Genomic DNA, 72,089 nt, shown 5'->3' on the forward strand with positions numbered 1-72,089 from the left:
CTGTTCAAGGAATTCTTATCACCTCCACCTTTTGGGGGATTATTTGTTCCAAATGTCATCAATTACAGATTCAGCTGCAAGCATTTTCCCTTTTTTAATTCACCTTACTCTTTGAGCTATTCTGCAATTGTTGGTAATTTAAACAGGCAAAGAGCTAGCTGAGAGCCCCTTGCATATCTGAGGGACAGTCATTCAGTTCACAACCATTTCTGCAACTATCCTTCCTCAAACACAGGAGTACACAAACCTTTGAAAGAGGTGCTCATGGAGTTTGTGAAAACGTGAACTCAAACCCAGGAGATTCTCTAGGACACAACACCCTAAAACCACTCAAAATTACGGCATGTATTCCTGGGAGGCTTCACAATGGAAATAAAAACAATTCAAAGTCAAGCAAGAGGCAAAAGTTGTTGCTTGAGAATGGTTGCTTGATTTTAATTTATCAAATTAGTTAGTCAATGCAGTTTCTGCAATAGACCTATTTTCCATCCTAAAAAGCCTTAAAAATACTGGATTTTGATGTGTCTGCCTGTCAAATTATATTTTATATTAACAGAGCTAAAAATGCTGCAGTGGTGATATATCAAATACTCTGTGTTGGGAGAAATCATTAACCTACTCTTCCAAAAAAGCTTCTCTGTCCAACTTTTCTGATAGGCATCCCCATAGACTTTTCTTGGTTCCTCTGGTTATTACTGTGGAGAACAAGGACCAGTTTCTATACTGCCTGCAAAGGTCCCTAGAGCCTCACTGACCAACCCTGACATCAATGACTAACTTTAAAAACTAAACTGACAGTGGTCTAATGTTCAATATCTTTATTAAAGTTATTATTAGGGATTATTGTTAGTTTTTATATATTGAACTGTTGGTGTATAATCTAAATATTTTATGTGTATTTGAAATGATTGTGATTCAAAATATTGTTTATTGCTCTGTATTTCAAGTATACCATTAAATCATGGATTCATTGTGCTCCTGCACAGGAAGTTTAGAAAATAGCATTCTCCAAATAATTTGTTTTCTGCACTACTTATCTCCAAGGTAGACAATTTGGATATAAATCTGTTTTCTAAATGTGATACACAAGGCAGCGTGCAGTCATCACAACTACTCATCAGTCTCTTCAAAGTAACCCTACTGGGAGACAGTTCAGAACCTTCATTTTTGTTTAATCCCCCAGTTTCTCTTTGGAAAATAGCAAATAAAGGCTCCAATTATAGAGGTGTTGGTTGCATAGCTTGTTCCCAAAGGTCTTGATTCTGCAAAGCACAAGGAGTTTTGCTGTTGCAGAGCCACGGCAGCGCTTGAGCACTGATTTAACTTTACACAAGCAAGGCTGCTGATTTGAATGGGACCATTGGCATAACCATGTCTTGAACCGGTGTACAGCCAATAGTTCTGATTCAGGAGAGTGCCAGTGCACGTGCTTGGTGTTACTTGTAATCAAGAAACACCAAAAAGGCCCCCTTAGCCTGAGGTTAAGCAAAAGACTTTCACAGCATTGAATATCCATGCAGGTGTTTTGCTACCAAGATGCCATAAAAATATAATGCAGAGACAAAAGGCATCGTACGGAGTTACCAACTCAGCGATCTATCCTAATTTTCATACATTCCAAATGTTAATGAGATACATTAATGCCTGTTTTCAATTTAGCATAGTTCAAGGTAGATTTGAATTACCAGAGGCTGTTATCTCCTTGCTTACATTCACAAACCAAGACGATGCTGCTGCTACTGTTCCTTGGAACCTCACGGCTCTTCCGTCCCACTGAGCCTCTTTGCAAACCAGGAATCTTGTGACCTCGTTGCAAAACACCCAGCAGCTGATCTCAATTGGGGAACAAGATAAACTATGGGTGCATAACAAAAAACTTTTGGAGCAATATGAGGATTTTGTCAGAAGCTGCTTTACGGGATAGCTCTTGTAGGAAGCTTGGAAGCATCTCAAGAGATCATTTGATTGTCCTAAGGCAAGATTAGTTTAATCACATCATTCTTGAGTAGTGCATGTTCAACCTGTTTTAAAAGACCTTGAATGATAGGTATTGCTCCTTATACTCTCTAGGTAATCCTGTACTGTGTGTCACTATCTTTCCTCTTTGAATACCTTAGATAGAGTCTCAGGTAACTCTCTCTTGCTTTAATATATGCTATTATAATTGAAATAAAATCATTTTAAATAAAAAGCCTGAAGCATTTATGGAGAGGAATTTACTCCTCGCTTCTTTACATTCTTCACTTCTCCTGACTTAACAGAGCTAATTCCACTCTCTTCTTATACTGTGTTTCCTAGGTCTGCATTTACTATCTTGGGGAGATACTGTCTCTATCTGAGAACCCCATATTTCAGCCATTTATTTGAGTTCTGCTGGCAAACCCAGGAGGTTTTATGCATATGATTGCAAAGCATTTTGAAAAAGAAATAATTTGTGTAACTCCATGCAAGCTACAATTGTATTTAACTACAATACAGCTATCACTCCATATGAATCCAAATCTTAGACCACCTTTTGTAGATGAGCAGCCCTAACAAATTTTGTGTACTCTCAGAAACATCTGTGACTGGTTCCACTGCCCTCAGCAATTTGGTTAGAGGAAAAGAACAGAAGCAGAAAGATTTGGCTAAATAAGAATGATGTATCAAAACACCCAATATTTTAATGAAAGAAACTGAATATCCACACATTTGCACTTCTGTACAGTTTTTGTGATATATATATAATTTTAAGCTGTTTACAAATAACATTTAATGCTTCAAATATTACATAATGTTGATATTATATTTCTAGCAGAAATAAATATATTGCACTTAAAAAGAAACTTTTCATTAGATGTTGCTTCATAGTTTATGTTCACAACTTTTTTTCCATAAAAAGATTTCCCTCTACCCCCACCCCATACACACAAACACACACTTCGGTACATGGTGAATGTGCTCACGCAATGCAATATAAACAACAAAGTCAACACAGCAAACAGAAGAACTGTGGTACATTCTGTTAAAGAGGCTACATCCAGTTTTTTTACCTTCCTTATTTTTAAACCAAATCTTTCCTCGTATTTCTGAAGGTACAAATAAAAATAAAAAGATTGTTTAAATGTGCTAAAGGTAAAATACAGCAAACTGTATTTTTTGTCCTTAAACTATCATAAAAAGTTACTTCAGAGCGTATTTAATTCACTGCTTAGTTTTCTCTTAAAAAGATAAAATAAAGAAAAAGAAATTATCATCTGATAATCTAGAGATTATATGCAAGGACATTTGATTACAGAGAAATACATAAATCCTCTGGCCAGTAAGTAGGTGGTTCGTAAAGAAACCCCGTCTCCTGCAGCAGAAATTCTCTGTAAAGAATTATGAGAATAAAATCTCACTAAAATCAAAATTAATTTTTCAGTGAGTGTCATCCCCCTGCAGATGATGAGTATATGCACTGTGGCCACAACTTCCTCGAGACATGAAACCATAAGTGTTATACTCATCTCACTGTTGTTTTTACCCTTATCTAGGAGTAAATTACCACAATTTATATTGACTTACATTTTTGGAAATTATCCCAAGTTTTTGCAAAAATTTTCATTGATATATCTGTTTCTGTATAGTACGCACATATGAAGAGGATGTACTACATAATCAAGTTGCCAGCCCAAACGCTTTTCAGTTAAAAATGTTCCTTTTCAAGTGGCAGTTGCTGTTTGCTGGGTGTTGGAAATAGCAACATCTTTTTACGTGTGTACATGTTGATGCAGTGTCCCAGCCTCCATGGGTAAAACTGTCTGTGAGAAATTCTGCAATTGCATTCTGAAGGTTGTGGTACCAAGCATGTTAGCTACCATACAACTTACCATCCCTGGACTGAAGAAGCATTTCCATTGGGAATTCTACCTTTAGCTACTTGGTCTGTGCTTGTTATTCAGTTTACACCCAGAAGAGCACAACTGAAACCCAGTGGCATTGATTTGCTATCCCTGACAGTACTTCAGGCCATACAAAGCAATGCTGCAAACCAAAGAGGTAAATTAAAAATGGGAGGGTTTATGTTTAGATTCTCAGGGCTCCAAAAGTATAAGAAAAAATACTCAGAAAAATACATCCAAATCAGTTTTGTTAATATATGGAATACTTTTGCTGGATTAAAGACTGGAGGGTGTTGACAATCTATGGATAAAATGGTAATACAGGAAAAACACAAAAATATGTGGAACACTTCCAAATAAAATCTTATCATTCTCTTTGAAAAGCATATTCAGGCATGTTTTCTCCACTCTTCTTAAAAAAGGCAAACAGCTCTCCCCTCCAAAAAAAAAAAAACCAAACAAAATCAACAACAAAAAGCAGCTCAATTTTTCTGAGCCAAGAAAAAAGCTCATAGAGGTGAAGAGCACTTCTCATGGGATATAAAACGTGAATTGTATTTGGAAAATAAATTTTAAATTATATTTGGCATTCCTAGCCCATCTACCAACAACAGATGTTCTGTCCTGAAAGTGATGCAATTTTGACAGCAGTACAGCAAGTCCTTAAATAAATTACTGAGCTATTGTCAAAGTGGTGGAGATAATTAATTTTTTTCCTTTTTTTTAGCAAAAGTGATTTCACTCTTTAACCAATTCATTACAAATTCACAATCATTTTCTTCCAGTTGTTAGTTCAGGGCTAAAGCTGATTTGTTTTCGGGTTTTAATCTTTCCTGTGCTGTTTCTATACTGTTGCTGTCATTTAATTCACTGTTCCTACTGCCAGACTTTATTTTTAGATGACAACATGGAATGAAATCCTGCCCCCATTACAGTCAATAAATTTCCATTTTACTTCAGTTGGGTAGAAATTTTATTCCTGAATCACTCCCATGCTTCCCCAGGCCTACAGGAGGGTGATGGGGACATGGAGCAGAAACGTTTTGAGGTGGCAAGACCTCTTCATTGGACATCCTGTGACCCCTGTGAACTTAATCCCTTTAACCTCAAATCTCTGCAACAGGTTTTGTAGGTAGGACTGTGAGGGCAAAGAAGAGGAAGTGAGGAATGGACACTCACTATGGACATACCTATTGATCTCATTCCTGGGGAAATATGTCACAAGCTGCCTTCATTCCCTTGCTTGGGACCTGCCTGTGATTCTGCGTTAGTGGGCAGCCCAAAGGGTTTCTGCTGCAAAGGAGTTAAACCATCAGAGAGAAGCGCAAGGAGGAATGAGCCCACTGAAAGAGACTTGGTTTGACTGGAAAAATCAAGCTGTGGATTTTGACAGATAATTCTGCATCATCTGTAATACAAAATTCATCAGAGAGAATGTGGAAGAGGCATTGGCTTTATCATGTTTTTATATTGAGACAGCCTACTGCCATGTTATTTCAGATATGATTCACACTTCATTTGTAGTGGAAAGCCCTTTTCTTTCATTTAATTTTTTTTTTTTTTGGTAAATGAAGTTGTCAAAATCCAGTTTCATTCTCCAGAAAGAGCCTGGAGAATTTTCTCTGAGACAGTATAAGGGGCTTAGACAGTATAATTCTGCATGCCAAATATTGGTGTTCTCAGAGCAGGGCCTGGGACAGGGCTGAAAAGATTGTGCAGTTTATTTTTGTGAATTTGGTTCATGAAGTAAGGTGATGTATGAGCAGCCTTTATGTCACATGTTGACCATGCCTAAATCAGCATGCCTATATCAGCCCACCTGCTTCAGACTTGTTTCTGGAGTCATATAAAAGTTGCCTACTCACTTGGCCCTTTCCTGATGGAAGTATCAGCAGTAAAACTACTGGCTTGAGTTCTGAACCTATCTGTATCCCCTGAACTCCAGATAAGTTAATGAAGCTGCAGAAGGAACCAGATAAAAGAAGCAGAATTTCCACACAGGCTTTAGTGCATGTCATCCTAGGGTCTTCATACAACTCTAACAGAAGTCAAACAACTGAAGAGAAAACTTACTTCCAAATCTCTTCTGTAATTATTGTTTCTGTAGGGTCATGTTTACTTGAAGAATTACATTCTTGTAGGGTCAGTATCACCTAATTTCCTGAAAAACTGGAGGTTTATCTCAAAACCAGCTATAAGTAGGCACAATCTTGCAACATGCACTTTTTCTGTGAATCTGATAACCTACAGCAAAATCTAATAGTTGGGTACACTAAGAGAAATTCAGTGTCTGATTCTGAGCCATTTAAATACTGCAAAGCTTGGCCTGTTATATTAATTTATGAAACTCCTTGTAGCAGGTCTGAATTGCAAATAAATTTTCATTTTTACTTACAGACAGATCACAGGAGTTGCAAATTGGCCCAGGTCAGTTTTCATCAGCAGGTCCAACAGTGATTAATGGGGAATTAGGGTGATATTGCAGATGACTTGGTTGAAAAGGTGATTGAAATGGCCAGCTTGAGAAGATTTTGAATTCAGCTATTAGAAAATACATAATGGTGGTCTTTTTTTGTGGGATGCATATGCCTTGCCTTGCACTTTGCAGAGATGGGAGTAGGTGACTCAGTGTACTGCACTCTGCTTTTTACCATATGACACCAATACAGAATGGTGAAAAGCAGAGGACAATAAGTCTGTTTTGTGTTCCAGCTCTGCAGAGATCTGTAATATATGAGATTATATATGCTAGTTCTTTTTTGTCAGTAGATGTATTATCATCTACAGCTTGGATGCAATTCACACAGAAACTCTGTGGCAACTTATTATTTACAGTGGAATCCCAGCTTTTGCCACACAGAAAACCAACATCACACTGGTACTCTTTCCAGTAGTGCAAAGGATTCCTGCTAGCTCTCTGCAGACAAGGTCATTTTCTTATGCCTCTACAGCTCCTCCATTGCATCAGACACAACATACTAGAAAAAGGGGACAATACTTTGAATGAGAGCCCCAAATACTAACTGAAAAAAGTCACACATGAATTTAACAAAACTTGTGTGAAGTTCTGTACTGATATTTTTCCAAGGAAACTCCACCATTCTAGTGGGACATGAAAAAACTGGTAGTTCAACCCTCATTTTCCTGGCCAAGGTGATGCCTTGTATAATAACAGCCATGACCAAACCCAAAAAATCAGAACAAGTGGAAAGATATTCCAGTGCTACCAGTCCATTAATTATGGTTTGATCCAGAGTCTATAGACTGATCTAGCCTGAAATTGGGTTAACTTGGTACACATGTGCAGCTGGAAACAGGTCTTCAGTGGCATGCACAGCAGCAAACAAGCACTGCTTTAAAATTGGAAATCTTGTGTTTCTAAGTTTAAGTAACAGATCTTTCCAAATCAAAATTTTTCTTCATTATATCTTAACCAACAGTTAAATTACTCCTCCTCAGATATAGGACAAACTTCCTTTTAGACTGAAGGACAGAATACATTATTACTACTACAGTCCTGTAACACAGTTCTTTTTTTGGAACCGATAAGTGTTTTGTGAAAGAAACAAACAAAAAAAGAAAGACTTAATAACGTTCTCTTTGTGATTATAGTAGCAACTAAGAAATACTGGTTTTGGTGAATATATGCCAGTCTTAAAAAGGACAGTGGTCTTCTCCACTTTATCCTGTTTTCAGCAAATGTATGCTGAGATAGCCTAAAACATGCTCAAAGTTATAGCAATACATTTTTCTGTTTAGATGCTCATCAGTCACAAGAAGAGATGAAGATGAGTAAGAGTATTGCCTTTTTAGAATTCATCTAGCATATGAAAAAAGACCTATAGACAATTAGTTTGTACACTGCTGCTTAAAGATAATCTCTTTCCTCTAGGTATAATGCACCTTTGGAACAAGCTGCACGCGACCAAAGATCCTGGGGACTTTGGGATCCATTTTGGCTGTGTTACACATAGATATGTGAGCAGCTCCAAGCTGCGTGCTCTCTTCTTGTGATCCCTCAAGAGAGGAATCTGTATCCACAATGCATTTTCTTAGCTGGTTTGTCATGAGTTCAGCACTCCTGCCACAGGCCTTTCAGGAAGGTCCCTTGTATTTTGTCATAGCAAAGTTGCACTTTTAAAATCTCGTGTTCCTCTTGCCACACGTCACTCATACAAACGGTGTCATCACTGCGGAAGAGTGACGCAGTCCTTGGATAGCTGCATAAGGACCCTGCTGAAAATAATGGTGGTACCTTGGCATGTGGAAGGATGGGAAAGTGGGGCCGCTACCTTGCATGGAGCTGGCTATAGCAGAGGGTGTAAGAGGCATTCCCAGGCGGCTGTATGGAGGCAGAGATCCTTGGATTGGATGAGGAATGGGTGTAGCTATGGATGCAGTGCTGGTACCCAGGGCACTCAAAGACTGTGGATGCTGAAATCCTGGGAAACTGGTTGAAGAGGAAACCCAGGAACTGAGGGGCAGATTATCAGATGTTGTAAAGGCTGACCCTGCAAGCAAAGAGAAAGAATACCTAACATTGGCACATGAAGCTGGTAAAGTAGCAAAAAGGGAGAAAATGAGTCCTTCACAGCAAGCCTGGTTTCAATGACCACTTGTCATTGGAAATACTTCCCATATACTTCTGTCTTTAAAATGTTATTTGCTGGTTGATGTCCTTTATCGCTATGTCTTAGACAAATTTCCATTTTCAGAAGCTGGTTGCAGTGGTTTCAACAGTAAAATCAGCTTTGCACATTAAACATTTTAAACACTGAAACACCTTGTAATGCTGCCTCTAAACACTGAAATATCTACTCTCACATGGAAATTCACTGTATTACATCCCTGTTTTGAAGACATACCTGTAGATTTTTACATCAGATCCTTAGCAGAACTGTTGTTTTGGGGTTTTTTCCCAAAATTTCAGTGTGGGGAAAATGCAGAAAAATGCAATTTGCTCTACAAGTTTTCCTTTTTTTTTAATCCTAGTAAAACCTGCCAACATTACATCTTTCCAGTCAACATGTTTCTTTCCATAATATAGAGCAAAAAATCCTAAAAACATAAATGTCAAAGTATTTGTTATTTTCCCACTGTGTACAGTACTCTAATAAACACCACCAGTGCTAATTCATAGTAAGAGGTTCAAATGGTAGTGTTCTGTTTGTCATTTTGTTTTGTGTTTGTTGAATTTGATAAGTTTCAAAACCTATTTCCACAAATCTTCCAACTCTTTAAAATACTTTGTTTCCTGAAGATTGAAGAATCATTTAAAAAATGTTTTCTTAAAATTAGAACTAATTACTTATGTTGACAGTAAAATTTTGGGGAAACAATAATTCGTTTGGATAATTGCACATGGTCATTTTCAAATAATCTGATGACTGTGTTGTCTTTCATCTCTGTAGTTCCTATATGCATCTGGTCATCATCATACGTCTGATTTCTAGAAATGGCGACTACAACAAAATGCTATAAATAAACTCATTGTATTCCTCTTTAAACTATAATTTAACTTTTGTTCTTATGTATTTTCTTACTCGACCAGCTTTCTTACCTTAGAAAATAAATTTGTTGGAAAGAGTATTTGATGAAATATAATTTCAATTCAGTATTGCAAAACATTTTGACACAACAAATTTTGTAACAGGTGCTAGTTTCATAAATCTAATTCAAGAAGGGAGGTTCATCCAAACTGTAGAATGAAAACATATGAAGACGTCTATCCATTAAGGAAAACTTAGTGGAATGAAGTAACCCATCACAGCCACATACTCAAACCAAACTATAAGCAAAAAACAACAGAAATAAAAAGTGTATATTGTTGAGGTTTTTTTTAAAAAATCATAAATCTCTTATGGGATATATTCTCAAGCCATGAATTATTTTTTCTCTGCTTAATGCAACAAGTAAAACAGCCCAGTAACAGGAAAAATAAATTGTGCCAATTTAGCAGTGGAGATAAACTTGAACCAAATCCTGGTCCTACCACTGAACCAAATCCTAACTGCTAGGAAATTAGGATCCAGAGCCAAACTCTAAGTATGACATATTACTCACAGATCACAGCAAAACCCTTGACAAATCAGAGGGTATCTGAGCATTGCTGCACTACAGGGAAAGCAGGGTGCAAATCTGGATTTGCCCAGAAAGTTTTCATTTGGCTCTCTTCCAGGTGGCTACTATGAATCCTGTGGATGTCTGTGGGTGTAGGCACAGAGAAATTTTGCATTAAAGAGTTTAAGAGTTTCCATTGAATTTCTGTATTTCCTATTTGTTAGTTCCTTTGGAATTAGACACCTTGTACTGTAGGTTAGCGGCTTCCATCTTTAGATGGCTGAAATTTGCTGAGCTGAGAATGCTCTGGGAGGGTGCTGAGGTAATTACCAAGTCTATCACTGATATTTATTTCTTTGTTTTATACAGAATAAGGTATGTGATTCCTTCTTATGAATGGCTGTGAAATGATTGTAGGGTCGGAACATTTCTCCTATTAGGAAAGGCTTAGAGAATTGGGCTTGAGGAATCTTGAGAAGAGCAGACTTTTGGGACACCTAATTGCAGCCTGTCAGTGGTTAAAGCAGGCCTATGAGAAAGCTGGGAACAAATTTTTACCATGATTTGTCACAAGAAAGGGCTTTAAAGTAAAAGTGGATAGACTTAGACTAGATATAGGAAAGAAATTTTTTACTGTGAGGGTGGTGAAACACTGATTGGTGAAACACAGGCTGCCCAGAGAGGGGCTGGATGTCCCATTCCACGAAATATGCAAGGTCAAGTTGGATGGGGCTCTAAGCATCTTGATCTAGTTGAAGATGTCCCTGCTCACTGAAGGGGATTTGCACTACATGACCTTTAACAGTCTCTTCCAACGCTAACTGTCCAATGATTTTCACAAGAAACTTCCTCAAGCATCCTTTCCTGCTCCAACTGATTTGGTCTGTAATTGCAGCTTAGTACTCCACATACTGCTTTTGCCACCACCAAGGGAATTAGTGCTTCTGAGGCAATCAAGGTCTCAAAGAGCTTATAACACACACCACCCAGAAATGCATAGGTACTTGGCTCTCAACTCTTATTTTTGTGGGGGAACATCCATCAGTTTTACATGCAAGCTAATTTTAAAGTTCACTGGCAGAAATGAAAATATCTATGGAATTTCAATAAGAACATTGTTTCTCTCCGTGTATCTTGGAGGAGTTTTCCGTATTTAAGGACACTAGACCTAAAGAGAGAGCAAAGGCAGTACCAGTTACTCATGTGTAAGAGCAGTATGATTTACCTTCTGTGCATGTCTCTGGTTGCCCAGAACACTCACATCCCATGTAGCATATGGCTCCCAGATTAGAAGAAAGTTCTTTGCCATGATTCACAATTTTCCTCACTTACTCATTTGCCATATTGCAAGCAAATGCAGAACTGTACCCTTTTATTACACAGAAAATTAATTGTCATAAAGTAGTATATCCCCCATGACACCTTTCTAAGGATTCTCTTCTGAAGAGATTTAAAAGCCAGCTCTCATACTGATGTTCACCTGGTTCATTTTGTCACTCCCAAGGGAGGACATCACACTAGGGAGAAATTTAATTCTTGAAGAGAAGGTACTTTGCTCTGAGCACTTCAAGCAATGGAAAATTTAATACTGTCTTCAACAATAGCTGGCCTAGGGTCTAAGCTGACAAGAAGCAAGGTAATTCCCCAGAACTGTGTGAAAGGATGGCATCATAGCAGGTGAACTTGCCTGAGAAACTCCATAATCTAAGGACCTGCTCTTAGAATAGATCTGTAAAAACAAACCTACCTAATCACATTTTGCTGAAGAGCAACCCATGGTTAAAAATAAGTGCGTTTTCCCTGCACAAGTCCAAAGAGCTCATGACCAGAAAGAATGCTGTTATCTTAGCAGCACTGTATAAAGTTAGAGGACAAGACAAGGGCACTGCCAGTCGGAAGACAGATAGAACTGCTTTACCTCAAGTGGCTGTGGCATATCAGGCAGGTCACAAAGTCAACATGCAAACTATAATGCAAGACAAGGTTTTGCCAGTCAGCAATCCTACAGGAAGGGTTTGAGATCTATTTCCATCTATTTCCAGTGGTTAATTGTGACAGATGCAATTTCTCCACTAAGTATCCCCACAAAGATCAAGTCTGTCTTGTTACTACTTTTGCTACTGCTAATGCAGACAAATTGTTTGATAAAGCATTTGGGGCTAATTGCTTCAGCAGGAACAGCACCTTTAAGAGACTAACAGATAACAATTAAACATCAATTTTTCAGGGAGCTACCAAATTTTCTTCCTGAAGAAGCAAAGCGGGTTAACCACAAGCAGGTTGAAGATGGTTAGAACTAAGTCCTCTGTTCACAGAAGGCTGGAGGGGCAGCAAGTGGCACATCTACATGGTGCTTTACAAGTGGTGTGGAGCCCAGCTAGTAAGTCCTGCCAAGAGATGGAGAGTGTTAACTTGTTCTCAGCACCACAATAATGAAGTTTTCTGGTTTGCAGAGGAAGCAGAACTGATTCTCTCCTGATGGCAAGGATTATATGGTTGTCTCTAGAATGGCCTCCTGAATTGAACCACCCACACCAGTGTTGTGGGCATATCAGATGTCCCAAAGAGCCAAAAGGTAACAAATATTCTTCTTCATTATATGACTTCATGGCAGAGAGACACACCAGAGAAATGCTTTAGTGTACTACGGTACTGCCTGTGGTCCTACTTTTCTCAAGCGTAACTGAGTCACTACAGTTTACATCATGAGCACGTTTTCCTACCTCTGCTTTGTGTTGCCTGGCTGTCATCTCCAAGATCATCTTCTCCTCCATAGGTCCGAATGGGGGATCGAGCATAGGAATGCTTTTGGATAAGGCTCTCCACACTTTCTCTGTAAAAGGGAACAACCTAATGTATCAATACCATCCTAAACAGCATCCTGTTCTGTTCAGGTAAATACAGTGCCTTTTCCTGTCCAGATCACAGCTTTCTCACACAGGCTCTCCAAAGTTACTTGGCAAAAGACTTACCTCATTGCATGACATTGGAAATGCCAGACTTGGCCTGAATTTTTTTAATATTGTGGATCACCGCTTACCAGCTTCTTCAGCAGAATGAACTTCCTACTGTGCTTCCTGGATGTGGTCTCAGACAGTGAATATCAAACCAGCACTCTTCATAAATTTGAAAATGCAAACTCTGCAGTTATTTGTGCTGGGGGATGAGTCTGGGTTCAAAGAGACACCTGTGATCCAGCTCCTTTCAAACAAGCTTTTGCATCACACATGACCACCCCATCTGCTGCTTTCCCCTTTTTCTGAAAGCAGGGGCAAAGATAGGTGTGTCCAGAGACAACTCAGCTCTGACTATGCTCTCTCAGCATCATAGTGGAGGGCAGTTTGTAGCAGGAAGTCTGCAGATACTACTGATCTCATGCCATGTCTATTCTGGGAGGTTAGATGTGTCTGCCAGGCCCCTGCCTCACTGGTAGCACAAATCACTGAAGTCACCCAAACCATTTTTAAATAGAAGGAAGGCATATCTGCACGATAAGCCTCAGTAGTTTGTAAGGAAGATCCAACCTTACACACTCCAAGCGCATTTTCATATAAGTAGGTGGCATTATACCAAAGATGAAAATTACCTAGGCACATTTCCAAAATGGCTTTGACCTTCTGTTCCTGTTTAAGAAATCTAAGTAGCAATAGTTGTTTAAATCTGCTACTTGATGAATGTTTTGTCTGAATTTACCATTTATCCATTCATACTTGCTAATGCCCTTTGCTTAGAGAGTGCTCCTGTTCCAGAAATTCCAAGGAAAAATATTTTTCAAGTAACATGATAAATCACAGTGGCACATGTTTTCCTTTCCTACAGAAAGTCCATTATGGTCATTTTGTCCTTGGTCTATCGCTGGCATCATTACTTATGCTAGTCTCCTCAGAAAAAAATAAATAAAAAGAGGATCTTATCAAAGTGATTTACTTGTGTCAGGATTGGAAGTGGACTGAAAGCAATGGCAGTTCCTACATAGAGGATGATATAATTGGATTACTGCCTTTTAAGTGATTGAAAACAGTAGGCATATCAGGGCTATCTTGAAGAAGATTTTCCAAAGAAAAAGACAGATGGCATTGTTTACATTATGTGCTGAATGCCTCTTGAAACATTAGACTTTCTTCTGAAGCAGAATGTGAAAGGCATAGAATTTTACTTGGCCAAAAGGGCTATTTCATATGAGTACAGCATAACAGAATAACAAATTAGACTGGTGTTGTCTGAGTGATTTAGATACTGGTATATAAACACATTCATAATCTAGGAATTACTAGTCTATCAAGGTCTGAAAAATAAATTTAATTCAGGTGATTGTCTGTATTGTCTCTATTGACTTTATTTCTAGTAAGGGTCTGCTTATAACAGCAGATATTACAGCACGTAATAATATCCTGATGCAACAGAAACAATGCAGGCTGTAGTTTTAGCACAGTGGGCCAATTTCACCTCTAAAACATTGGATCCAATGGCAGCTTGGGGATAAACTCACCCCAATAAATTTACATTTGAATTACCTACAGGGATTTAAAGCTAAATCAAATGCCCACAATTATTGCAGACTAAATTCTTTCCAGATGGGTTTGTATGCTAGACAGAGAACTCTATTATTCTATATGGTTGTCTTCTTTTAAAGGAAAAAGAGAGATGACTTCTTAGTGAACCCTGAATCTGCAAAGTTTGAAACCAGGGAACTATGTGGTAGGTTTATTTATTTATTTTATGATGTAGCATTGCAGATAGTATGCAAAAGGTTTTGGAAGATTAATCTCATTCATCGGCACAAGAGGCAAAGGTTTTTATGGCAGAGGGAATGTGGAAACTTGGATCAGGGAAAGCAACTAATCTCACAGAAACAGTTCCTTTTGTGCAGTTGAGATTTAATATTCAAAACTGTACGAGCTTATCTTGACTAACCACGTAGGTTGTTTATGCTATAATCACAAAACACCTACTGAATTTTCATTTTAGAGGTTGAGGCTGTGACTCTCATCATGAGTGCAAAGCATTGAGATTCACACCAGAATTTAGGCACCTGCCCCCACAGTCTCCAGGTGGCTCCTCTTCTTTTCACATACAACACATACTGCATATAAACCCCCAAACAGACCTACAAAATGCAAAAGGCTGAGAGCACCTAAGTGTGCAAAAGGAAACGGAAAAAAAAAGAAGCTGTGTATTTTCTCCACTCAAAATTCATATCTCTGAGTTATACTCCAAGTACTGTTTCTTCTACTTAGGAAAACAAGAGCAGAAGTCTTTCCTTCGCCTTGTGTTTCAAAGGAAAAGGGTGTGGTGCCCGCTGCACCACGCTGCAATATTCCATCCTCAGAGAACACCACTTGGAGTCTGGATAGAGAAGGCAGCAGTTGCAATTCATTTAACCTATAAAAACATTTGGATTTTCCCACATAGGTTGGAAAGAGGAGACTAACCTACTCCACCCTTTAAAGACAGAGGTGCCTCAGGACTTGACTCCAGCACAGATACGTAGGAGGAAGCAAAACTTTAACAAGACTTAAGTGCCTGTGAAATCTAGTTCAAAATGCAGGAGCAAAGCTGGCAATGTGGAACACAGATTCCTTCTTATATCCTTGTTTCCACTGGGTACAAAAGGACTTAAATCTCAAAATATTTCTGAAAATTCTCCTTATGGAACTATGAACCCTTTACGTTATCCCAAATATGGTGCTCTGGAGAGTGGATTAATAGATTTTTTTCAAGTCTCAAAATATTACATTAACACTACTAAAAGGGAAACACATTATTACCTCTGGCTTTTTAGTTTTGTACACAACATCAGATATTTCAATGTGGTTCCAAGGATTTATGGAAATAATTTTATAAATTACTGAATCATAAATTAATATTTGCCACTTTATGATTCTATGCTCAATTTCAAAAATTAGCAAGAGAAGAACATGGTGGAGGGTTTTTTAAAGCTGTCTTTGCTAATTTTTCAGCATTGTTCCACAGTAAACATGTTGTCTGAAGAACAAAGTGATTTCCAGTAACTCAATACTCAACTTCTGTCCTGTTTCTTTGTTTGAGATCAGAGACTTGTTATCTTATACTGGGACCTAACAATTTTTACCTTTTAATGTGTCTAAGAACTCCACAGTTTCTTCTATAAGCAAGAAATTAGTATTTAACCTTGTTCTGAGAGAGATCACAAGCTGCCAATTGAATAAAGGAAAGATGTCTCCTTTCTGTCAAATGTTTTTGTGTGGTCTACCAACAAGTTCAGTCTTCCATGCTGTTCTTCAGCTCAGAGATATGTTGGAAATACCCAGAGGAGGGAAAAGCATGCAAATGCACACAATACATTACTATGATTAAGTTGTGCAATGTGTGCAACTGGATAATAGTAGGAGATGACAGGCTGGAGAAGAGAAAGTTAGGGACTGAAGCTGCTTGAGGAAAAGGATCCATGTGCCAAATGGAAAGCAGAAAACTAAGCTCATATTGGCAAGCACACCCACAGAGAAGATGCAAGGAAGGACAAATGTGAAGAGGTATAATAGGGAAAGGAGCTCAGGCTGATCCCAATAATCTGCATTCCAACAGAAGCACACTTTGAGCCCAGCCCTGTCAATAAACCTTATTATGAATGAAGCACTTTTCTCCTTTGTCCAAGAAATAAAACAGCAAAATTTGAACCTGAAATCAAAGCATGTGAAAGGCTGAAATAATTCATCAATTAGAAAGGGTTTAGGGTGCACAGGGACCATCTTGCTATTCTGCAGATTCTAACCTCTTGATTAAACTTTTCACTCTTGCCTCTGCTAGCAATTGATTCCAAAACGAAACTTCTGGCTAGAGATACTTTATGTCACAGAGTTCCAAGCTGAGTCTTTGGCCTTGTTCAACTAACAGTGCCCTGTATGTACAGAGTAGCCTCAAAGGACCAAAAGATGGGAAAATCATGATGCTACTGACAAATGATTCACTAACACTTTACAGACCAAATGCAATATTTGCCATGGATTTGAGCTAGGAGAGGGCAGAGAACAGAGTTGGCTTAGTAAGTAGCTGAGGCTCTGTGTGAGGGTGCTCACTTTCTTTTGCTGTCAACCCAGATTATAGAAATTCTCTCAGGAGATGATAAAGTCCCAGATTACCCTGAGCAGGATCTTGTAATCAAGATGAAAGAACAGGGCTTCTTTGGAGGTGGGAGAAGGCATCTCTGATGTAATTTTTTCTGCTCCTTTTGCTATTACTCTACTTCAGCTGTGCATGCACAGCAGCCTGGTGATCACCACAACCCCGATTCTGAATTTGGCAGAAAGGAGATGGAAGCCTACCTTCTCCCTTTGGGACAAAAGTGCTTAAGACAATATATTTAGCATGGGTGAAGGTGTCAAGAAAGCTGATTCAGAAGTAGCTTGCTGGAACTAGGGCATCCAGTATCTCTCTCAGATCTATACCACGGCTACAAAGAGGGTGAAGTTTGATATAAGGGGCAGCCATCCCTTCCAGTGGGAGCCAGGATCAAGCTTCTTTGAAGACAACATGCTAAAGTCAAACTGTGGTGAGAAAGAGCAAGTGGCTGAGCCAGGCACTCTGAATTTATGTCTGCTGCACAAGCTACTGTTTCAGGAATGGCTAGAAGAGGTTAAAAATTCAGAGCACAGCTGAGAAGACTCTTATTATTAACTTCTTTTTTTTTACTCCTTGCTATCCAAGGGCTAGGTATGCAGAAGGGTAAGGATATTCCCAGAATCTGCTCCCTGTTCCTGGTGTCATGGGGCTTGCTTTTTTCTACTTTTTTTTCTTGTTCTTTGCAAGGAAAGGCAATGTCAATTAAAAAAAATTTTAAAAAAAGAAGGAAAATAATAAAATAGTAAAGCTGACAGTCGTGTTTTGCTTGACCATTCCAACAAAAAAAAAAATCAGAACAGAACAGGATATAAAGTGTATGAATTATCAGTTTGCAGCCTGAATGACTTCTTTAGTTCTGCATTTCAAAGGTTTCCTTTTTTTTTGTAGCTGCCAGTTAGTATGTTTGGAAGAAAGCCCAGATAACAGAAGATGTCAGAAGTGAGGTGAGGTGAAGACAGATGGAATAAATGGGCTGAGAAGGCACAAAAATAAACTTGTCGGAAGTCACAATGTAATAGGACTTTCTTTAAAGGGAAAAGATGACTAATTTGTCCAAGACACAAGTGCTAAAAACAAGTACCTAAAAAAAAAAAAAGAAACCAACAAAATAACACAACCAATGAATAAAACTCCCCCCCAAAAAACCAACAAAAACCACTCACCTCCCAAAAAACCAAAACGACATAGCAGGAAGAACAAATAGATTTTTGTAACAGCAGCTACGAGTGAACAATTTATGCTGTCAGAACCATTGTTCAGATATCGCTCGGCCTTTATGTCCCTCTGGCTTTTATTTGCTACTTTACATATGCACGAACATACAGACATTAATGTTCTACATATACTTGCTCCTACTGGTAGATGGAGGCTGACTACAAGAACATACTTCACGGTCCATGGTATGGACCAAATCCTTGAGCAGAAAAAAGTGGTTCTGTTCCATGGCTTAGGTTAGAACTGAACCAACCAGGGACAAAACAAGGCCTACAGGCTACAGTAGCTCATGTGACCTGGCCCAAAAACTCATCCAGAGCTGCAAAACACTTTCATACAGAGTCAAAACTGCTGGGCAAGTGTTGGATGGATGCATTACTGCAAGGATTTATACAAGAAAGAAGGGAAATGAGTACTAAATTAGGAAAAATCTAGGGTTTGATGACTGTAGAAGAACAAGTGTACCTCCACAATGATGTCTACTGTCACCCTCTCAGTAAAAATCCAGCACTTGTAGATGAGCTGTAATATGTATGGATGTGACAAAGCCTAGCTGAAGCCATGGCATGGGAAAAGTAATGACATTTATGAAGAAGGGGCATGAAGTTATCAATACACTCACATCACGTTTCTCAATTGCAAATAAAAATAAGAAAACTATCTTACATAGCCAGCCCCATGGAGCTCCACTTCACCCAGTGGAGCAACAATTTCCTTCTGACTGTAACCAAATGATGAGAGGTGAGTACAGAGAAGTCCTATGAAATTGTAGGGGGAAGTCCCTGGAAAATTTTCTCTGGGGTGGAAACCATAGATCTGATTTGACGCCATCCCCACCTGTTATGTCCACACTACATCTGCATGAGGTGAGGGGAAACAACTAGAATAATATTTTGACACCATTTTGCACAAGTAAGAAGATAGATAACAGAAAACCTAAGTGGAAAATGAGCCAGAGTATGAGTGCTTTAAAAACTTGGGAACTAAAGAGGATTTAAGTGGCACAGGAGGCCTTTTCTGCTGGGTGAAAAGGAACAGTTGCCTGGCTAACAACAAGCAGAGTCAGATGAACTAGATTTGAAGGGAATAATTCAGGTGTTTAAACATAGGCAGGTAGTGTTTTCAAGATTTGCTAAGGCATCCAAGCCACCTGCAGTGTTCTGGAGGGGATGATGCAGAAAATAGAGACAATCCACCCACCCATCTGGAGCAGCAGCTGAAGGCTGGAGTAACCTCAGCAACATCTGGAATACTGGCACTAGGTACCAGGTGTTTATGCCAGAGTCTTTGGTATTTCTTCCTAAATTGAGGACTTCTTTTCTTTTCTGAACCTAAACATCAGAGATGATATCTCATGGCTGGTTGCTGACATTTGCAGACTCACAGCTGGCTGAGAATAAAAGATCAGCTGGCTTTTTGACTTATTGGAGAGCTATGACAAAGCCCTACTTAACCATGGGTGTGGGGGTAGGTCATAGAGCCTGTATATGTTTCTGGCTGTTGGTAGGGGGCTTTCAAGAGTCTGGGAAGTTCTTCCAGACCAGCAGTAGGCAACAGGAATGGGGGAGAAGGCAGCTCAGTGGGGTGAGCAGGGAAGGGCTGGGGGAGAGGCTGGCTGTGCTCAGCCCGTCACTGAGTGTGGCTTTGACTGATCCTGTAGCAGGGAAGTGCCCCTGTCCAGGCATTAGCATGAACTTTGCTTACAGCCTTGGAAGCCAGTGTGATGTATTTCCACATCTCAGAGATGAAGCTCCTCAGGGGAAAATCTGGAACTTTATTACCATGCAAATCCAGTTGGGATGCTGCTCCCTAACTTCCCCATCCCCCCCAGCCTTCCCTTCTCTGCCTAAAAATTACTTGGGTGTGCAACCATACTTTTCCATATTTCCTCTTGAAGTATCCCAGAAGCATTATTGGACTTGTGCAGATGGGTATACTCATTTAACTCTCTCCTTAAATACTAAAAATCCATACCCTGAACTTGCCTATCACATACTTGGCTCCTACTCTTGAAATTATCACCTTTTTCACTGGATTTTTTGAAGGGTATGTGATTATGATGGTTTTAGTTATCTATTTATTTTTAACAGGCTAATTCTTCACAACAACTCAAAAGATAATTCAGAGTCAAATGAAAAAAAATTAATCTGTTGGGTCTGCCTTTGCATCCTTTATGCCTGTGACAGTTTTTTCTTTAGCAGAAATGCCTCATTACTCGATTTGGCATCCCATAGTCAGCTCCACAGTATGCTAAGCTCCACATTCTGGTAATTGCTGCTAAATGTTCAATTTTTTTCATTCACAACCACAGTGGGAGCCGTTTTATAGTAGAGGAGATGTAAATACCATGTAAAAAGATCAAAAGGTGAGTCAGAAACTTATCTAAATCCCAGTAGCCCCAGATAAAGTCTGCCACATTGCTATAAATAGATCACCACAAGTAATATAGGGAAAGGGTTGATTGTGATGGGAACCTTGCATCCTACAAAAAGTTCAGTATATACCAAACTCACCAAAAGATTTCTTTTGATAGTTAAAAGACTTGCATATAGCTATGAGTATGAGGAAACCATTCTACAATAGGAACAAAAGAAAACACAGGGCATTTCAAAAACATTGCTGTTGCCTACCTCCTCTACTACTGTGCAAATTTCACTATTTTATATATATTATTTCAACTCCGACACATGCAATGCCAACAGATTTAATCCTAGAGGCATTTGCAGCTTGAATTTCTTACATAAGGATCGTAAATCTAGAATGGGAAGCCTGAAATCGTTAAAGTCACATATTTATAAAATCATATTCAATTAGGTTAAAAAAGTGCAATTTCTGTCATCATGTCATAAAAAGATGTGTTTTTCTCTCAGATCTACTATAAAGAAAAGCTCCCTATATTGTTACAGATAGAGGCTGTTTTCAATCAGTTACAAGAAGCAATCCAATTACTGGATGGTTTAGTGCAGTAACTGACTCCAGACTAATTTAATTTCTTTAGGTCTCTAAAGATCAATTGATCTGATTTGTTTCCCTCCCCAAAGGCTGTTTAGGAAAAAGCAGGCTTAAATACTTGGAAATGAAATACAAAGCTCTGTGTGCTTTCACACTACTTAGGTCATTTGGAAAAGCTAGAACTCAGGATAAATGAGTGCTGTCTTGGCCCCAACATCATGGGATGCTTTACGGGAGGCCATTAGGATCACCACACCACACTGTAGATTACACACACACACACGTGCTGAGTGTATGCCTGCTGAGGGAGCAGTGCAGGGAAAGTATTTTCACAGCTTCTAGAGAACTAGTCAATTTTCAAGAGCTGTGCAAGTGTGTTTTGGCCTTCACAGTCTTTTCCCTGGAAAATAAGTATTTTTCTCCAACAGTGATCTTATAGTTTCCAATTGGACTGAGCAAGAGTCATGCTGTGCTATTCAAGATTCACCTATTTGCTATTAATGTTGCAATGGACATCAAATAAGAAATTCTTCCTGTTGCCATTCTTCCTATTGTCATTTATTTTGCTATTTCCTTTGCTTTGTTTTGAATTTCTTTAAGTGATTTTTCTGGTGCTAAGAAAATCTATAGAACCAGTGGGCACTTAGAGAATGATGTCTTCATGTGCCTGAGTATTTTAATGGCAGAACCGAATAAACCCCTTGATATTTCTGCACCATTTGTTTGGCTTAGGCAATTCTCAAACACTCTCTTACCAGCCCACTTGCCTGTTACACTTTTGTTATCTCATGACTTGATGTGTTGTGCAGCGGGTTTTGAATTTTTAAATAATATTGTAATAGTAATCAGGGCTAAGCTTTCTAATTTAAGTCAAAAATCAGATCTCACCCAAACCTGGGCTCTCAAATCCAGAGTTTTAATGTAAGTTTAATACTTTTCACATTCTGTTTCTTGTATTTATTGTAGGCTTCACATTTGTCTGCCTTATCTTTCATGGCAACATTTGTGCCTGGCCTCGGCTGCCTGTCTCAGGCTCTATTCTTACACTTATCAATAAACAAAAGGGCACTGCAGCTTATGCTCAGCATTTCTGACTCCATGCCATGTGCTGTTATAATAAGATGTGCTCTGGAAAAATTCCCTTCATATCCAGCACCACGATAGTCAGTTCATCTGCACAGAGGTAACCAAGTTTTTCTCCCAGCTTATCTGTTCAGACTCTTTCCGCCCTTGCAAAGCTGTGTTGTTAGATGTCTCTTGTCTGTAAAACAAGGAAACCTCTTCTGACAGATCCTTCCTTTAATATTTATTGCATACTAACCTGAGCGTTGGATCTTGTTTACCTAAGTATTCTCTCAATACAGCAGGCCATGCTATTTTATTAAATTTGCCTTTTTTGTTTGTTTTCATTTTCAATGAAGGCTTTCACTTAAAAAAGAACTTTCAACAACTTTGCAAGTGCGCACTGCAGCCTACAAGCTATCTTTCCACAAATCACTGTTCTTTTACCCATTTACTCAACCGTTCACTTATGATCCAGTCTCTACTAAGGTGTAAAGGATACCACTATTTCCCATCCATGGGCCTGCTTAGATAGATGCACTTTTGAACTGCTGTAAAGACTTTCTCTAGCTCTGTGGCTATGACTTCACTGAGCAGTTTGTCCCCTGCATGCACCTGTGAAAAATGATTCACAGATACATCTGGATATCTCCACATAGGAGCCTGGAGGGTTTTGGCCTCTCCAAACTTTCTTTCATGATTGTGTGCTCATAGGAAAAATTGGATGTGCTATATCCATCTCCATCAAGTTCTCTTCCAGCTTAAAGGACACAAGCAGCTTAATTTGCTTCATTTGCCAAGTTATTTGACACGACACCATAAAAATGTGACGTGCTGGAAAGCTACCAAGAGATTGAAGTTTATTTCCTAACTCAGCTGTGGGTTAATGCTTCTGTCCCTATGGCAGTTGCTTGTAATGAGCTGTACACACACAAAACAGTTTCCAGATAAAGCTTTCCCCTGATGCAGCTTGTAATACAACTTTGGTGAAACAAAAATGGCATCTTTGTTGTCAGAGTGGGAGTTATGGGAGTCATCCTGATTGTAGTAATTGCCAGTTTGGTATCTGGGACTGCTGAAGTGAATTTTGGAAGCTCCCCTCTCTCTTTTCCACTACGTTGAACAGTGGGGAGCTGTAAAGATGTTTTTCACAGGACCACTGCCCTTGTTTCCCATTGACCCAATTCACAGCTCTCAATAGGATTAAATGGCATGATAAGAAATAAAAGCTTTTCATTCTGAAGTTGTAAAACTGACCCTCTTCCCCCTTCAAGAAGCCCCCTGAGAAAGACGAATATATTGGCCCCAACTGGAACAGATGTCAAAACTCAAAACAGCTCTTTCTTCATAAAGTTTATAAGTATTTTTAAAGGATGTGGAGGAGTCTTACTATATGCAGCAAGATAACATTAAAATGCACAGGTTCTCAGGAGTTGAAAGGATGCTTTTCCTACAAACTCTCTCTTCTCTTTATCTTATCTGCATGGAAAGTAAACAGAAAGTCCCCATTACCTCTCGATATCAGTGAGTCTGGAAGAGTCACGGAATCCTTTAGCAAAAGGGTTGCTGTCAATTTTCAACTTGGTTATCTGGGAACACAAAAAAGAGCAATGTTACATGAATACAGTGTCAGGGTACTGCAGTGTACAAAGTGTTGGCCAATCCATCCCCTGTGGCTTCACTGCCTATTTCATTCGCATGCTCCGTGCGTGTGCACTGCTCCTGAGACATTGCAGAGCTGAGGAGGAGGCAAACCAGGCTGCACCGCACATGTGGCAGTGGGAAGAGCAAAGGGCATGGCAGGCTCAGCCTTCCTGCTGCCTGGAGCAGGAGGAACCCACCCACAGACAGCATTACAGCTTCCAAATACTTTACTAGCATCAATCAGGTTGTCTTTTCCACAGGCAGCACAAATCACCCTGCTAACAGCTGAGCCTGCTTGGTGGAGCTGCACATCAACCAACACAAGCCCCAGTGACCTGATGCCACGGTTTCACTTCACCACCACCTTTTTTTTTTTTTACTGGTAGTATTAAAAAATACTTATTTTCCAGGGAATTCTTCTCAGGCAGGCCTACCAGCCACCATATAGGAGTGGTTTAACTGGTTTTGTATGAAAAGAAGCTGAGGAAGGGAAGGAAAAATGTGGGGAGAGCTCAGATTAAAAGTGACAGAACTGGGATTGAAGGAGTAACCCCACTGAAACTATCACTATTTTATCTTGAAAATCCACAGATCATGAATAAAAACTTTCCTCCCTTCTTCAAAGGTAGCTATAAACCTGCCCACTCATTCAGTCAGCCTTTCCATTTTAAGTGAGCAGCTCATTGACCGGGAATCCCTCCTGCCTCAAAACATCTGAGCTCCCCTTTGTGGTGAAACGGTTCAGGCATATGGTGGTGGCATTCAATGTTTTTTTGAGGACCAGGAAAATAAATGCACCATTGTTCTTGTGAAATTTTCTATCTATCCAACCAATTTAGATTTAGTGAATAAAACCTGAGACATCATTGTAATATTTGGATTTTCCAGCCATACTTCTTCCAAGAGCTAAAAATAAAATTGTAAGTGGGAGTTAGAGCTTGATGAGAGAAAACACAGGACCATCCTGCAGGGCAGTGAATGCCACCAGCTCTAGCTTAAGCTCATGAAAATCAACAGCTCTCAACATTTTATATTAAGGGGCTTTGTCAGCCTGACTTCCTCAAAAAAAATCCTATATCAAAGAGGCTACAGCCTCATTTTTAATAACTGGGCCTCAAGATTCAGAAAAAAAGAAATGGGATCTTTTCCAAATCCTCAAACAATGAAACACTCTCATCAAACAAATATATTTCAAAATGGGGTGGCTTCTCCCCCAAAATAAAAACAAAATAATAAGGAGGACAAATATATATTTATATAAAATGCTAAAAAATAAAGAGGACAACTGGAAACAACTTTTAATTCTGAGAAAGAGGTCTTCTGAGGAAAACACAGAGAGAAAGGCACATGCTGACAAAGGGAAATTCTGAATTTTTAATTAAGGGTCTGTCAGTGGTTGAACACCATGGACCTGAGTGCTGGTGGAGAGTTTGAGGTTGTCTCATCACTTAAGTACAGCTGGTGGAAACAATCTTGAAGCCTTGTCACAAGGACCTTGAAACAGCTCAGAAAATTAGTTATAGGCTCATTCTACTTCCAAGGCATCCATAAGCCCTCAGCTCATGATGATGTTGCAGAGTGGCAAGTTAGTGCCTCACATCCAGTGAAGGTTTTTATGGCAGCATTTTGAAAACCATCTTGAAAAAAGACAAGCTCTAACTAGTTCCATTGACTGAGATCACCGACACACCAAGCCAACTGCAGTACAGAACAATAAGGATGTCTATTCATCTCTTGAGCATATTTTCACCAATCAAACTTCCATCTTCCTGATATTAAAGTTTTGGTATGACATCACAGAAGAAACTTTTTGTATCCACTAAAGCCAGATGAGACTCACAATCATTTATGGCCATATTTTTCCTGAGAGACTGTCTCACAAACAATCAGAGAACATCTGCTAGAAAGCATTTTAAAATGAAATCTGACCTACAATTCAACTCTGTGGCAGTGGTTTGACTGTTTAAATAAATGCATGCCCTTTAAATCTTAAATTATGAGATAGTTTGTTGAAAGTGTAATGTATTTAGCTTTTATCTAATAACCTCCAGAAATGTAATCAATCCCTCCTTAAAACAGTTCTGAAAGAAATGGCAAAAATGAAAAAAGGCTCCATTTTCATTAGTCATAAATAAAATGACAACATCAACCTCTAGGGGTTCCGGAGATGTTCCATTGAGAAATTTTCCAGGACTCAATGTATGTGCTTTTAGTTTAGAAACATCTCTAGTGTAAATATTGTCGGTAGACAAAAATCCATCCTACAGAAATAAATTCTGGGTTTAGCTGGTTTTGTGCCTGTTACTATTTTGCTGGTTTATAAAGAAAGTTACATGGAAAAATCTAACTGCCTGTCCAAACATTATTTTCTTGAGATTGCCAGGTGCTGAGTATGTTTTCTACAGCATTCAGATACAAATCTAAGTCTAAATCAATACCTTATAGCCTTAAAGCAGGATGAGGGGTTGTCATAAGGACTGACCTAATATTACTAATATTATCTTCAGAACTTCCTTGGCACCCTATGCATTAGTTTCATTTCATTCATAGCATTTCAAAATTGCTTTTGCTTCATATTAGGAAATGCCTACTTCTTTAAATAATCCAGCAGGTACATTAACTCTATGATGCTGCCTGCCCACATATTTGGGCAGTGCCTATATTTTTCTTAACTTGAGGGAACTAAGGAGCAAAATAGGTGGGTTTTTTTGAAGTACCATAGTCAGTAAGTCCTTAAAGCATGCTCTGAATCACACTGAAGGCAACAACATATTTCCACTGACTTTAAATATTAAAGTCCAATCCACCATCAAGCAGAGCCTCTGTTCTCTGATTGTTTATAGACTTCCTAAAATTACTCATTAGCAATCCATTGTTATGATCTCCTCCATTTTGTATATATTATTCACTGGCATGCAAATTGAAATTCAAACATCTGGATGTAATCTGGGCAGCCTCTGAAAAGCATATCTCTGAGTGATTTTCCCTACGTTTGAGCTTTACAGCTTAATTAGTCAACTTTTTAAGCCCATGAAATCATCATGTGCAAACCAGAATATCTCTCAGCTCATAGCTTGTGACATGAAAGATCACTGTAAATAAGAACAGTTCTTTAATGAGCTATAATTAGAAAATGACTAAATGTTAATATGCAAGCAGCTTTGTATAGACAGAGGGGAAGACAAAAGAAAGCTCCTACGTGCCATTTTTACTCTCATGAATAATTCTTACTGCTCTTTGAAGTCTGTACTACTACTGTATCTTCAGGAATTACTCGTGAATATGAATAAGATTGGCAGGGGAAGGTAGGTTATAGAGAAATTTTCCTATTTTAGATTGGGCAGAAGGCAGTTTTTAGCAAGGTGGGATCTAGTTACATCTGTGGAAATTAGCGACTCTACTCACCAATTGATTCTGGTAGGCAGTAACAGCAGTAAAAACTGTCTCTGGAAAGATGAATGTTCTGAACTCTTCTGATTTCAGATTTAGCAAAGAAGCTGTGTGATCCTTCTTCTTAATGATGTGCACCCTTGGCTGGTACTTGTGCATGGAGTTCAGAATGATCTGCAAGGAAGAATGACAAAGCACTGTCCTGAGAGGAAGGTTGACAGGGCCCTTAAAGGCTATAAAACCATGGGGAGAGAGGGGGAGGGAAAGATCTGATTAACACTACAGGGGAAGCACCTGAAATCTACCCAGCCAGGGGCTGGTTTTCAGAGCAAATTCTCCAGCTCCTTTCCTGGCAGTTCCAGGAAATGAAGGTGGAAAAGCAGGCATCCCAGGAGCTAGTCTCCTCTCACTCCTACGCCACTGGTGAGCATGCCAGTGCTCAGGTATTTATGCCTCAGGTATTCTTAAGGCATAAATACCTGTTCCTACAGGTGAGGTGTTTTACATACAGAATTAGTCACTGCCAGAGTGTGCCCTGGTTGGCAGGTGTCAATATGTAACTCCTGAAAGCTAATGGCCAAGAGCCCCCACTTGCAAAAATACGCATGTGCAGAATGAAAATAGCCACAAATCCCTCAGAAAAAAATTATGGAAAAAATTAGACCCATCCAAAAACCTACCAGCAGCAGCATGAACCATCTGACCAAAAGTAAAACTCCATGTAGCCTTTCATTGTGGCAAACCTTTAAAACAAACTCCTTCGGGGGTGCTCGTCACCGCAGACTACCAAAAATGAGAGCAAGGAGGGAAACCAGTACGGAACCCCCAAATGATTGGGTTTTGCTATTCTATCCTCATTAATAATTGTTTACGAGCTCCCAAAACAATTCTAAACCCAAGGTACCAACCAACCAATTTCAACGTTTACTGGAGTCAAACCAAGAGTCCCCCTTGCTTTAGTTACCCCTGGCTGGAGGCCTGTTTGGCGGTCTCTAACCACAGTATTACAATATAAGAATTAAATACAGAGCTCAGCTCACACCAGCCCTTCTTTTGGATATAATCACAGTCATAAGACAAAATTGGCAATGGTGTGGGTGGTTCTATTTTGCAGGGGCCATAACGACATTACAGTCAGCTCCCTACATCTGGAATAGCTAATGTGCATTCCTCAGGAAGCGTTAACTTCAGCTGAAACATAGCAGGAGCAGTGCAGTATTTCATGCTAAGTCAATGAGAAAGGTTGCACACTGCATTGGAGTGGAGAGCTTAGAGACAGTTCTATCATGGCTACAGTTTCCATCAGTGCTTTTCTTTGCTGCTCCTTTGGGGCCAAATATTGCCAAGACTCACACTGGGACTTGGGGGGAGGCACAGAGCAACAAGAAAGACATTGCAATGACAGTGAACCATCATCCTGAAAGTGTTGCATGTTCGCTTTAACCAGCTCAGGTTCTTTTTCAAAGCACTTCACCATTTTATATAGGAACGCACACAGTGGCCACGGACCTTGCCTTTAATATCCTTAGCACTTTTCCCTCTCTTTGTAAAATTTTGTCTTGTCATCCTAGTTAGTTGGAGTGCTCTAAGCAGATGGAAAAGACATTTTAAAGCAGGGTGTGTGGATGATGATGAGTTTACTGAAGGGTCGGCCCACAGACTTTGATGCTTTCCATTGCCTTTCATGGCCATGATATCCACACCAAGGCATTACATCTGAGCAGCAGTCAGGCAGAAGGAGGAAAGAGTTAAAAGCAGCTCCCACACATGCCCTTTCCTTTCACTCTTCTCTGAATGCAAGTTGTGATAAATGAACAACATTTCTCAAACAAGACCATGTAATCCCTTATGAAAGTTTTCCATAAAATAGGGTGCACATGGATAACTTCTCTTGCCATGGTACTCTACATTTCTCATTCCCAGCAGAAGCAAGTCTGGTCGTTCATGTACAAAACAAGTACTGAATGCAGCCAGGAGGTCACAAAACACCCATGACCAAGGAAAATGTCACCATTTCCTTCATGTGAGGGTCTGTATGTGTAGTTCCCCATCTCCACCCCCACAAAAGCTGCTGGTGACACACAAAGACACTCCTTAATGTCTGTGTTAGGACCATATAAAAACAGCCCAAAGGAGTGAGATCCAAAGGGTGTTCCTCACAGAGCAGACTCCAAGAGTGGCCTCAAAGTCCAAGCAGTCCCCTCCTGCATGGTGTAGCTATCAGAAAATCCTTTATGCCAGCTCAGTGACAATCCTGCTGGCATGTCCCAAGAGGTACATCAGGTGCCCATATATTTATGGCTGCTGCCCTGCACGCACTTGCTGGCAGCCACAGGCCCTCAGCCGCCCCACCCACCTTTGTGCTGACAGCCTGAGTCAGGGGAGATGACCGGATACCTCCTTAAATAAGGATCCTGATTGCTGTAAGGTCAGGCAGGTTTGTAGGCATCTGGCTCCCACTGGCTACAGACCAGCCACCAGAGGCAATCTGGATGCCAGCTGCAAAATTCCAAGGTGGTTTTGAATTCAGGAACTGTGCTGTGAGTGCCGCTTCCATATCCACCAAATAATGGCATTACCATGTAAAGTTTTCTTCCTGAAAGGATGAAGGTTCCTAACTTGTGCCTGGTTGACTAAAAAAACACTTGGGCATAACTCCTTGTGTCTATTCCATGATCCCTTTTCAGTTTTCACAGTTATTTATTAAACGTGTTCACAGCTTTGAGTTTGCTTTTGCATAGATTCATGTGTTTGAGTAAATGCCAAAAATAATTCCAAGTACATTATTACAATAATGTATATACTCATGGCTCACCTCAACATAAACCAGAAATGATACCACTCCAATAAAGGGCAATGAAAAGTCCTAAAGAAAGCACTCTGCATGAAAAGTATCACTAAAAAAAGGGGGGGGGGGGGAATGTCACACTCATAAATATTTCACAGTCAGAAAAATGGCAATTTCTTTCTTTGCTGTAAAAATCTAGAGATAGAAGCCATTTACTTCCTCTGGGAAGGATAATCTGAAAGTGCTTCCATGCAGTGAGCTGTATGCCATGCACACAGAGATAAGACTTCTGCCTGAGGCTTGAGGAGATATGTGCACAACTCTGGGGTTACACATGCTGCTGAAGGTAGACAATCAGAAATGCTTGCCAACCCCAAAGTCTCGGAATAAGAGAAAAAAAACATATGCTAGAACAAACAAATGCCTCTCTTCTCTACTTCTTCCTTTTCAGGAAGGGAACCACCCTACAAATAAACCACAATTACCTTAACACCCAAAACTGTCTTCTGGATGGTGAAGAAAGCAAACAACTAGAACAAACTGGAATCAGGCTGGATCCATTTTCCCTACCTCTAACTATTATTTAAAGGCTTCTTTTGGGTCATCCAAACTTCCTCAGGAGCCAACATGCCTTATCAAACATAATTAAAAAGTGAAGACTGGCTCTTTCAAGCATAAGGGAGAGATTTCAGGAGGTTTCAATTCTCCTCTCCTCTTCATACATAGGAGTTTGGAAATGCCTTGAGCCATAGTAGAGTGAGCCCTCCTTAAAGGCTCAAGAGAACTGATTTCTTCCTTAATTCTACTGATCATCCAATGATGGCATTTGCATAGCTTCAGTAAGGCAGCACATAAAATCTGACATCCCAATTTGGAACATAAAGCCCCACAAAATATTAAAAAGAGACTGCTCTGTGAAGGGATAACACCTGACACTCAAATCAACACAGAATCAAGCCTTCAGGGCTTATCCTTAACTGAGCACACAAAACTTTCCATTGTCGTTGGCTGTCCAGAGTCTTTGTGTAAAGAATGGGATCAAGCTCTGCTTCTCCGGAAATGAATGGGAAGGCTGCAACTCAAACACTAGGGATCATTTTCTCCTGCTGCCTGTATTTGAGACGATTACATCTTCTTGCTCTGCCACATGTCTCTGTTCCCGACAGCTTCTCAGACCCACTTCTTCTTCCTACTCCTCTGGGCTTCTGGGAACTGCAGCTCTCCTAACTAGCTTGCAATATACTGCTGCGAGCCCTTTATTAGAGGCACACATGGCCCCTGTTATGATGAAAAATGCTTCTTTTTAAGTGCTCACGTATACTGCTCTATCATCACTCGGTGATAGAGCCCACAAATCTTCAGCTTTGCCCTGCTACAGATTATGAAATAAAAGAGAGGAAAAAAGCAAAACCATTCTCCACTAGTCCTGAAGGTAACAACGGTGGGGACTGGGTTCAAGAACAATATACCCACAGATGGATCTCTACAAAAGAACAACACAGAGGCATCTATCTGGGCTTTCTTTTGTTTATTTGTTTGAGAGTTTCAGCTGGTTTTGATGCTGTTATTTCCAGGATGTATTTTAAATTATCATGGCTGTGATTCAATTCTCAGTTCATGAAATGAGTGAAAATTCTCTTTTGGATGAGAAACATTTGCACAGAACGCAGCTGAGACAAATGGCCACTGTCTCTCACAGTCCAGGCAATAAATACCACACTAGGGAAGGGATTTCTGATACATTGTATTCAGCAATTATTCAGCTGAATGAATTAGTTACCCCTGCACATGCTTTAGAATTCAATAACATTTCTCTCTTCCCAACACCTCATTTACTAACACTGCATTTATGCCTTCTTCTAAACTGAACTGCCCTGTTCTCAGCGGACAATTCTTTCAAATCCGTCCCCTTCCTCCTTCTGCCCTCCTTGAGAGAATCACCAAGCCCAGAGGCAACAATTTTAGCTCTTTCTTTGTAATTTGGGAGCACTATCTAGTAGTTTTTGCACTTTACAGGCACTTTTATGGAGAGAACAGGACAGACAATACCTATTCTTGCCACCTACCTCTAGGCACTCAGATAACTACAGGAGTTGTACTCTTCACTGATGGAGTATAGCAGGAACCTGTGGCAAGCAGCTCTGAATCCTATTCACCATCTTCCAGCCTCAGGACTTGGGACAACAAACTGGCACCAATCAGAGCTGGGACCTGTCTCCTTCAGAGGCCCAAGCCCACCCTGTGGCACCGTGACTTGCAGGTAGCCCACAGTTATTTCAAGGGCAATTGAGGCATGCTTATGTTTTATAATTCTATAGACCCTGCTTTGGTGTCAGGTCAGTATTTTCTCCTGACTCTGAGCCCATGCTGCGATGAGTCTGGAAGTAAAAGAGGTCTTATTGACAGACCCAACCCTGAGAGGTGGCCTGAAGTGACCTGTAGGGAATTTCCAAGCACACCTATAAAAGCACATGGGTTTGCTGGCCATGGCACGTGGCAGAGCGTACTGCAAAGTAGCAGCAAAATGAAAGCAGAAGCACAACAAAAGGCTCATCTGCCTTCCTTCTATCCCTCGCTCTGATGTTCAACTCCACCCTGAACTTGCCCCTCATGGATGTTTTTCCTCTGATGGAAGTAGGAGCATGATTTGAACCATTGAACCAGGCTCCACCTTATGAAATTACAGAAAATCCTGACTTTGAAAGTTGCCTGCTCCTCAACAACAAAGTGACCCAAAAGGACCCTTAAACACATTAAGCCAAACATCTTCAAGCTTCACACAACATCTTCTACCCCTGTGGTATGAAGGGCTGGCTAAAAGAGGTGCAACATGGGGGCCATGGCAGCCTTTCCCCATGGCAGTCTCTCTCCCATTTAGCCCTGTGGCATAAGCAAGCAATTCCTTGGTGATTTCTTTCCCACCCATAGAGCTACTCACATGGCCATGCTGATCCAGCTCGTTGTTGGTGAGTTTGACTTTTTCAAAGGACACCATCTGCTTCAGCAGTTGCTCTCCTGTGAACGGGGAGTCAGGGTGCACATACAACCTAAAAAACACAGGGAAAATGCCTGCTCAAAATAAAATCTCACCTCTGGGCTTGTGTGTGGGCACCACCTGTGTATGAAGTCAAAATGCACATGTCATTTTGCTTTTGGGATATGCAGTGGTTTCCTGGGCACAGACTTCCTGAGAACTTAGGGTAATACAAATCTGCTGCTAGAACAGGACGCCATCTCCCCCAAATTAATGAATTCCTGAAATAAAGCTACTCATGAAGGACAGTAAAGCAGATGACTTATTTAATTCACTGGAACATAATTGAGAATCCTGTGTCCGAGTGCTAGACTGCCCCTTAACCATAACTATTATTTTATCCCGCTATCTAAAATGGAGACATGAACATTCCCTGTTGTGTCTTTTCCCAAATGAAAAATTGATCATGTCTTTCCCCACAGCTGTACTAACAAGCACTTAAAATAACAATGACTACAACTCCAAGAGAAAAAACATGGTGTCATTACAGAGATAATGGGGGAATGTAGATAAAAATGCATTTTTCTTTATATGTAACATTAAGCCGTGATAATGATTTTAACCTGCACTCGATCACACATTTGCTGTGGTGACGTCTGTTTATAAGAGGTTGAAGGCTGCCGTCCAGCACAGTGGTCTGACATGAAAAATTACTTGCAGCTCTGCTATTAACAATCCTACACTTGGGAAATTAAGCAGAAGAAAAGGAAGCAAGAAGACATGCAGATACAATGATATATACATTATGACTACGCTAATTACAAGTGCCGTGCTGTTTATGAGCAATGATTTTATAGGAATAATGTATTGATGCTCAGCCATTCTTTTGTGATGGCAAATTAAGAGCTGGACTAAACCTTCAGCTAGTGCAAACTAGTCCTGTTTTGCTACTGCCTGCATTGGTTATCACTCACTCAGAGCCTGACTCTCATTTTGGGTGATGTCTTTGGCCTCACAAATGACTTTCTTCCATTAGGTGGGTGGGGCAGGACTGAGCTGCCAGGTTAGGAAGATAAACATTTGTCCTCGTTGTTGAGCTACAATTTTAGAATGGAAAAACCACTAAGCGGTGGGGTGTAACTCTCCAATAGAGCACGCTGATCCCTAATCAAGGAATGCCCATACCAAAGAAGCTGGGGAGAGCAGCCCTGTTCCTCAAAGAGGAAGGAGATTTGATCCTGTATTCTGCTTTTGCCAGCAGAATCCCCAAGACACAGTGAAACTAAAGTTTTACCAGCACAGCTCGCTTCAGATGTGCAGGATGTTTTCCTTACATTGATCCAAAGCACAGCTTGGCTGCTCTAGCTATGTCCATGGGAGGGATGCTGAGCCAGGATTCCTGTCAAAATAAAATATTCCTAGCATGCAGGCGTCCTCACTGCTATTGACTCTGCTGATTGCACTGCAAAGCTCATAAAAAATGATGATGTATCTGAAATCCCAAGACCTGGAGTCATGTTATGTCAAAAGAATCTTAGCTCTCATGAAAACTAACTTTGCCTTCCTCTAAAAAACTGTGAAAATTTCAATATTTAGAGCTATGAATTAGGGAAGGCAAAACAAAAAGAATGTCGAACATGCCCTGCAAATTTTCAGCCAGAGTTGTGATTTTTTTTTTTCTTTGAGCCTGCCTCCTAATTTTGAGTGTCTGGATACTAGCTAATAGTGTTTACTACGATTACAGAGTGTCAGACTCAGAAAGGTTTGGCTAATTGGGACCAAGAAGCCGAAGTATTTCAAATATGTGCAGGGAATGAGTAAAGACCTCCCTGTGCTGAAAAGCTGAGCACAATTGTTTTACACCATCATGGCTAATGCTTGGCACTGCTTTAAAACTACCAAGGGCCTGTAAACAGAGTGCTAACAGGAGAGTCACTGAAGGATAGGCACCAGAATATCAATTACTGCTATACAATACAATAATAGACCTTCCTTTTCTTTGCCCATTTGCTACACCCCAATAGTTCCACTGCAACAGAGGGTTCCACCTGGTGAGCTACACCTATTTTCTACACTTCTCCTACAGCCAGAGCTCATATACCTCAGGGAAGAGGGTTGAACCCTTGGCATAGCAATTGAGCAATTTCTGAAGCAGAAATTGTTGGCAAGACCACGAGTGTGCACGAGCAAACAGGTCAGCGAGATAAATGTGCACATTGCAGGGCGGCACACGAGGCTCTCCAGAAGCTTGCCTGGGATCTGCTGCCTAAGGCCAGCCAGATGTGAGGGGCTCCTCGCTTTGGTTCACAAAGGATTTAGGAGCCATATTTGGGTGTGAATTTGCTCTGCAGTATATAATGATTCATGATATACACAAGGTTTGGGTACTGCTTCTTTCTTGTGTATTTTGGAATGCAACACTGCACTCCCTCTATTTACTTTAACAGATGGTCTGGTCCCTGTGCATGCTACTTTTATTTACTGTAACGTCTCAAATAATTCTCAAAATATAATACCTTTTAAAGGTTTCCTGCCTAGAGTTTTCTGTAAGTCGTAAACACTAAGGTAATTAAACAAATCATTGTAGACAAGTACAGTTTAAAAAAAATATATAGTGATAAACTTTTGAGTGAAAGAAATGAGGCAAAAAAGGAAGAAGATCAAATAAAAGTACATGCGGAAACTTATTGAACTGATGTTTCACACAGTCTTAACAATGTGGAAGACAAACACAAAATATCACATAGGAACTCTATCCCCAGATACCACTTTAGAAGATTTACAAAAGACTTTCTGAAAAGTATTTTTATTTAAGTGCTCGTTGCAACATAAACTTGTTCATTGCAACATAAACTTGTCTTCAACATTGACAGCAGGAAGACAAGGATAAAACTGGTTTTAATAGAAAGTTCCCTGAAGGGCTAATCTTTCAAACAGAATCACAGAATACTTATTAATTTGAAAAAAAACCAAAAACCCAAAAACCCTACAAAACTGTCATAGCGTTGAAAGTTATTTGTATAATGGAAAGAGTAAAACCATCAAACTGGTTCAATCCTGCAAAATCTTACACCCAGACACAATGCAACTCCTGAATTATTCCCGATGTCACTGTGCCTGAGCAGATGCAGGCAGTGATGTGTGTGGGGAGTAAGTGCCTTGTTACCATTCCCAGACACTAAAACACACACACACCTCTCACTGACACTCCTCAAGCAGGGAGAGCTAACACCCTGCGTTCGAGGACAAGAAATCATAACTTCATTAAAGGTTTTGTTACTGAAGCAGGACCAAACTCGTTTCAAGATGGGAGGAGAACTACTTTTAATCTTTTCAAGCAAGACTGAGGCCTCCCACCTGAAAAGATGTGTTAACACTCTAGCAGAATCACTGGTAATGCAAACACTGGCACACTGAACCTCTTGACATCCTTTTTCTCACCAAAGAGAAATATAAGGAGGACAAAGTGGATAAATGTATATGTAAGTACCGTCTACACAAAGAAAAACCTGTCTCTGCCTGTGCTCTGATCAATAGTCTGTTTAACTAGGCATCCTGAAAATGAAGCAGGAAAGGTGTACATTCACACATGGGGGCAAAGCATCCTGAAAATGGAACAGCACAGATTCGCATTTGCACATAGGGGCACTGATCTGCTGAGGGCTCACAAAAGTTACTGCAGTACCATAAAAATAACTGTTAAACTTCAAGAAGGTTTTATCCAATACTCAGTAGAGCAATTGCTAATTATTCCAGTCTCTTGTCCTACGTTCTAATATTTCCTTGTTGAGCAAGTCTATGCTAGAGAGAGTGTAAATTAGAAATCTATTTAAAGGTATCCCAAAAGGGGCGTGAACAGAAAAATAAGAAGGGGGGAAACACTGCCTTAAAATTATTTCTGTTCTTCTGTTATTTCTTCTTTTGATGCTGACTCCTTTGGAGCAGGATCTGTGTTTTTTCTTTGGGTTTTGATCAGTGCCCATTACAATACGTCAAATGAAGCCCTCAGACGTTAACCACACTGCAAGAAGGAGTTTTTGGCCATGAAAACAAAGCAGACATAACTCCTAGGTTGCTGTCTTTAATCACAGCTTCTCTGCTTGCGCTTTTTGTTTGTTTACTTCCCTGAACAGCCTTCCAGAGATCACCAGTCATCAAGATTTCAGTTCAGCTATTTATATAAGGAAATCGCGCAGAATTTGGTGCCTATACTCACACACCAGAAAAAAAAATTGTTTCCATTTCTTGTGTTTCACTTATAATTTCTGCCTCTGTAATAAGCAAGTTCTTAACCCCAGGCTAAGCCACCTGGAGCAGATCTGTGCTCCTGTGTGGAGCCCTCCGCAAAAAGTTCCTTTGAAGCCAGAGAGGCTTCATCCACATTATTTCCATATCTCCAGCTCTGACTCAGCAAAGCCCTTCGACATGAACTGCAGGCTCACTGGCCTTGGGGACTGAAGTAGGTACAGAAGTGCTGGGCTGAATACGATGAAGTGTGGGTCTCCCCTGAAGTGCCCTCCCACTGTACAACCCAGCGCTGCAGCCTCAGTTGCCCAGTGCTTAAAGGAATCAGTCATTAATTATATTAATGGAATTATTTTAGAAATTAAATTTCTAAAGCATTTGTTTCTGTAGAGAAAAGGGAATTTATTTTAGAGAGTTTATTTTGCAGAGGTTTTTTGTCCTGATGTCTCAGAATATGTAATGATCTTTTAACCAAAAGAAAAGTAACTGAGGAACTGATCTGTACTTTGCCTGCTGCCTAAGAGATGATTAAAATCAAGAATAAAATCGTTGGTTAGCAAATGCTGGGTATGTTACAGAAATAATATAATTTCAAGCATAAACAGCAATGAGCTGCAATTTATTCCTCTTTTGGCTTGGCTGGTGGTGCCTGGATTGCCTTAAGTTATGAGGTCAAATATTGGGGGGGCAAATCCAAGGGACACTTTTTTTTTAAAAGCTTTCTTATCTGAATCATGACAAATTAAAAAAAAATTAAAACCCCAGTATGTGTAAAAGAACTCTTAACCAAATTCTGCATATCTTGGAATACTCAGTATAAATCAAATCTCAAGCAGAGATTTGAAGCCAGATTTTGCAACACAAAAATTGTAATCAGAGTTTTGTAACCAGCTTTGTTAAATGTGGACTCAAAGTCTCCGAGCACTGTTTGCAAACAGAACGGAAAGATTAATACAAGATATTTTGTGAAGGGGAAAAAAAATAGTAATGAGAAATAAAAGACCAGCAATAAAATCTACAAACCTTGCAGGGAGAGGAGGGTCAGCTTTTCCAGCCACTAACCAGGAAGACCTGTGGTAGGCATATCTATATCTTTTATTGTCCACAGGAACTATATCCATTAACACAATATACTTGGCCTCAGGATCCACTCCCGAGAAGGAAACCCTGATCGTAGGAAACATTCTCCTAAAAAAAAAGGCAAATCAGAAAATAAATATTTGGGCAGAGAACAGAAATAAGAAAGCATCTGAAAAGCTGCTAAAAGTACGAAATAAATTTAAATCCCCTGCAAAAACTTAAAGCATGTATTGATTTTGCTTCTACATGATGGGAGTTAAATCTTGTGTCTCTCTAATAAGGAGACAAAAAGCAGCTTGAAATCGAAATTATATTTGGGAAGCAAAAAGAAAAACATGGTTAAAAGGAATAAGGAAACGAGGAATATACTCTCTGCCTGTTAGTTTAAAGCATGCAACGATTTCAGAAAATAGTGGTAGCTAATGTACATAGATACTTAGGAACTTGGATTTTCTTTAATTATTTATATTTTGCGGGATCCATATTACTGTAAGGGAAATATTCCAAAATTATTTCCGTTGTTATTCTCACATATTTTACGTGAGTGTTTTCTTAAGCCTGCTCACAATATTTTTGAAAGGAATTTTTAAAACTAAAACATTTCTTTTCTGTCCTGTTATGACAAAACACAATTTTAAAATGCAAGGTTATCCAGTAGACCAGAAATAAAGTTAAATAATTTTTGACAGTTTAAAATATTGAACTTTATATTGCATGTTTTACACCTATTTTTTTAAACGTAAAAACATTTACCGATAGAGCTTATCAGTTAGGAAAAAAATCTTCAGGCAACTACATTAATAAAAAGTAACTTTGGGGACTAAAAACACCGAAAAGACATTTGGCTCCGTCGGAGTGCGTTTGATTGACCCAAACCCCACAAGCTTTACTGAAGAAACGGCATAGTTTGAGGTTAGAAGAAAGCCTGAAATTCTTTTGCGCATTTTCGCAACCGAGAGAAAAGAACAAACCAAACCAAGCTCTGACAGAATCACTTCCCCACGACCCCGCGTTTCCCTCGGTCTGTTCCAACCCAGCGCCTCAAAATCGCCGCAGGATTTTAGTCACAAACCTGATTATTACGGAAACAACTCTTCTTCCCTGCCGCCAGGATACCCCGGACGGATTTCAGCCGGCCCCGCCGCAGCGCACTGCACCTCGCTGCCGGCCCCGGCCGCTTCTCCCTCTGCCCCAGCGGGACCCGCCGACGGGCTGAGGCAAATATGGGGCTTCACCCTCCTCCTCCTCCCCTTAACCCGGCCGTGCTGGTCTCCCGATACAAAAAAAAACCCGCGGGGTTTCGCTAACTTTGCCCTTTTTTCCCCTGTCCAAAGCAGCTTTTCGAAAGATGCGCAGAGGGAAACCGGGGCTGCCCAGCCTTACCTCCCGGATTTGGTGATGATCATCTCGGTACCCAGTTCATGAAACTTGTCCCAGAGCTCTTTGGTCTCCAGGCTGCAGGAGATTTTGGCCATCTCCTCGCTGGGGATGATGGGGGTGGTGGGGATGAGGGGCTCGGTGCACAGGGAAGAAGGGCTGCTGCTAAAATCCCCGTGAGGGTCCAGGCTGGATAAATCACTCAAAGGCTGGGCGCAGGAGGATTTCTCAACGAATTGTTCTGCAGGGTTTTAAGAAAAAGAGAGAGACAGACAGAAAAAGAGAAAGAGAGAGAGAGGGGATTCAGCCAGGACAATAGGATCACGGAGACAAGATATTTAAATATATATATAACATATATATATAAATGAAAGGCATTTATCGTTCAACTACCCCCGCACACCCGGCCGATTCTTTAGGCGTCCGCTCATCATTTGAGGGCAGCAGTGTTGATTTTAGGAGAAGAGCTCCGTGAAGAGCCCGCAGCGGCGCCGCTCCCCAGGGGCGCACCGGGAGGGACGCCCGGGGGGCGGCGGGAGCAGCACGGCCCCGGCCCCGCCGCCGCCCGGCCGCGATCCGCTCCGCGGGGCACGGCGGGGCAGAGCCAGCCCTGCGCGCTGCCCCCCCCCACCCCCAGGCTAACCGAGGGGTTCCACAGAAAGGTCACTAATTCTCATTAAAACGGGAGCGTCGGGCGCCGAGGGGCTGCTGAGGGCCAGGGTCGCGCTGCGGGAGCACGGGACGGTGCTCCTGGATTGCGCAGCTGGCAGAGAGCGCAACGCAGAAGGAGCCCGAGCGCGGCCGCGCAGGCTCCGCGCTTCCTTCGCGAGGAAGCGAACCTCAAATACTAATTAAACAGCGGGCACGGGCTCACCCTCCCGGAAAGCTGGCTCTGCCTTTCTCCCAGCCGGTTAGCTGATACTGAACCCGCTCCATTGGAGAAACAGGCTCCGGAGGAGCTGCGTGCGGCCGCGCAACCTACGCGGGTGCAGAAGCTGCTGCCGACGTGGGCCGCCCGCCACGCCTGGCTCCCGCCGGCGCTGCCGCCCACCCCGCAAGCCCCGGGAGGCTTCGGGCGCTTCAGCAACTCCCCTGGGAGCTTCCGCCGGAGGCGAGGCCAGGAGGGAACAGGGCTGCGAGGGCTCTGCCCGGCCCCGCGGTGCGGCGCCGGGATGCAGCGGCGGATCCGCCGCCCGGCGCCAAAGAACGGGAGGAGCACGAACGCGCCCTCCCCCTCCAGGGACAGGTTTTACCTAAAGCTCCAGTTAATAAAAACCGAGTCACAGGCAGTCGTTTCCCTTCGATTTTTAGTTGAACGGCCCGAGGGAAGGGGTTAAAAATTTTTGAAAAGTCAAACTAAATAAGCATTTTCAGGAAAAATACAAAACAAAACCAAAAAACCAAACCAACCCCACTAACACAAAGTTTAACACAAACCCATGTAAATACCCCGACCGGGAATACTTCAACATTCACGGCCTACATTAGCGGCCAGACTTAAAACTGAAGTTCTTAATGAATCCCTAGACTATGTGAAATCTTTTGAGACAGTTGATTAGGTGCAGCAGACGCTGAGGACCTGCCTTTTCTAAATTCTTTTAAGATTGAGTGTAATCCTGTTCATTGGCGCCCTGAAAGCTTAGCTTTCTACATATTTTGTAGTTTTCTGCGAACTCCGGGATACACACAAGGATGACAAACCACAGAAACTTGGGGGGGAGGAGGGGAAGATGTTCTTGTGTTCGTGTTTTTAAAAGCTTCCAGGATTCTGAATCGAGGCAACCGAATAGAGCGAAATCGCTTACCCGAAAATCGCATATGCTTACAAAAAACTCCTCCCGGTCTGTGTAGAGCAAAACAGCCTATATGAGCCTACATCGAGGAACTGTGGAGTGAAGGGATTTTTCAATTCTACACGCAAGTTTACTACGCCTTGTAAGCCTAGGCGCGACAGCGGAGAGTCTCCAATTTGACTTCAGAACCAGGGTGGATTTGTAATATCTATTTAGAGATTCATTTCATGTCAGCGAAGAGAAATTGAACTACCTTAGAGTGTGGGATTATTCCGCAAATGGCGAAGCTGGATAAACAAGAACTGAAACTAGAGGAATGTAGGAAACTCTTCATGCTATAAACAGCCTAAAAAAGACCATGGGTGATAAAGGCACTCAAACTTCAAGCTTGGGTGGTGCTGCTTTCCCCTCTGCAGGGGAAACCTTCGGGCAGGGGAGACGCGCCGCTGCCCGGCCCGGCTGCCGGAGCGCTGAAAAGGGTGAGCCAGGGCGGACAGGACAGACGGACGGACCCCACGGACACCGGCGGTCACCCCCGTCCCCACTCACCCAGAGGCTTGATGGTGCTCTCGGGGGACTCCTTGTCCTTAGAGCTGCCGCTCGACATGAGCGCGGCGATGGAGAAGGCGTTGGCCCGGGAGGAGAGCTGCGGCTTGGGGGGCGGCGTGTACTCCATGGTCACTGCGTGGGGACGCGGCTCGGTGCGGCGCTGCCCGGACGGGGCGGGGGCAGGGCAGGACCGGCCGGGGGTGGCGGAGCCGGGATACCGGGAGCGCTCTGCTCCCGGCGCCGAGCGCTCCCCCGCCTTAACGCGGGGCCGCGGAGATCCTATCGGCCGGCGGCCAATCGGCGCCGGGACACGTCAAGGGCCCCGGCCCGGCCCGGCCGCGGGGGAGGGGGCGGAGGCGGGCAGCAGCAGCAGCAGTAGTAGGAGCAGGAGGAGGAGGAGGAGGAGGAGGAGGACGGACAGACGGAGGGAGGGGAGGGCGAGGAGGGGAGGGCTCTGCCCGCCCGCAGGGTGGGGAGGGGGCGGCCGGCCCTCGGGACAGCTCCCCGCAGCCGCTCCCCTTTTGGGCACCCCAGCCGCTCCCCTTCGGGGCCCCGGCTGCGGTTCGGGGAGCGCCATCCGCTCCTCCGAGCCCCGGGGGCGGGAAGGAGGGGCAGGCCGAGCGGCCAGGGATGCTCCCGGGAAGGTCCCTAGGCTATTCGCTTTGCCGAGGCAAGAAACGGCGGAGAGGTGCTTGAAAGGATGAAATGTAACTGCAAATTTTTCTGGTGCGTGTGTGTGAGTGTCAATTTTCTCTTTTGCATTCAAATATTAAAAGACCGCAGCTTTGAAAGCAGCCGTTTCCGTCGTTGTGTGCTTTCTGTTGGGACAGAGTGTTCCTTAAGGCTGATGGTACCCTTGGTTTTGCTGCACCGGATCCCAAATATTGTCATCCCGGTGAGATGTACTCGCCCCCACCGACTCCAGGTGAGCCCCTTGCAGCATTCCCTTCTCAGCCCAACCAGTGCGTGGGCCGCTGATCGTACAGTTTTCTTCAAATCCGTTTCATCGGCTGCGCCGAAATAGATGGTATTGATCAGGCACATAAGACAGACAAAGTCGAGACGGGCTGATGGTACCAACGAGTAGCTTATTCCAAGGAGGTGATTTAAGTTTCTCACCAGTACTCTTTCACACATACAATGTAAACATGCTCTCATGAATAAATTAAATAAAGAAAAGCAGTGCATTTAAATTAAATTCCTTTGAATAAAAATCTTACTGAAGGTATTTACTCCCTAGAATGACTCACAAGAGGACGTGCAACTTTATCAATGAAGTTCCACCTTTTAAACCTAGAACAGAATCCAAGGACTCTTATTATGCAGGCTCGTGCCAAGAGTCATACATACCCGGTGTCAATCCCTTTCCTACTACACTTAATTAATTGTCATGGAGAAAGAATTATTTGGGTCACCCTGCCCGGCCAGTGGAGTGGGGAGGACGAAACAGTGCTTTATCTCTTTGAGATCAGCGAGAACTAACTGCAGTTTGCCCTTTTGTTACCTGGATTTGGTAATAAATAGAATATCTACCGCAAACGGGACGTGCATATTTAGAAGAGCCTAAAGCGTCTGGCAGAAGATTTCGGCGTGGCCCACAGCGGTCTGGGGTCTCGCCTCAGGCATTAGCGGGAGGAGAGGGGCGAAAGGGGAGAGCCAGCCCCGCGGCCGGCGAGACGGGAGGGTCAGCCTTACGAAGCATCGCCTTTTGCTTGACACAGGGAGAGACGAGAGGTTCTGCCGACACCAATCTTAAAAAAAAAAACCAAACAAAAAGTCCCCTCAACACTTTACCACTTTATCCCGAGGGACACCCCGCCAAATACGGGTCCGGTTTCCCTGTGCGATAGCCCCGCTCCTGGGACCCCTCCGGGCGTGCGAGGGGCGGCGGGACGGGGGTGCCGAGCTCCCGGCCCTGCGCTCCCTTGGCCCTACCTGAAAAGCAGGGTCCGGCCTGCCTGAAAAGAAGGACAAAGGAGGGTACAAACAGCCGGGGAAGTTATTCTCTTCACCTTTCCTCTGGTGGTAACAGGGATGCCTAAGTCTCCTTTGTTTTCCTACCTACTGTACGCGCCGCCCAAGTAAGGATAATAAAACCTGTCAAAGTAACAGCGCAGATCCTACCAAAAAAAACAAAAAAAAAACCAAAAAATCCTAAAAAAACCCAACAAACCAAACCCGGGAAAAAAAAAAAAAACCAAACAACCAAAATCCCCAAAGCAACCTCTCTTTTTCTTTTGCTTATTTCCGTCCCCCAGCAGTGAGGTCGTAACATACCTGTCCCTAGCAGGGGCTGCCCCCGGTGCATCGGGGCTGAGGGGAGAGGGGCGGTGGGTGACTGTGGATATTTCTGTGCGTCCGTCTGAGAAACCGTCTCAGCCGAGGCACCTGAGGCAGCTTCGGACCGATTTCTGCTCTCCCTGGCCGCGGGATTTCCAGTCCCGCGGGGCTGCCGGTCATTGCCTTGGCCCGGGGGAGGAGGACGCGGCCGCGGCGGGGGAAGCGCTGCGCGGTGAGCGGGGCACGGCGCACCCGGGCGCGGAGGGCAGCGGAGGGGAGCGGCGGGCGAGGGGCAACAGAGGCCGCGGCGCGGCCGTGGAGCTGGGACGGGGCTGCCGGTCACCTCCGAGCAGGAGGTTTCCCCCGAGGAGAGGAACTGGCTTTGGGGCTGGTATATCTCTGCTCGTACCTTGGAGGTAAAAAAAAAAAAAACGGGGTAGAAAGAAACCAGGAGCTTCGTTTTATTTTATTTTAAACGGGTCCGTCCTCACGGGATGGCTTTTCTTTTGCTCAGTTAAGCCATGCGATTTTTCGCTCTATCCGAAGAGAATCTGTATTTTTTTTTTAGGTTTTTTTTCCCTCGCTCCGCCTCCGATAAGGAAATGAGCCTTGTCTAGACGCCTAGAGCACTCCCTCCTTCCCCGTGGGCAGGGAATGGGTCTCAACTCCGGCCGTCTAATCCTCGCCACGGCTCCCTCCCCCGCCGGGGCCGAATTGGGGAGACACAGGGATCGGGCAACCCGAGCGCGGCTTCGCTGGGCTGCCTTGCCCTCCCTGCCCACGGCCCTCTCCGGCGACGGGCCGGCTTCCAGAGACCAGGGGGTGGCAGGGGAACACACTACTACCCCAAAGCTCTTGATGCCTCTCTGCTTTCCCAACCAAGTGGATGTATTTAGAAACGTCCGCGCACTCTTCCCAGGGGATGCGAACCGGAGCTGCCAGTCCCCGCCGCGCCCAGGCACAGAGCGGCTGTCACCACTGTACCGATCCCCTCCCGAGAGCAGAGTTACCAACCCTGCTGCTCCCCAGCAGGGCGGTTGCCTCGCTTGAACCCATTTCAATTAAATCCTTCGTTATTGTTTACCCGTATATGAAGGGCACGCAATCTACACTGCAGATTTGTTTTTAATCTAGCAAATCCATGTGTTTGTCGCTGGTGTCAGCCTGCTGTGGCAGAGACATTCATTAGGCTTCATTATTCTTTCAAAATACTTTTTTCCCCTCATTTTCCTTTGCCCAAAAAGCTCCTTACTGTCTTGTGCACCAGCAAAAAGCAGAGTGCGGTAATCGCTGCACACCTCATCTCGCTCGTTCTGTTCCCAGCTTTAATCAGGATTAGGTCTCAGTTTCGCCGTCAGGTTTCAGGGAGCTTGCAGCTCGCCTCCAAAACCCCTCTCTGATCCCTGACGAACCAAGGAGAAAGCTACGATCCCGTGAAAACCCATGAGCACCGCTTCTTCCCGGCCCTTTCCTCACCTACACAAAATCACGACGGGAACGACATACGAGGGACAGAAAACCCGCAGAAACCCGCCGAGCAGCCTAGGGTCCAGAGGGATGGTTTCAGGTGCGCCTTCGCCTGTGAGACAAGAGCTCTGGCGCTGCGCGGCCGCGCAGGCCCGCGGGCGGGCGGGGTGTGCGGAGAGGGGCGCACACCGGCCGGGGAACCACGCTCAGGTTTTAAACAACTCTTTCGCGTACTGATGAGGGGCCGCTGCCCTTTTGCTCTTTTTTTATTCCCGCAACAGCCCCCACGCCGCGCACTTCACGCGGCAGAGACAAATCTGTGCGCGGCTGCGCCCCGAAAACGGGCCCGGCACCGAGCCGAGCTGACACCCGCTCTTCTCACGGCTGTCCCTTGGGATAATCTGCCATTTGCCTCCATCCCTCCTCCTCCGTTACTTCCCCGTCTCCCCTCCGGATCCGTAGCCTGTGCGGCGGGCAAGGACCGCGTTTCCCTTTAATTAGGAGCCTACGGATGCGGGGTGCCTCTGCCGACACCCTCCGTGCCGCCGTCCCACCCTGAGCGCTGCTGGCCCGCTGCTGCCCGGGCGTGTGTCTGACCCTCCAGCCCGCAGCCCCTCTCCAAGGTAACCTACAGCGCTGCTTTGGCGTTGAGTTTATTCCTGCCTCGGGAGGGAAGAGTTAAAATCTTTTGCTCTTTCTTATTTTTCACCCCTGTAGATAAAAACAGTTTCTCCAGCATAAAGAATGGTGTTTACTCGCTCGGGCAGGGTCTCCGGCTCGCCCGTTCGTTCCTTGCGAGAGCACGCTACTTTACAAAGCCATGGCTACAGCGCTACCCGGCTCTGGCTCTGGCTCTGCTCCCCTGCAACCTCACGAGATTATCAGCCTGCTTTCAAGAGCTTTTTTGTCCTCCGCTGCACGTAATTGTACTGGTCTGTCCGCCGGATTCCACCTCTCTTTGCGCTCCCCGATTTCGGAGCAGCCCCCGCTCCCAGCGCTCCTGCTGCGGCGGGGACATCGCTCCCCTGTCGCCGCTCCATGCTCTCCCCTCCGCGGAAAGAGCCGCGCCAGCAAGGCAGAAGCCGGAGTACCTGAGATCCAATTTCACAACAAAAACATCTCAATGTCACCTACAGCGAGAAGGTGGCTTATTGGAGCAAAATGCGAGGCATTTTAAACCTATTAGGCATCTCCCAGATGCAAATCCAATGGTGGAAAGAGAAAGGCTCTATTAAGACTCGAGGGCTGACAATTAGATTATAGTCCAATTGCCAGTGGATAATGTGCTAAAAGCTTTCCCATTTAGTGTAACTCCTCGCTGAAAATTATTCACACTTTGCAGGCTGCCGCGCTCCTGAACGGGAGATGTCTTTGCCCGCGGAGAGCGCGAACAGCCGGGCGCAAATCAACACAGACACACGGACGCACGGACAGATGCACGTGCAGGAGGTCTCGCAGCCAGAAGGATCATTAAACACATCCTTCCCGACCCAGAGCCGTGTGGCAAATCTGTGTGTGGTACGAGCTGACGAGCGCACGCACAGCCGCTGCAGAGGCGCCAGGATAAGCGCATCCAGAGGCACCTATTCCAACGTGCCATGCGATGTGTGTAGAGCGTGGTTTGTTTATGGCATAGCTGGAAGATCATCTAGTTCTCACATACTGTCGCATCAGTTGGACACATTTAGATTTGAATGTCCCTTCACGAGCAGAAAATACGCTATTTTCCGTATAAACCTAAAGTTTCTATTTAATGACAGCGATGACATTTTTACTAAAAAATAAATATCCGAGTTTGAGTACTCCACAGATTTTTTTTCGGTTTAAAACTGTCACTGAAAGCTGACGAAATTTTCATTAAGGGCTTGAACTCCTAACGCTCTGCAGCTATAATTTGAAGCACCACCAAGCAATACACATCTTCGTATGTGATAATTTAATTCCAATATTGCAAAATCTTTGTCATGGGGTGAGTGGGTTTGCTGCTGCCGGTGCCGTGCCTGTCCCGGGGGCGTGGGGACTGTGAGCCTCCCTCCCCGCGGCGGGGACAGGCTCTTGCAGCCCCGGGGAGACGATGCTCCACGGCGGGCGGCCAGCAGCACACCCTGCCCCAGAAGAGTCTGTCCTGGACCGGAGAGCGGGGGAGAGCAAGGCTGGGCTCTCCATGGCGGGATGGGCTAGGCAGAGGCAGCACGGCCTTCCTGACTCTATTCATCCATCCATCAACCTCTCCCTCCTTTCATGTCACACGTACCAAAAATCATGAGCCTTTGTGGTTTTTTAAAGGTGTACACATATAAATAATGAACACACAAGTTTGTCTTGCTCGTCTTTCCAAACATCACTTAATAGAAAACTAAAGCAAAACGAGTCATCCCCCCAGACAGCCAGAACTGCCAGGACCTATGCAATGCACACCAGGCTTGAAGGGACCAAGCACCAGCTTTGGACTTTGGGGCTTAAATCAGTAGTCCAAAGTGTGATGAAAAGCTACATCTTTAATGCTCTATTTTTATACAACCATTTTATGCTCAATTTCAGATCAAAGTCTTTAGGAGCCCATCCACCTGTTTTGCAGAGTTAGAGGAAATATTAATTAACTGGCAGAATTAAGCAGAAAGGCTGGCATGTTAGAGAGGAAAGATAAGTTTAGAAAAGCTCCTTCACAGGTCTTAAGAAAGACAACAGAGAAAACAGAATTGTCTGTCCAGCTTCTTCATCGGAGAGAACTACATTTCAATGGCTTGGAACAGAATCTGTTTGTCTGGTTTCTTTACACAAAAACTATTATTAATTTCTTTACTCACAAAGCATTTCAGAATGCTTCAAAATTTTATAAATCATAAAATGTGACTTGTTTACTTAGCAGATGGGAATGTTATTCAAGATGAACAAAATGTGCTTGTGAGTACACTTTTCTATACACATACATACATCTGCAGTACCATACACTTAAACTTGCCCAGTGGTGCTTTTCTTAGTTGCCTTCCATGAAACAATACAAGAAACCCATGGTCTGCCACAGCACAAGATTTACTGTAAGCTGAAACCACTGCTTTGGACCAAAACTTTAGTGGAAAACAAGACTTCTTTATTTCAGTGCTCATTTTAAAGACATAAAAAATTCATGCCAATGATATGGAAGCAGTTTGCTGGAGCATTGGAAAAATCTTTTCTAGTTCCTGACTTTTGAAGTCTCACTGGACTTGAAATACCCTGACAGGCATATGTATGTCTGTCTATTTGTTTGTCCTTGAGATAGGATGGAGCTTCTTCTTGACTTTCACCTTGATGGTGGAAGTCAAGATGCAGTTCCTGGCAGGCTGCAAGGACATGATGGCTCACTCTCCTTTGATCGGATACAGTGGTCCACCCGAAATTTTGGGCTTGCAGTCTTCAGGAAAGCTGTCACTCATATTGTTTGTTGGTTAAAGTAAATCTTTGGCTAGTGTGTGACTTGATTTGCAGTTGAACAGCCTGGAAAATGTTCCTCAAGCTCCTGAAACAATATTTATTTCTGCTTTTTTTTTCTTGTATCTGTATCTTCTGTATCTGTTATCTGTGAAAGATATTTTAAGTGAACTTTTTTTTTTTCATTTTCTTTCAGGCCTTTTTGTCTTTTTCCTCTTTTCATATTTAATTTTCATTAAAAAGTAATGAATCAGACCTTTTGAGCCTTATTAAGCAAGTGAGATTCAAATAGCTAATTTATTTGCTGTATGTTGAAAATTGCTTGTTTAAGGAATACTAATAAACAATAAATTGGCAGTTTAGAAGTATTTAGAACAATTTCAGCTAAGTAAAAAGTCTCAAGGAGCATTTTTTGGTTAAAAAAATCATCAGACTTTACATAGCCCTAAAGATGATAATGTGCACATTTATGAGAAAGGGCAAATTTTTCTCTTGGCTTTTGCAGCCCTTGGATTGGTAGGAGAGTTTCAGAGTTGCCTGTAATGGCAATATGAAAATACGAATAGTGGGAAGTGCTGGGAAGAATAGAAACCTCAACAACTGAGAAAAACCTTTCTGGTAAATTCTGGTAAATGTTAAACTTTTTCTTTTTTTTTTTTTTTTAATAGAAGAGTCTGGTTTGGGGTCTCTAGTTCGAGATGTCTTGGGTGTTACTTACTTCATCTAGATTTATAGTTCCTTGCAATTTTTTTGTTGTGTCCAAAGTTCTGTCCCAAAATATCCAAAGCTAAGGACCTAAAATTAGAGACTGCCTTTGAAACTGCTGATCTCTGCATATTTTCCCTCTGTGAACATACAGCAGTAGAATACGCCCTAAGACAACGAGCAAAGAAAACGGGTTTTGCTTTGAAGGCCAGAGGTAGAAAGCATTAAAAGAAGGCTATCAGCCACTTCTCAAAAACTTCAGTAGTGGTGCTTTTTCCATTTTTTCTCAGTGATGTACTGTAATTTTTGTCCACTTCTCCTAGTAGGTGTAAGAAAAATAGTAGTTATAAAAGAATAAAGGAAAAGAAAAAGAAAATTAAAAGATAGAAAACAAGGAGGAGTAAGGTGAACATAGAAAAAGGAGGTTTCATTTCTGGCCTAGTGAGCTTGCAAAGTGAGAAGAAGCGCTGTGGTTTACAAGTCTCCCAGCTCATGCAGAGCTTGTAACAGAGTGTGTGATATGGTCTGGGAGCAGCATTGCCATCACTGAAAGGCTGCTCCAGCAGCCTTCTGCTGCCTGAAGTCCCCCAGCCATGATCACAGAAACCCAGAGGGTGAAGAGAGGATCCTGCTGCTGGACCCACCAGGCACTGCAAACACCAGCTATTTCTGGCTTACATCCACACAGTAAGGATGGAGGGAGAAGCATTCCCACACTGTGGCATGGTGAAAGGCATTGCTTTTGCTTATTTTAACAATATGGGGAACAGAACTGGGGGTGTTCTGGCATAAAAAAGGATTTTTGGTTTTTTTAAGCCTGCAGTTTCGAAAGCATTCAGGATTAGGGCTTGAATAACATATTTCAGTACCCATAACATACCACTGATTTATCTGGCAACAGCTAAGCTCACAGAGCAAAACTAAGCTTATTTGAAATAATGTGGTCGTAAATAACACTGGGGGAAAGCAGTTCACAAGTTTGTGTAACTCCCAGCATACACTTTGCTGGAAGGCTGACATCGAGGGGGTTTTCATTTCAGCAGTGTGAAGACAACCCTACGAGGTAAGCACTTCCTGGCCTGCCTGCACGGGTTTGCAGGAGAAGCCAGCTTGCTTCCATTAGTCATATCAAAGTGAGGAAACCAATCAACCTGGAATTTGCACCATGAAAAGTGGCTACAAGCCAAGTAGGTTGCCATCAGCTTTCAGGTGATCAGAGGTGAAATTATGGCCCCTTCAAAGTTAACAGTTCATTTAGCATGGATCAGAGGATCAGAGAAGAGCTTGAACCAATATTTCAGTTCAGCCTTACCAGGAATTTTTGGCTGGTTTTAGAGCTTAACTTATTGTTGACCATAGTACAGTATTCATGGTTGATCTTAATACCTTCACCAATAATAAGTAATGAAAATACAAATCAATTAGGCTTCTGGGGGACATAGAAATTAATATTGCTTTATGACAGACAAGAGATTATAACAGTTTATATTAAATATAAGTGAGTGTGTAGTTTTTGCTAATGAAGAACCTTTATGGTCTTGTAGTGCTCAAATCTGGGAGTCAAAAATATAGCTAGACAAGAGTAAGTCATGTGTTAACCTCAAGCATTCTTGCAGGGTACCAGGTTGGGGTGGGGTTTTTGAGATACAGGAAAGGTTAAAAAAATTGACAAAATTGTTACTGCTGTTACTATGGAACACAAATGAAACTTAACTAATCAGATAATACTTTGCTGCTTGTGCCGAAGAAATACAATCACAGATATAGTTCAGAAATGGGTATAAGTCATGTACATTGGATATCTCAGGGATAAAAACAAGGGGAATTTTAAAAGTGTGAGAATAGCTCCTTTCCAACAAAAAAGAGACAACATTTATCATCTATCATGCATTTTCTTTTTTTTCTGTAGCAGAAAAGTCAGATTTCCTGGGCTTTTAGTTAGATGATCTTTGGCTACTCCAGGACTGAACTACATTTGCATCCCAGTGTCCTCTTTTGTCCCAGCATTAGGGACATAAGTGGAGAGCCTTAAAAAAATAGAATCATTTAGGTTGGAAAAGACCTCCAAAATCATCAAGTCCAGCCTTTGACTGATCACCTTGTCACCTAAACCATAGCACTATGTCCCATTTTCAGTCATTTCTTAAACACTTCCAGGGATGGTGACTCCACTACCTTGCAGTCCATTCCAATGCTTGACAACCCATTCCATGAAAAAAATTCCTCCCAATGCTCAAACTGAACCTCTTCTGGTGCATCTTGATGCTATGTCCTCTTGTCCTGTCACTGGCTGCCTGGGAGAAGAGGGACCTTGCTACAGCCTCCTGTCAGGCAGTTGGAGAGAGTGATAAAGTCACCCCTGAGCCTCCACTTGTGTCATGTGATTTACTCTCTGTAGAATCTGCACCAGCTTTGTTGCCCTTCTCTGGATATGCTCCAGCACTCCAATGTTTTTCTTGTAGGGAGGGGCCCAGAACTGGACACAATACTCAAGGTGTGGCCTCACCAGTGGAACAGTACAGAGGGAAAATCACTCCTCTGGTCCTGATGGTCACACCATTTTTTATACAAGGCAGGATAACTGGGCACTCTGATGGCTGTTGACCAGCACCTCCAGTTCCTTTTCTGCTGAGCAGCTTTCCAGCTGCTCCTCCCCAGGTTTGTAGTGCTGAATGGTTTTTTGTTGTGAATCAAGCACACGACCCAGCACTTTGCATTATTGAGCCTCAGCCCACTGATCCAGTCTGTTTAGATCTCTCTGCAGAACCTTCCTGCCCTGCAGCAGATCAACTCTCCTGCCCAACTTTGAACTTACTGAGGGTGCACTAAACCCCTTGTCCAGATCATCAGTAGGGATATTAAACATGACTGGCCCCAATACTGGGCCTTAGGGAACCCCACCAGCGACTGCTGGGCAGGAGGGATTCCTCTTGTGCAAGATGACTATCAGTGGAAAAAGACAGCTCACGTCTCCTCCATTCACCACTGCCCTGATTCTGCCTGCTAGGATACTGCAAGGACTTTGGACCAGGACTTGGCCTTTCTCTCTGTCCATAGTTACCCAGTGTACCCAAGTCCTGCCACAACATAGTTGATGATTAGTAGCCAAGGTAGCCCTGTGTTACACTAGAGGTTGATTAGCCTCCTTGTGTTCCCCATAACCACTACCGAGGACTTGGGGCAACTTATTTTGCCTCCATGGTTGTCTCTTAAATTTCAGGTTAAATATTTTGTCTTTTTCTCTTTAAGAGATATTTTTGTGATGAACACCAGCCTGAAGTCATAGACTTTAATTCCACCTGTACATGGATTTCAAAGGAAAAAAAAATCAAATAAAAAACCCCATTTAATTAATTGAAACATTTCTCCAATAGTGGAAATTATTATTTTAAACAGGTAAAAACAGTATATTTCAAGTTAAGGAATATATTTTATATTGTCACTTTTTGGCAAATTAAGGATTTGATCAAGAGCTTAGGTCTTGCAGAAGCTGAAATGAATGGGTTCTCTCTAAAAGTATATGGCAGCACCCCTTTTCATACACCTGAGTTCACATCCCTCTTTCTGTTACTGAAACTCTTGAGCAAGTATGGAAGGCAGAACCCTGCATCTTTCAACTTCAAAGACAGCAACCAAAGTACAGTTCAAGAATTCTAATGTTTTTTTTCTTTCTAACACCAGGAATGCTTTGGGTGCCAGTGCCAAGACAAACCTTGTCTCTCAGGTTTGAAACACTTGGATGTAAGTGATCATGTGGAAAGTGATATTCACTGTTATAGAGTGTGCAAAATACTAAAACTATTAACTGTGATTAGCATGGATCCCCTAACAAGGCCTAGAATAAATGAGAATTGAAGAGAAAATTCCCTTTATCCTACTGGAATAAATTATGTGGATTTACTAAGCAGATAGTAAAACCAAGGCTGGCATCATAAAAGAAAGATAATTGTGTACAGTAAGGCTATAAGAGGGATAAGAGGGGGAAAGTTGGGACATAATTTAGTGAGTGCTTTATAACAGGTGTTTTATGTCAGAAAGGGAAACCCAGGGTTAATTCTGGCAAAATAAACAGACATATAGACATATTGGACATATTGGTACTGGGAAAAAACCTAAGACCAAAGGTTTAAGAGTGAGAGAGAAAAAATGTAGTGCTAAGTTCCAGGGATGGGAATGCTAAGAAGAAAGAGTGGCTTAAGCACAGCTAAACTTTTACAGCTGTAATGACAGCTTTGTACCTCAGGTGATGCCTCCACCCTTCCTTGCCAATGCCACAACTGACCTTGATCAGTACCATGTGGTAACTAGAACACAAGGTCAGAATTAACTAGTCTTAGACTCTAGCCCAGAACTGCAACTCTCTGCATTCCTGCTTTGCTTTGCCCAAGCCCAAGTGGAGTTATACCAACCTGCTGCAGAAAAGGCATCAGAGTCTGATGATTAAAAGCACCACCTAGAGAGATGGTGTCAGTATTACCTATAAAACAAGGCACTTGGGAAGGCACCTTGATTTGTAGACTCTCTCTGAACTTTCATAAAGAAAATAGAGTCTATTTTTGAACCTGACCTTTCTACCCACCAACAGTTAATGACACAATCATATTCAATTAGTTCTGTTTTCAGAGAGGTTTTAAAATATTTTTGTTAGCAAAACGACCAATACTTGAACCCTTTACTTCCTCAGTTCAGTTTCAAAGGGTTGTGTGCCTTTTGCACTGATGTGTTCCTAGGGATTGGGAAGAGCACTTCTATGTTTAACATGCCCTCACGTTTCCAGTGAAAGAAAGACTGCATGAAATCTGTCACTTAATATCTGAAACCTGCATGGTTTCCTTTTCTTCAGTTTGACAGGGGAGATTATGCCCACAAATAAACATTCCCAATAGTATATTTGGGCTCTTACCACTTGGCATCTGTCAAACAACTTGCCATCAGCTTTCTAAAATTGACAGTTTCAGTAGATTTCTGCTAAATGTTGAAAAATAGTTTTGCTGACCTCTTCTTTGTTGAGGATTCAGACACCAGCTGAGGCAGCTGTCCAGTCTGCAGCATGATATAAGAGAAGAGGAATTAACCCATCAGCAATTGAATTTTGAAATGTCTTTAGAGATACTACTGACTGCTGCAGAAAAAGGAGTATTACTTAGTTCTGCTGTCACTAAAATGGATGACATCTGCTAATCTACAGTGACTGATCCTTTTCTAATGTGTGACCTGAGCACTGGAGAACTGAATGGGTGCAGACCAGTCACAAGAACAACACAATGGTCACCATTACTTTGCTGGTCTTCTCCACTAAAAATTGAGTATATACAGTTTTGAATAACATTTTAACCTTGTTATTTATTATCTATTTCTGGGCCTTGCTCTTTTGCCTTAAAATTTGTGTCTGTTGTACTTTCCACGGCGGTGATGGTGGAAGGAGGAGCATGCACTTGTCCCACCAGTGGTGGTGTAGGTGGTAGCAATGGTGGGACTGGAGATGCAGCCACTTAGCAGAGTGGGATCTCAAATGTATCCATGTCACTTATCCTGGTTTTGTTCTGTTAACACAAATGTGCACTCTTCATGATGCACCATGTTGAAATCCAGGGAACCAGCTGTCATGGAAATGAGAGGGCTTTCATAGAAAATCAAGAACCCAAAAGTACCAACTTTTGAGCACATCTGAAACATGTAAGGGAGAGATGCATGAGCTCAGAGGTAGAGAAGGAAGGCTGTGCATTAGAGAGAGAGAGGAAGTGAAAACCATCTTTTCTTTTTCCTGTCTTATTTTCAACAAAAGAATTTTCAGTTTATTCACGCACTGCCTAAGTCATCTGAATGCTATCTCATGTCATCACTGGCAGCCTACAGTCCTTGACATCTGTAACTCACTTTGGTTCTCATTTTATTTTAGATTTTTTATTATTATTATTTTAAAGAAAAGCAGTTTCTGCTGTGAAATGCCAGCTCTTTTTCAGAGCACATAAATGTTGACATAAAGCTGAAACGTCGTCACATTCAGCCCCAGAGCCAGAGGAGTTAATAAACAGAGATCATTCTGCAGTGCTCCTCCTGTGGTGTGTCACTGTTATACTTTCTTAAGCTACTATTTAGATGGATCTTTGCTAACACACAGTTGCTGGTGAACTTGGTCCAGCTATCCACAGGAAACATGCCATGCCCCACCTAGCAAAGACAGGGTAATATCATCAGTTAACCATATTCCTGAACTTAGCTGTTGATATCTTAAAATAACCTCCCCTCAAAGCCATAAATTAGGGGGAAGGATTGTAACAAACTTTTGTAGCCAAACTACAAGTGAATTATATTAATAGGCTGTTTATAACCTGTTCACATCATCTTTGTTGACTCATACAACTGACACCAGAAGCTGCAGTTCCTTGCTAGGCTCTTCACCTTGATCCTTCAATGTGATTCTTTATTAACAGGTAGTGGGGATGTGATACCTACTTATCACCATCTGTCTCTAGTAAAGAAAAGGCATGCCTGACCAAAGCACTGGTACTTTGAATATCCTGGGGGGGAAGGAAGGGACATGAGAGGCATAACAGAGCTGATGAGACTTTGAGGACACTGGTGCAGGCTTTTCCTGTGAAAGGAAAGACTTCATAGCTGGCTCTGCATATGGAACCCAGATTTTACAAAAGCTGGGTTCCCTTCTTAAGACGAAAGACAGAAAACAGATTTACTATCTGTTCAGCAGATTTGATATTCATGTGCCCCACTGATACCAAATAGCTTAAGACATGTCTAGGTGAGGTCCTTTTTGATAGCTTACAGTGAAGCTCCTAACAAGCTCATTTAGTCATCCATATGCTAGGGACTGAAAAAGGAACAAACTATTATATATGAGATAGTAGCACATGCAAAACAACTAAGGTAATTTTGCCTTCTGTGGTATAATTTGAATTTACCAATTTTTTTTACTTGGTTGGTTTGGGTTTTTGTTGGTTGGTTTGCTTTTATTAACAGGAGCTTATAACAAAGGAAACCTGTGTAATCAAAGCCGAGGAAGAACATGTCAGGGCTTGCAAAACTCCATGTGTTGGGAAGCCAGACCAGTTGCTGAGGCTCAAGAAGCAAGATTGCTGGTACATCTACCCCACGCTCCATTTGCTGGCAACCAGGCTATTCCTCTGGGATGCGGTGGAGCAGCAGTATGTGCAAATTTAGGTACAGTTTCTCCATTGCATGTATTGGAGGGGACATAAAGAAGTGTTTTGATTAGTAGTAGAAAGCAGTAGAACCTATGAAGGCCGATCACCCATGAATTTATGTATGTCTTGTGATAAAGTTTGCTGCATCAATAATTTTCTAGTAAGAGAATCAAGTCGTGCTGTAATTCTTGCATGAATGGAAATATGAAGAGAATTCTGGCCTCATATACCAGTCTGTCTATAGTCACAAAACAAGTAGACATTGAAATTTGTTGACATCCTGTCCTTGTTTCCAAATTGAATTGAAATTACCCAAGTAGTTAAGAAGTTTTGTTGGAGAAGGGGTGGGATGGGCAGAATAGTTTCAGTCTTGTTTCCTTAAGGAGAACGGTTTTGAGAAATAGGAAACAAACATAGCTCCCTCATGGTAATATCACAACAATGACCCATATTCGTTTTGTGTTACATAAACAAAGACAGTGCTTTGGGGTCAAAAACTCTGTGAGAGACATTAGGATATCTTGCAAACTGTTCATGTGTTCAATCTTGAAGATGAAGGTTCTGCGGGTGAATTATTAGGATTAGAGCTCCCTCAATTAAAAGACAGGGACAGTAAATTGCACAGCATCCACATCAGGCGAGTATAGGAAGAAGAAAAGAAGTGAAAGACCCATCAGACATGCCAAGGGAGAAAATCCTGACTATTCTTTCCCCATTGTTTCATCTCCCATATTTCTGGGGAGCAGACCAGGCAGTGTTAAACACACAATACTTCAGGAACTTTCCCTGCTTTTGCAGCTTGACCCACATCTGTTTAAAAAAAAAAAAGATAAGAAAACCTGGTATATGTGGGAATATTTTGCCCTTGGCAGCAGTGAAGAAACCCATATAAATTATCTAATATGTCAGCAGATTGTTAGCAGCAGACGTGACCCCAGTTGGGTGGGTACTGCATCTATGCAGAAGTACAGGGGGATGGAGAGGAACATAACAAGAACCAGGCTGGGCTGCTGCATTGCTCACATGGAGAAGGGCTTTCTTTGCAGTCACTGTGATGTGTCAAGGAAGTGGAGCCTTTTGTGAGTCAGCAGCAGCAGAATTGCTAACGCTCCCTCAGAGGGACACTGCTGAAATGGCTAACAGACCTGAACCAGAGCTGTAAAGGATGAAAAAGACACTATTATATCATCTGAAACCTTCCCATGTGAGTGATGGAAAACTTTTACTCACTCTCTGATTTTAAATGGAGCTTTAGAGCATTTGGGAACCAAATCTGCTGTTTCTTTTCCTCCTCACAGAAGTCCTCAGAGCTTTGCAGAACAGTAAATGCTGTAATACACTGAGTTAGGAGAGTGAGCAGATAAGCAAAGACTGCTTTGGACAACTACTCTGTTAATTAAAATACTACTTGCAGGACTGGGGGAACTGCAGATAAAACATCAGGGAACTAGTTATTCATTCATCATATGACAGACATCTTTGATATGTAACATACTACTGTCCCTCTGTTCTTTCCCTTCACCTTCAGTTCTTGTCCATGAGTAAAAATATGAAACACTTTACAATATGGCCATTTCTCCACATTTGTGCTCTAATGACAGTGGACTTTACCAGAGTCCTTTACTGCTGGTTCATCACATCCAGCTCTGTGCAGTCCATTGCATCCCTGAAGTATCAGCTGCTAGAAGCAGCCCGAAGGAAAGATGATCAGAGCTGTAAATTCAACAGACATTGGGTATTGCCTATACTTTTTCCACATTTCAACCAAAGTTTCACCAAGCACAGGAAGGCAACAGTGCACCATGTAAAACTGTAAAATTTCAGGGCAATGTGCACACAATTCTTCTTTTAGTGATCCAGTAATGCATATTCACAGAGAGATGACACCTGTATTAGCCAGCTCACACCACTGAACTCTGCTGGAAGCAAAAGTCAGCTTTATGGCTGAGCAATAGTATTAGGCAAGAACTCATATGAGATGGGCAGTGGGGTAAATACTATTTATGAACCACAAATATTTTTATGAGGAAAGATCAAAAAGCACTTATCTTCTTACTACTTTTACAAATATTTTTTCTTTTTTTAATACAGTGAGATTCTTATGTGTGAGTGTAACAGAAACACGTGTCACTAAGACTAGCTAAAGCAACCGCTGGTGTTTTGTTGAGTATATCTGAATAATGAAAAGTACTGTACCCTCTAGAAAGCAGCAATGCAGGAGCAGGAAGGAATGCCCAGGAAATCCATGAGAGAAGGACTTTGTGTTTCCACCACTCACAGACTACAGTGAAATTCAGCTGAGCTGGAACCGCACAGGTGGTCATCAAAACCTGCAGAAAACTCTGTCTGTCAATATTCCTCTCTTTCTGGGGAACTGGAAAGGGATCTGTGGGGAAATGGTTTGTTTGTTTGTTTTGTAAAAGCACCTGCTCATCCTCTCCAGGTAAGCTGCAAAAGTCAGAGGACAAGGCTGGCAGCCTGTACGAACGCACCATGCCAAGGACAAGGAAAGATAACAAAAAGGATCTCTAGCAAAAGAGCTAAGTATTCCCACAGCACTGCCCAGAGAAAGTGTGCCACCAAGTGTCTATTAAAATACAAGCTTCTAAAAGCAACAATATCTGATTTCAGTTAATGAATACATGGAACATCTGTATGAACAAAGCAGAGAGCACTTTTTGAATACTGCGGAGCTGCAGCTTCCCTGGCAGGCATGTGGCATTACTCCTGAATCAGTGTATCAGTGGAATTGACATGCACGCATGCACACCCTGGTGCCTGGGGAAACAAAGTGAATCACAGAGCCAGGTCCTGGGCATTTCTGCTTGGGCACAGGGGTGCTCCTCATGAGCCCACACTCAGCTCAAGTTAGGGTTGCCCATGCTTCTGCATTAATAACAATAACTAATGATGAAAAGACCTTCTTTCACACTTTTCAGTGGGACAGCTGAAGTTCTTTGCAAATAAGTGCATGACCATGATAGATAGGACAGGAAGAACTACATAAACTGTTCCAGCTTTGTCCCCTGAAGCACCAGAAGGTAAATGGCATGGTAGGAAGTGTATGTATGTCTCCCAAGACTCAGGCCAGCATTATATGAAATAAAAAACATCTGTGTTCCTTTTTTGGTATATAAACAAGGGAGCAACCTGAATACAGATGCCTGGACTGGTACTGGTGTTCTCCTGACATGTCAGGAATCCAAACCTGGACATGCAGCTGTCAGCCCCCTGTCAGAAACAGACAGCCTTACGTACCTTGAGGGAGCAAAGCTTCTCTGATGGCTGTTTGGCAGCCCCCACAGAAGGAAGAGAGAGTTTGTCTGAAAGGACAGATGTATCAATGAAACTGAGGCATAAAGCACTTTGGAGAAAGGAAGGAGAGAGAGAAAGCAAGAAAGAGAGAGAGCAAGCTCAGTCTAGGCTATGGTCTAGGCTACGGAAACCACTGCTGAGAAACTTGTTGCAACACATCACCATCATAAAAACACAGCAGATGCACTGAGTAAGCTGTGATAGTGATGGAGATGTGTGTCTTCCTTCCTTATTCTGTGCATGCAGCACCTATGCAGATGTTTCTTTACCTTGATGCAAAAGTTCTATATGTCCAAGTAGCTTATTCCTTTCTCCTTTCAGAAATAAGCCAAAGCACTATAAAACATACCTTATGTTCAAGAACAAAATGAAAATGCAGAATTGCTAGCGTGCCACATACATTCTGCAGCCCACATCAGAAAAGATTCAGGACGTGGTAAAAGCAGTTTTATTTAATCTAATTTTCTTCATTTACAAAGTAAATTCAACAGAATCACAGAATAAGATGAAGGACTTTTTGACTCTGAGTTAGGAGTCTGACTTGGGAATTTAAACTAATAATAGAAAATACACTTCTGGTTAATTTACCTTGTTCCATTTCTTTGTGTCTCTGTCTAGACAAGCTGTTAGTCTGCATGAGCTTTGGTTACCACCTTCATCAGAGACCGAATGCAACAGAATCTTAATTTCAAGCTTTTATCCACTATCCAAATCCTACAGCAAAATTAGCAGTAATCAAAGTTTTAAGTTATGCTTATTTTGTCTTTCATATTGTAGGGGATCAAGGCATGCTTTGGTTCATAAAGACAGAAAAAAAAATCAGACACATGGAGTCTCTCAACCAGCACAATTCTCTGAGATTAGGAGACTGTCATTCAGCTTTCATCTCTAATTTTTCCCCTTGCTCATTTTTCCATCTAAACAAGAAGTGTTATTAAATTGAGAAGATTAGCAACATGATCAACTCTTTCTTTTTTCCCCTGTGTTTTGCAAGGTAGGAAACATCCTGCAATCACTTGCAAAGCACATGGTCATAGGCACGCTGAAACTGGGGATACGGGTGTGCAAATCGATCCCCTGGCTAAGCCTCCTGTTGCTTAAACAAGCAGGGCTACCTGTTCTCAACCTAATTTCAGTATTATGTTAGGGAGAGAAGTCTCTTTGTATCAGATCTGACAGGCATGTGTTCCTGAGGAAGTGGAGGGGAAGCCCTCCGTTCATATGACTAATTAGACAGGCTTCACGCTGGGTTGCTCTTTTTTGATGCTGATCCCTGTACTAATTGTCAGTTTGTTCCTTGGGAAGGCAAGGTTGAGTTCAAATGCTGCAGTGCCTTGTTCCCCGTTAGCTTTCCTGACCTTAAACTGATGCGAATTGACAAGGAACAGACTGAGGGAGAGAGAGCACGGTCCTTTCCACTTGTGGAGAGCGCGTTTGGGAGCCACACAGAAAAAAAACAGAAACAGGATGCCAATTAACAGGGGGTACTTAGATAAAACAGATAGTTGTACCTGTGAAGCAAGAGCATCAAGAGTTTCAGGAGAAAAAGGCAGCACGATCACGATCACTGTCACTTCTAGCTGAGATTCTCCAGCTCTCTTAGGAAAGTGTAGATGGTTTAATTTTTAACCAGACCTCCAATCGAATTTTTTGCTTTGCTTTTATTCTGGTTAGATCTGCAACAGTTTAAAACCAAGCTACCACAGCTGAGGCAGGCTCACTTCCCAACAGCTGCTTGCCTTTTCTTTTATATTTTCTTTTATTTTCTTTTTTTATTTTTGCTGAGGCTGTTTTAGCTCTGATCAGGCTTTCATGGTAGGAGAGGAGGAGGGGGGAAGAAAAGGGGAGCATTTAATCAAATCTGACATTCAGGAGCTCAATCCTGCAAGGTACTGAGCTCATTGACCTCAGTCCAGCAAAACAATATACATAGGACTTCAAAGGGGATACTCACATGCTTAAAGTTAAGCAGATGTCTAAGTGGTGTATTGGATTTGGGCCAGGGAAAGCAGGGCCTTCCAAAAAGCTCAGGCGCTCCAGTGCGCTCAGGTCTGCAAACCACCACCTTTATCGGCTCAGCTCTCTGTAACTCCAGAGCAGGTGTTACAATTATAGCAGGGGCTGAGATGAAAGGGGCCCAAAGGCTTGGCTGCAAAGACAGCCTGAGAAACCTGGCAGTTTTCTGGGCAGTAGATCCTGTTCTTTTCTTTGCAAAATAGCTGCTCTATTATGCTATTTCTGATTTAGGATGAAATGAGGCAGCCAAATGCTCCGTTCCCCATTAAAGTCCTAAAATTCTAATTTACAATCAAGGCATGACAGCTCCGCAAAAGAGGGAAGAAAGATTCCAGTTTTGTTGGTTGGGTTTTTCCTCTGTTCTTCTTGATGCTTTTAATTTTAGTGAAATTGTTCAGGAGTGGAAAGGCACAGCTTTCTAATTTTGAGGGAAGACTGCTTGGAAATCACTGTATGTCTATGAGCCTACTCAGAGTCTGACTTGAAAAAGTGGGCATTGTGAGCTTTAAGTGACTTTCTTCCCCGCTGAGCATAGAAATCCAAGGGAAACAGAAGTTTTCAGCCAAGTGAGGACTCTCTTGATCTGATTTCAGACGTGATGGTCTCAGGAAGACTTCAGCATATCTTGGAGGCAAGCAGTGATCAAGACCCAATTAACAGGAAGAAGAAAAGCCCCAAGCAATGACCTCTACCAGAGATCTCTGTTTGAACTCTGTTGGATAAAGTAGCGATCATCAACTGCTCTGCTCCTTTCATCCAGCATCTTCCAACTAAATGTGTTCTACACAGGTACATATGCACATGCCTATATATCTTCCAGTTCTTAATCTTCTGCTCAGTAGAATTTGGACAACCAGAAAGCCTATTTTTAGACACAGTGCAGATATGTTCCTGTCCACCTTAGTGCATAGAAGCATAAGCTAGTGGGAGAGATACAGATAGAACATTAAACCTCCAAATAAATTAATTCTTCAGAAGTTCAACTGGCTGGACAAGAACTATGCAGTTATTGAAGATCTATGAAATTCCAGCCTTTGAAATGTCTTTGAGATATGCTAAGAACATGTATTAATCAGTACAGAATGCGAAACATCAGATTTCTCTTAAAAGTCACTACTAAATTACAAGGGATTTACATAGCACTTGTAATGTGATTTTCAATTTTTTTTTTTCAAGATCTGACATTTTAAAAAAATTTTGCTTAGGATATGATTACTTTTTCAGTGAGACTGTCCAAGCAAGTGAGAGACAGCATTCCACAAGAAGGTGGGAGAAGCCAGCAAAAGGAGAGTCCAGAGAAGCAAAGCTGTCATAGATCCAATCCAATCTTAAATCTCTGACATAGGTAGGAGATAATAAATATTTTTTAAAAACCCCAAAAATCAATGAATACACCCACCACTACACCTTTCTTAATACTCCTTTAGATCAGTTGAAAAGAACTTTGCACTGCTGTTTTAATAGACTACCAGTCTGAATAAGACCACTCCACTGCTGCTTTCTTGTAATCCCTCAAGAGAAAAATGTCACCTCAATCTTTCAATTTCTAGGGGTTCAAGGTGAAAGCAGACTTTTTCAAACTTTCTATAAGCATATATATTAAGAGCTGCCATATAACAGACTATACAATCTTTCTCCTGCTACTTTCTCTAGCTGCACTGTGGATGTTTGTCTGCTCTGGAATAAAAGGGATAGAGCACGTGAAAATTCACCTCTGGCATCTTTCATTTGTGACACTTGAAGTAACAAAACTTGGTTTCATACTTTAAAAGCACAGGTTCTCTATTTTAGCACTTCAGCAGCAAAACAGCTTGCACTGTCACTGAGTGCATCTGCAGTAGGCCCTGTTTTCATTTAAAAGATGGCTTTTCAACCTTCTGTGGTCTAGACTTTGTCTATATAGGGGAAGACTATCTCCTCAACACCTTTCTCCACACTTACATCAGCCCAGACTTTCAGGAAATCTTCCTGCAGAACTTTATCAATAGGTATATTAGCAATGTATGTCAGGAATCTGTTTTAAAAAAGAAAACATGCAAAAGAGATGTCACAAAGTGTCATACCTGGTGTACCTATTCCCTCTGAGCACAAAGTCTTTGAAAACCTAAGCAATAGGCTCCCCTGTTCAGCCATGACATCTATCTCTACATGTCCTCATCAACTGCTTTCTAAGAAAAGAGGAGACCTGAAGAATGCTAGAAGGCACTGTCCTACATTAAGTTTGCATTCAGATCTAAGTCTTTATTCCAAATCCTGTCATAGGTAGCCATTACAAAACCTTGGATCAGGTATTATGTTTTGACCCTTCAACTTTTCCTTTCAAATAAAAAAATAACAATTTCTCTTAGGCTTCTGATGCAGTCAGAAGAGTCAGCAGTAATCTCCTTCCCATCACTGAAAGAGCTGGTCACTTGCATCCTATTCCTGCATGTTTGGATAATGCTCCAACATGGATTGAGTAATACAGATAATTTGGGCAGAACCACAGTTCAAAAATCCCCTGTTGCATCAAGTCATCAGAAATGCAAATGCAAGAAGACAGAGGAGCTGTCCTCCTGTCCAGGAGTTCCTACATCTGCAATGAAAACTCTCCACATTCCAGAGTTCCAGATAACACTTAAAACAACAACACCAGAGTACAGATGGCACAGTATTTCCTCCCTCTCCCGCCACCCCTTCTCTTTCACATATAGAAAATTAAATAAGGCAAAGGAGCATAAAGCAAAATGATAACAAAGCTCTGAAAACAATTTAGGTCCCTTCATTAGGGCTACATCAGAACACAACCAACAGTCAAGGATTTCTAGAGATTGTTGTGGAAGGAATCTATTTCAGCATCATGCCTGTGCCATGTAGGCCATCCAAATCACAAAAGAACAGCAGGGTATCTTTGCTGCAGTTCAAGGTCACTAGTAAATGTCTATTGAAATGAGTCTCATGAAAACAGCACCCTTGATATGGCAGGGGTCACCAGCCCAGTGCTTGGTTTGTCGACATAACAATAATTATTCCACAATAACAAGCTTAGCTGCAACAATGGGGGCTGAGTATTGGGGTGGTAGGGTTTCCAACCTGCAATTTTCAACCTCAGCCTCCCCATTCAGAGTGGAAATCACAGTGTGTGTGGCATGCCCTCTGACTGATGTACAAGGTCACTGACAGCAAAAGTGTAGCACTTGCTGAAATAAAAGTTTAGACTAAACAGCATGTGATATTGTCAGGACTTGAGCATGTGAAGGAAGCTTTCATCACCAAATAGCATTTTACCAGATGTTCATGAATACACACACCCAAACTCACAATCTCTTGTCTCTTAGGAGGAAATTGACACCATTTTCCTTTGTTCACTACAATAGGGTCCTATTTGGGCTAGGTTTATATGATTATTTCAACATCTAACAGCTCCCATTGTAGACAGCTGGGAGTGAATAGTTGAAAACCTAGTTCATCTGCTATAATTGCTGTAGGAGACAGAGGGAGAGCCTGGGAGAGCTCACCAAACGCTGCGCTACCAACAGATTTATTCAAAGGTTGCCCCAGTATGAAATGGATAAGGTGAGGAAAGGGGGGAGTTTGGGGTAATAGTGGTGAAATGTCATAGTCTGAAGGAGAAAGAGCAGAAAACTCTGTGTGGGAACAGTTTGGGAATGAATGGGGAAGGAGCTTGAAGAATGGGAGTGATATGCTGGAAAAGTGTCAAAGAATTTGGAAGCACAGGGGTACTTGAACTCTAGGACAGGAGGACTGAGAAGAAGAAGATTATGTTCCCATCAACCAGCCTCTCATGCTAAATCAGAAGAAGATGTAATTATCTTTAGCTAGAGATAAACAGACTCATTAGGAGTCCAGGACACAGAACTCCACCTAATTTTTTTCTTGCACTGGATTCTCAGGACACTCCTTTTCTAACAAGCTGGAAGTGTCTTAGCCTTTTCAACCTCCCCTGGCCATAGGGTAGGTCTGTCAGAATTTTCTAAGCAGTTTTGGATATCTTTCATGTTGTGCTCTGTCTTGTATAAAAGTTTCTTTCCAATAGGCAAGAAATTCTAACATGTCATTAGTTACCAGTCTAGCTGAGATGATGCATTTGTTCCAGCTGTAGCCAAACAACAGTTTGCCAAGGAACCCAAAACAAATAACATTCCCTTAACTAATACTCCAAGAAAACCAAAGTCACAATGTTCACAACAAACACTCCTCACTCCTGATAACTGCAAACTGAAATCTGCATTGTGAGTAGTTTCTTATGTTTAAATCCTTTCAAAATGGTGTAAAAGCAGTGAGTAGACTCTTTGCATATGAATCTTTACAAAGTTTTTTGACAAGTAAACATTATTTTAATGAAAGGATCTAATAAAAATTTGACCATTTCATATCAAGGAGCAATGAGTTAATCCTGAACATGGTGCTGAGTACCATTAAAATAATTTATTTTTGGAGTACTTTAGGGGTCTTATTTAATTTTATTTATTTCTCTTTGTCTCTTTTGGTCCCCACCTTTCACTAACACAAACTACTGTGACATTGGAAAACCCACTTCCCCATTTCCTGTTATGATATGCTTAAGGCCCTTAAGACCTCCTGAACATCTCCATGTAGAAAAAGACGAAGTATTAATGGAAGTACAAAACCACTTATTCCATAGGATCCAAGAAGAATTTAGGTTAGAAAAGACCTCTGAGGTGCTCGAGTCCAACCATTAGCCTAGCACTGCCCAGTCCAGCACTAAGCCATTCCTCACATCCCCAGGTCCACCCTGGGGTCCCTGGGCACACATGCTGGAAAGAGCTGACAGAGGGGGTTTAGCATGATCTGTGCTAACTAACAGCTGTGGGTTAAGTTGGGCCATGCCCAGCTTTGGAGGTGGCACTGGAGCAGCTGGAGGGAGCCCTAGGGCAGGACTAGCAAAGGGAGCTCAGACAGGCAGAGCACGGATCACTGTTCACCTTAAAACTCGGCACCACTGCGTTATTTGAGTCTCTGTACAACATGAAAATTGGTCCAAATGAGCTATTGAAAAAACGTCATTTCAGCTACAATTCACCACATACCCCCTGAATGTGTCACTGCCTCACAGAAAAATAGGTGTTCTTTCAATGTTATTCATTTTGGGACCCAAGTAAGGGACAAGTAGAATAATTTACTTTGAGGTAGCTAAGGTGTTTCACCTTTATAAGTGCAAAACCTAAACTTCATTAGTTCTTCCCCCCCCTCTCGTCACCCAAAAATGAAATTCTGGGACATGGTTCATTTGCTCCTATGATCTACAAAAGTTTAACCTCCAGCCTTATTGAATAGACCTCTCATGGCTATAAAGTAGTGTCCTAAGGGAAATGACACCATCTCCCTGACACAATTTTTCACAAGTGTGAAACATTAATACAAAGATAAATTTCAAAGGATGTGTTAGGAAGAAGAGCACAACATCAACTGAAAAAGGACTGAAATAATGGCAATATTATTGAGGACAATCCAGACAGACTGTAATGGAAGAAGGGTCCAGCTACAATTTGACTTTCAGCACATATAAAGATAGCTAAACCTAAGTCCTACAAAATAACTTATCAGACTGGCATCAATAAATGTTTTCTTTAGCAAAGTAGGAATTTTAAACAATATTTAAGAGTAACTGCTCCTAAAAATGGTGGATGTCACACCAAAAACTAGTGAGGTGATGGTATTTGCCTCTCACAAAGCACTTGAAGGTGCAGCTGATGAAACAACCCTGAAGAAATCCTAAAGGAAAGGAAGTACTTTTTCATTTAAATAGTTAAATTCCAGGACTTATTGCCACAGAAGGCTGTGAAGGTCAGGAGCATAAAAAGAGATTCAGAGAAGAATTAGGCAAACTTGTAGAGGATAAATCCATCCTTTACTGTGTATTCAAGAAATAGTGGTCCTTATTTCACCAATGTTTTTAAGCTAGAAAAATATGCCAGAAAAGGGATCCCTCTCTGTTTGTTCAGCCAACTTGTAGGAAAACAACTAACAGAGTATTGGCTTGCATGGATCTTTTGGGCTGGTTCACTGTAGCAGCACTTTTGGAAATGGAAAATCAAAATAAAAATCTTTTATACCCCTTGTTCACCAATATATTTTTCCCATTTCTTTATTCCCACCTATCTCTTTCAACATGATACTGTTTTCAACATGAAAGCCTGCTGCTAGTGTTCTCCTGGCTGTATTAATAATTAGCAAATATTTGAAAAACAGGTAATTTAGAGATTGTAAGAAAAAACATCATCTTTAAAACTAGGGACATAGTGTTATTCTATGATATATCAATTCAGTATCCTAGAGTCTGTGTTTGTTACTGCCTCTTTCAATATTCTAGTTTAAAAATACTTTAGTTCTAGTAGTAGTTTTGTGTTTTAAAATTTTATACTAAAATTTAGTAACTAAGAAATCAGATCAAACCCCAAGAGTAATCTATTTTTAAGACTATCCTCAGAAGCATTTCTTTCACCCAAAAACAAATCCTTAAAAATGTGCAAAGAAGGAATATGGGAGATAAGTAGGTTAGAGGAGACCAACACCCTGACTAGAAAACAGAGAGACCACATAGTGCATGATTTGATCACTGTAATACAATAAAAAATTCTTATTGATTTTTTTTCCAGTTAATGACAACTTTTTCCTAAACCTCCATGCCACACGCAATCTCCCATTAGTTAAACAGAACTATGTTAAAACATGCAGCATCAACTTGAGTTTTAAAAGGAATTTCTCAGGAGCACCAGACAGCCTGTTAACCACAGCTGTAGAAGCTGTAACATCACTCACTGCTTGCAAGCACCTCCGGTCAAAAAGGGACAATTTTAGTAAGAGAGAACCAACAAAGCACCAACTTGAAAAAAATGGCATAGCAAGGAAGAGTTACCTGTGTCCAGCTGTCCTTGGAGGTGCTCTGTGGGTACAGTTCTCAGTTGCATACAGGAAGCATGAATGTAGAAGTAGATGACTTCTCACATAAAAGTTATATATTTTATGGAATTTTTAGTGCTACACTGATACCCCCTTCCCTATTTTTTCAGAAATCTCCTCTCCACTCATCATTACAAGTCCCAGCAAGAAAGTGGTAGCTTCCCATGGCCCTTCCGTCTTTGGCACCATTAACCCCACAGAAAATACAGATGTTTTTCAGCCCTAAGACGTCCAGATGGACACAAGCAAATCAGCAAGCTTCCCTTGCTTGCTAACCAGGAAATTGGCATATCACAACTTCACTACTCTTCCCAGTTGGTTGTGGCAAGGCCAACACCTGCCTAAGGGTACCTAGAATGAAACCATGAACATCTGAGAGCACTTAACAAGTTCCTTACCCCAGATACGCTCTCCTACACAGGGAAGCATGCCTTTGTATGCAGGTGGTGTAGTCCACACCTGGTAGAGGGATGCTAGGTACTGATTTTAAGTGCCATGTAGATGCTATTTGTGAGTGCTGACAGAGAACTTTACCATGTTCACTTATCTAGAGCAGTACTGCAACTCTCCTGAGTTGCACTACTGAGAAAACAGAGAAAACAGCCTCTCTGACACCTAGGACTGGGCTACTCAAATAGCAAGCTATGATCTGGATTAAGACCAGTAGTGGCAATTTTTCCTGCTGGAACCCCTCCCAGTAAATCCCCACATCTTGGTAGAAATGGAGTCTGTGCTCCTCACAACTTTCCGTAGGGGTGGGGTGTCTTAGGGGGCTCTTGTCAAGCCATCAAGTGTGATAGCTGTCCTGGGACCTGGGTATTTCTTCTGGCTGACCATAGCCCAGCAAATATTAATTTAGTAGCTGTGCCCCCAAGCCTTGTGTTTCAGGAGTTAAACAATCCCAGAGATAAGAAGCTATTTTGTAATCACCTCAAACAATGAGTTTATATAACGCAATATGACATATTACACCTTCTTAGCAACGAGTTCAGCATCAGTTCTTCTCATTTCAGTAAATGCAGTAAATTCTTCTTGAAGGGTTGGGTAAGAGAGGTATTTCTCATTCTTGCCTCCCTATGCTTTTTTGGGTTTTTTGTGTTTTAACAAAAAGTCTCTACCAATAGGATCAGTGATTTTTGAAAGGAAAACAACCTGTATGAGAAACAAGAAGCCCAGAAAACCAAACTGACCAAAGCACTGCACATCAGTACCTGTTACTATGAAAAGACATTTTCAAAACATTACAGTAGCTGGTTTTATTACTCTGTCAACTCTAGACCAGCACATAAATCAGCACATCACCTAATTACAGTTTGAGCAGTATTTGAGGTGGGATCAATATGTTAGAAGATTCGAAACAACCCTCTTACTAAGGGACAATATATACTCCCCTCCACCATGGCACAGGTTGCTGCCTGTTTTCAGAGAGCCAGTTAGAGAAAGAAATAAGAGATTTTAGAGTAAAACAAAATCAAGGCCTTAATGAACTGCTAAGTTCTTTCTTTATAGTAAACAAGTACTTCTGTTCTCTGAGAATGGGATCCAAAATCTGCTGAAGGTTATGGAGCCTTCCTATTGATTTAAATGGGCTTTGGCTCTTCTCGAATGTCCTCCTCACAGTTTTATCTTATTTCTAAGGGGCCAGATGCTGGGTCCATATCTGCTCAAATCTATATTTTGCTAATGGAGCTCAGGTTTCTGTAGAAAGAAATGTAACCGAGTTCCCTTAATCCCCACTGCTGGGTGGCTCTAAAAGAGAGACTTAGTCCATCCTGCAGTGGCGAGATAAGAATCATATTTTAAACCAACCTCCTTTAAATGAAATTAAATAGCTGTCAGTGTTAATTGAGGACACTTGTCCTTGGAACCAAAACCAAAAATTCTGATTTTATTTCTTCCTTCTAAAAGAGCTGCACTTATTTCATGTCTCCAAATGGTGAGCTATGGGTGACCTCCAGAAAAAACTGAGGAGATATAGGTATTTGTGCAAGCAGTTTTTAGGGAGACAGGGAATCTTCTCTAAGTTTCTGTAGAATTTATATTTCACTCACTCTTAGATCAAATCATAAATAATGTATACTTGGACCTTTTAGTGGTAACTTCCAGCTGTTTGTGAACAGTGAAATATCTTACATGTGCAGTGTTATAAGGAAATGAAAAACAATAATTATAAAAAGGGTACATAAAAAAACCCAAAAAAACACCACTGCAGCTGGGTGCCCTGTGCCACAAGTGATCTCAAGCACATGACATGGCATTTCACATTCTGGACAATAGTCTGGGCTGAAGCAGGGTCACAGAGCAGCAAAAGGGCTGTTCTGTGGTTTTATCTATAGGTGGTATTACAGACCACTCTATTCCTTGACGTCCTTTCTTTACAAAGTCATACAGATTAATAAATAAATAAACAAATATGAAGCAAATCCCCAGTTTATTTTTGATGGTAATTTAAAATGTTCCTCAAAATATCTGTCCTTTAAAAAGCCTAACAACCTGTTGTGTTGCGGCCTTTATTTCAAAATGTTTCTCTCTCTCTCTCGCTCCACACAAAGTCCTTTGCCAAGGTTTGATATTCAGTATCTGAACTGTACTAATTTGACAATCCTCACAGGAAGAGACATTAGTCTTTAGCAGACCAGCAAATATAAGTGGAAAAAATTACAAATTTTTAAGTTAATTTGTTCAGACAAGCCACACGGTGCCACCTCTGCTTATTAA

General features: G+C 41.9%; 1 protein-coding gene across 1 annotated transcript; it reads right to left on the reverse strand.

Moving 5' to 3' along the window:
- Positions 1-5,424: 5,424 nt before the first annotated feature.
- On the reverse strand, positions 5,425-42,353 carry TBX20 (T-box transcription factor 20). Its single transcript, XM_030971571.1, has 8 exons — positions 42,091-42,353; positions 39,755-39,989; positions 38,315-38,479; positions 33,011-33,119; positions 27,300-27,458; positions 23,763-23,839; positions 12,647-12,756; positions 5,425-8,374 (listed from the first exon to the last, which is right to left on the reverse strand). The coding sequence occupies exons 1-8, from the start codon at positions 42,215-42,217 to the stop codon at positions 8,034-8,036; spliced, it is 1,323 nt and encodes a 440-aa protein (XP_030827431.1). The 5' UTR covers positions 42,218-42,353; the 3' UTR covers positions 5,425-8,033.
- Positions 42,354-72,089: the final 29,736 nt, after the last annotated feature.

Source organism: Camarhynchus parvulus, chromosome 2 (assembly GCF_901933205.1).
Source record: "Camarhynchus parvulus chromosome 2, STF_HiC, whole genome shotgun sequence".
NCBI classification, from domain to species: domain Eukaryota; kingdom Metazoa; phylum Chordata; class Aves; order Passeriformes; family Thraupidae; genus Camarhynchus; species Camarhynchus parvulus.

Bases quoted from the DNA above. Each gene is read 5' to 3' on its own strand.
- TBX20 (XM_030971571.1), bottom strand. From the start codon at position 42,217: ATGGAGTACACGCCGCCCCCCAAGCCGCAGCTCTCCTCCCGGGCCAAC. The intron at 39,990-42,090 runs GTGAGTGGGGAC...AAAACCCTGCAG, and splicing joins GAGCACCATCAAGCCTCTGG to AACAATTCGTTGAGAAATCC. The intron at 38,480-39,754 runs GTAAGGCTGGGC...CTTTTTTTTTAG, and splicing joins ATCATCACCAAATCCGGGAG to GAGAATGTTTCCTACGATCA.